The sequence below is a fragment of the Arachis hypogaea genome, chromosome 19 (assembly GCF_003086295.3).
Source record: "Arachis hypogaea cultivar Tifrunner chromosome 19, arahy.Tifrunner.gnm2.J5K5, whole genome shotgun sequence".
NCBI classification, from domain to species: Eukaryota; Viridiplantae; Streptophyta; class Magnoliopsida; order Fabales; family Fabaceae; genus Arachis; species Arachis hypogaea.
Window position 1 is genome coordinate 67,920,380 of NC_092054.1, and position 72,089 is coordinate 67,992,468.

Here is a 72,089-nt window from a genome sequence, read left to right on the forward strand (position 1 = left end):
TTTTATCAACTTATTTTGCATTTATTCACTGAAATAGCATAGTTTTGTGAATTTTTCCTAATTGTGCTTAATGATTAAAAATATTTTTAGGCCTTAAATCACTAAATTTAATTCACTTATCTTTTATTCGATGCCTTGATATATTTGTTGAGTGATTTTAGGCTTGTAAAGTAAGGATGGCTTAAAGAAGTGAAGAAAAAGCATATAAAAGTGGAGAATTCATGAAGAAATGAAGTTTTAAAAATATGCACAGTTGTGCGTACACATGCCTGATCCGTACGCATGACTTGCATTTTGCCCAACTTACTCGTACACATGACTATCAGCACATGATTTACTTAAGTAAACACGTGGGTTGCGATTTCAGGCCAATTTTAGGCCTAATCCAAGTATCCAACTCATTTCTAAAGCATTTGAAGGAAGTCCAAGGGAGGATCAGCCAAGTAGTCATAGTTTAGGTTTTTATTATGTTTTAGGACAATTATAGAGAGAGAAGCTCCAACTTTCCTCTAGAATTTAGAGTTTCTTAGTTTAATTTCTCCTTAGATTTAGGTTCTAATCTTGTTTTAGTTTAGTTTTCTTTATATTTTCTTATTCTATCCTCTTAATTCACTTAGATTTTATTGTTAGTTTCTTATTTTATGCTATTTTAATTTCATGAACTCTTGTAAATTTTGGTTTTTTATTAATGTAATTTTGATGTTTTTCATGTTATTGATGCTTATTTGAGTTATCTTCATTGTTTTCTTGAGTTTGGTAGTTATAGCTTTTATAATTTATACAATTTATGAAGTTTTGTTTATATGCCTTCTAAGTGTTTGATAAAATGCCTCTTTCAATTATAGAGTAGATTTTACACTCTTGGCTTGGGATTGAGGACTTAGGTGACCTTGAGTCATTGATGTCCAATATTGATTGGTAATTTAGGGTTGTTAGTTGATTTTGTTTCCACTAACGCTAGTCTTTCCTAAGGTAATTAGTGAGTTGGCTAGGATTTGTGGATTAAGATCAATTAAATTGTTTGACTAAGTGGGATTAACTCTTCATAATTTTCATGTTTGTGGTCAATAACTAGGATAGAAAATCTTGACTCTCAACCTTTGCCAAGACCCTTCTTAAAGGCATTTGAATCTTTTTTCATTTTCTTAGTTAATTACCTTTATTGCTTCTTTATTTTCTTGCAATTTAATTTATTGTCAATTGTTATCACAACCCCATTTTTCTGGCCAATGATACGTGCACCTCACTACATTTTCATGGGAAAATGACCCGGATTTAAAACTCCCAGTTTTTGTTGATTTGAATTGTGACAATCATCTTTTAAACTTTGATTAGGGTCATTTGTTGGTTTGGAACTATACTTGTAATGCAATTCCTCTTCAGAAATTTTGAACAGACGTTTGGCCCTCGTCAGTGACATTGAATCAATTAGCTTTAAATCTTAATATTTGTGTGGCTTATGAATCAGTATGTGTACTTTATCTCTTATCATAATTGATTGATCAAGGGATTGACGATCTGTTAAGTTATGGAAACCAGATTACCAAGGTAGATATATCATCACATAATCAAGGTAGATAGTGAAAAGTAATTTTCTTGATGTTTTAAACACCTCCAAAACCTTAGCATTCCATTCATTCTACTTTCTCAATGGTTTATAAATTGCCTTCATTTAATCTTTTATTTTTTCTATTTGATATTACGAAAACCCTAATTTGCAATGTCTAGTTAGAACAATCGATTAACTCTTGTGTACTCAGTCCGTTAATCCTCGTGGGAACGATAACTCACTCCTGTGGTATTACTTGATACGATTCGGTGCACTTCTTAAGTTGTGGTTTGTGAAATTTTGCATCAAGTTTTTGACGCCGTTGCCAGAGAATTAACCGAGATTGACATCAAACTAGTTAATTAATTGCCTATATTAGACCTTTATTTTATTATTTTTATAATCTTTCATCTTATCCAAAATTTCCTTTACTGTGACGTTGGAAATTCCACTTTTTCTCTTTGTTTTTTTCCTTACTTTTGCATGCAGGAAAACAAAGGCAAGGAACCCCTCTTGTTTGATCCAAAAATTGAGAGAACACTTCATCAATTAAGAAAAAAATCTAAAATTCAAGAGGAGGTTGAGCCAGAAAACAAGGCAAACAACAACAACAATGCCAATGCTAGGAGGACTCTTGGAGACTTTGTTATTCCCACAAGCAATAGTTGTAGGAATTGCATAGTGAGGCCCACTGTAGAGGCAAACAACTTTGAGTTGAAGCCTCAACTCATCACTTTAGTGCAACAAAATTGCCAATTCAGTGGGAATAACAATTAAAGTTGAAGCAAAGAAAGCAAATTCTTGAAATCGATTTTCGACATATAGAGAAAAACTCAAAACCCCCAAACATACAAAGAATCATTACCATCCCTCCAGTGATAACAGTAAAAAAATGATTTAAAACAAAAGTATATCACCCAAGAATACAGAAAAGGAAGTTCAAAGGTTAAAGGAAACAACCTTGAGGAAAAGCGGAGTAGAAAGAGTACACGAAAACAGCAAACACACGAACGTTTCACGTAAAGCAAAGATTCAGAATGGAGCCTTGAAAAGTTATAATGAAGAAAACGAAAAATCTGAAAAAGGCAAGAGGGATGAGCAAAACATTTCAGAAGGAGCGAAAAAAGAGAAGAAAGAGAAAGAGTTTGTGTATTTATGAGACACTAGGGGCAAAAGAGTAATTTCACACCCCCTCATTTATGGTGCTTGGTTACCAAGGTAACCATAGAACAACATCCGCAGAACTACAAAAAGACATAACGTCTCGAATTTTAAAAAACGTCGAGTACCCGATCTAACCCTAAGAAAGGTGGTTTGCCCGAGATGATGTTATAATCCACAAGAAACCAGTCTGATCTACAAATACTCGAGTTTGACCTCGTAAAGCTTAGACTCAAACAGAGGCATTGTTCATACCCTGACCCAAAAATATAGCCAGGCCCAAAATGAACAAAAATCCACCCAAGAGAGCTGGCCTCGTCTACACTTACCTGACCTCATAGAGGTCAGACACAATGACAAATAGCTCAACTCTACTTATCTGAACAAGTAACAAACTCCTAAAATATCTCCTATTTATTAAAAAATTAAATTAAAAAATTAAATTAAAAAAATTATTTGCATAATTAAAATAACTGAGATAACAAATAATATATTTTTCAAATTGATCAACATTTTTAATTTTTGAGCGCCTAGGTATTGTTTTGCTTTGATGATGATAAGGGAGCTACAGCTTTTTTTTTGTTCTGGATTTATACTAAAAGTGATTTGAGTGAATGTGGTGAGATTGGATGGTGAAAGAAGATATTTACAAGGGAGAAGAGAGAAGTAGTGGAGGGACCATACGCATGTGCGACGTGTGTCTAAAAGCTATGAAATTGGACCATGAAATTTGTGTATTTCATTTAGACCATCCAATTTGTCTCTTTCCAATTCTAACCGTTTGATTTATAACAGATGTATTTTACATTCCAGTTAAACACACCACACTCCAATAAAAATAATTCTATGACAAAAAGATTTCTGAGTAAAGAGAATGAAAATGAGTGTATAAATCTATTTTAAAAAATTAATAAAATAAAATAACATATGTTTCTAAATATGTTTTTAACTATCTATAAGCGTAAATTTTCATCTCTTTACTATTTTTTCTCTTCGCATTCACCTCCAATAAAGATGCATACCACTAACATTTTTCAAATATCAAAATTAAAAAGTGGACATACAAGCAAGTTTTATTATCACGAAGACAAGAATTCTCGGCTCCAAATCAAGAGACAGAAATTAGATATCAAAATATTATGTGCATAAAAAATTAATTATTAAATTAGTTATACATTATTTAATATATTTTTAATATATATTTTATATATATATTTGATTTTTTATGTGCACCTCACATGGTAGAGCTATATATTTTCCAGCAAAAGAATTAAATTTCGTCTACGAATATCAAAGTATGTTCTCACGAATCATTAACAAGAAATCTCATAAGAGCAGAAGAAAAAGCTTCTGGTTTACTATCTTTCTTCCATTCAAGTCAGCAAGTTAATCGAGAAACCACCGCCTAAGGGTGCTCATAGAGCCAGTCCCCGTTTGCCTAAGATCCTATTATGAGATAGGAAGGGTAGGCGTGTATTTTCATTGAGATGGGGTGGGTGGCCCCATGGTAGCCTTACCGTTAGGAAAGCCAGGTTTGGTAGCAAGAAGGTCATAGCTCAACAAAAATCCATCAAGAAATTATGTACGCTTACATAAGTGGATTGCTTATATGCTAAGTTAAACTACCTCGGTTCACTGAACTTGCTCCCATCCTTCTCAGCATCTATCCGTTCTCCATCAAAGAAGATTTGCCAATGAATAGCTTCATCTAAAAATAAAGCTAATAGTAAGGCACGGGATGGCCCGCAGGTGGTCTGCTATTGCCTGCCCCTTGTCTTACTCATTTAGAGCTTCTGGGTAACGTACGAACTCTGATAGTATCATCTGCCACCTTCCGCCTGTGCTGGGGGAGCATAGCATAGGTAGGAAAGGGAGCCGGACGGTGGAAGAGCCTGGGGACCGAGTCATTTGACAAAAATAGAAGGATTTTTCCTGTGCACCTCACATGGTGGAACTATATATATGTAAAATGGACAAAAGCTTTAAAATTTTTCATTCCCAAAATTTGAATTTAATATCGCTAATTAAGTAAGCACTAAGCAAGATTTTCTTTTCTAAAATTTATAATTTATAAGTGGCATACGATCATATAAAAGATTGACGAAGGGATAAAACATATTCAATGTTTAATTTTTCATAAACATATAAATTCAGCATTGTCATTTTTAAGGAACTTATTTAATGTGTTTTTCTTATAAATCTATAAATTAATCGCATAATTCTTTAAGAAATTTAATAGAAACTATCCAGGAGTTTGCTGATTCAGATAGTCGCGAGGTGTCAGGAGGGAGATCAAAATCTGAGTGTGGATTCTGAGGTCGAAAATTGCACCAGCGGGTCTTCGGTTGGTCGGCAAGTGGAGCCACATGTAACGGACACTCCGATACTTAAGTTAGTGTCCATACGATGAGGTTGCTAGGTTAGGGTAATCATGATGTACCTGAGAGAGGGGTAAGTCCCTCTCCTTTATACTTATTCATTCACATAGGGCCTCCCTCTGTTAGAGCCCAGACCTTTAGAAGCTTCCACCAGTTGTCGAGATCTTCCGAGAGAAGATCGGATCACGTGGAGGGCGTCTTGCCGTATGGATGGAGCATGTGTCCGCATGATGGACCTCCGACTCTTGTTGGGTTGGGCCAAAATAGTACCCCCAATGCATCAAGAGGCGTGAGACCCACGACTGACACATTCGCCTACTCGTATTCTCGTAAGAGGTGGTCTCTGGCCAACACAGCTTCGTCGGCGAAGGTTCAAGCTTCTAGTGCTTTCGTCGCGCGTGGGGGCTGTCTTCAACACCTGTTCGAGGACATCGCTTTGATTATCATGCTAGGGGCATTAAATACATTTGAATGTGATTTGAAAATGCATGGAAAAGTTGATTTTGCCCTCGATCTTTTGCGCTTTTTCTTCTGCAATTACGATTGCAGTTACCTTCCTTATTTCATATTATCATTTTCCTTCCTCTCCTTTTTCCTTTGTCACTGCCACCACCATTTACTTTCCTTGTACCCTTGTCTATGGATTTTGTTCTACCATTATGAGGGATTTGCCATTGCTTGCTTCCAGACCCTTCTGTGCTACGAACACTGGTAAGTAGACATTTATTTTGTGATATTTTGCTTATTCTCTACCATTGCTATTTTGGTTTTCTTGTTTTTATTGCTTTATAGATAAAACTGGTATTTGCTAGGTACCTTTTAGGGATGTGTCATAGGTGTCCTCTTCGTTGTTTAGGCTAGGGTGGTTTTAGGCTAGCATGGTTTAGTATAGAATGACTTAGTTTTGGCCTAGGATCTCCCTTCAGCCTTGTAATTAATTTAAGTGGTGCCCCCACTGTAGGTATGGCGATGCGACCTTATAGGATGGCTCCCCTTGTGCCTAGGCTAGTGAATCCTTATGTCTGGTGTACTTCCGATGTGATGATCACGGCCTCCAAAATGACTACAAAGAACCTATAGGAGCTCCGCGATTTAGGAGAGATATGCGAAGGCGGTCCCAAGGAGGGGCACTATGAGCTCTTAGTCCCGGGCCCTAAGGAATGTATTATCCATCTTAACCTCAATGCCCCTCGCGTCCCCGGTTGAATGTGGGTGTATAAGCCTATGTCCACCGTTCTGGGTGTCTGGTTTCCTTTTTCACCATTTACTCTAACTCCCTTGAATAGATGTGATGCTGCCCCCTCTCAACTCCATCAGAACCAGCTAGGCTACCATCCAATGCTTCGAAATAGTTTGTGAGTACCTGGAGCTCCTGGTTACTATGGAAGTCTTTCTTTTCTATTTCCTCCTTACAAATCCTTTCCAGGAGGGCAAACACAAAAAGGGATATCTCTCCTTTCGAGCAGTACAAAATCGAAGGATCTTCAGCCTCTTTGAAGACTCTTTTCTTGGCTTTAAAGAAACTTTTTTCAAAATGAGACTAGAGGCCGTCACCCCTTTTGGCTCACCCCCGAGGGAGAGATGAACATCCCAATCTATTGGAGCTTTGGCGCTAGCTCTAACTACTTAATCAAAGTGACTTACGAGGGTATAGGTCGGTAGAATTAGCAGATTGTTGATGTTCTATTGGCCGTGTTTGACTCTAATCCCCTTAATCCTCATCTTTTGATGGGCGACCAGGATGCTGGTCGGGATTGTGTTAGTATGTGTAGGATATTTGATCCTGCTATCGTTCTTCTGTTTTCATGACTTCTTTGCTTCTATTTTTCTTGATGACTTAGTATGTTAATTTAATTTTTTCCTTGCAGTTGAGCTGGCAGCTGGGAACATTACCTTTAGTCCCACTTTTTCTTTGATGGAGACGACGACGCCCCTGGTTCCCCTGAACCTCGGGAGGAGGTTCCCCGGCCCGAGGAACCAGATCTTGAGCCCCAACTTGAGCCTCAACCTAGGCACAGTGCTACCGGCGAGGTTGACCAAGATAAAGGGGTTGTGGTTAAGCATTCGTCAAGAGTTCAGGAAGGGGAGGATGACGTGTTGGAAATTCTCAACCCTAAGAAAAAGAAAGATGGGTCCAGCTCTGGGCAACTTCACTCTGTGATGGAAAAACACTTGGACACAGGCACCTTCATCGACTTCCAACTGCTGTCGGGTATCAAAAGTTTTTTCCGTGATGAAAACTTGGTGGCATAGGACAAGTTGACATATCAAAGCCTTCTCCAAGCTACTACCATCATGAGGAAAGTGGAACCAGTCTTGGCCCAGTGCCAAACTTTGAAGGGGAAGTATAAGATGGCTTAGCACAAAATTTCCAAGTTAAAGGCTGAGGGGGAAACTGCGACAACAAAGCTGGCGGATGCTGAGAAGTAGCTGAGGGAGGCCTGCGAGGAAATTTAGCGCCTTACTGACCGAGATGCCACCTTTCTAAAGCAAGTCAACAAAGCTCAAGGTCGGGCCTCGCGGCCAATGATAGGATAAAGAAGCTCGAGAAAGAACTTGCTGAGGCCGTAAAGTCGGCGGATTTTGCTGGCCATGAGGCCACCAACATGCGAAAAAAAACAAGAAGATCGTCAAGGATTCCTTGGATGTCATATCTACTATTGAGGAGGCGATGAAGGTCAAGTACTTATGCCATAAGAGCTTTTAAGATGATCTAGGATGGCAAGATTATTGAGATGCCAAGGCCATAGCCACTTTGTTTTTGCTGTGAACTATATTTGTCGTTTGTGGTAGTTGAACTCTTTATTTTTTCCTTTAGTTGTTTTTAGGTCGGCGAGCCGATTGATTGCCCTGTTTGTATGTTTCTGGATATGCTTTCAAATTTGTACACTTGTGAATTTGCAAACTCGTATCTGCATGCTTAAGCTAATTTGGTTTTTTAATCGTGTGATATATACACTAACTTGGTCGTTTAGTCGTATCACGATGGATATCCATTTTTCCCGTATAGGGGATCTCGGGCTGATCAATTCCTGAGAAGCCATAGTTATATCATTATTATTGAAAGCAAAAAAATTTTATTGGAAATGGGCCTTGTGAAAACCCCTTGCCACCGTTTTGGGATGGCGGTAAGGGGAAAGAGTACCCCTTCTTTTTACAAACTATACACGACAATACAAAAAGGTGCGCAAAAATAAAAGTAAACCAAGGCAGAGACAAATCGAAAGCAATAAAGATAACAAGGAATAACCAAATCATGATCGAGAGAATGTTAGGGCATAAGAAGCATTGCCCCTTACGAGTAGAATCTCCTTAGGTTTCCTACATTCCAGGTTCTCGGGAGCTCTTTCCCATTTAGTCACTGTAGTTTGTACACGCCTTTCTGTTGTGCCTCCTTCACGCTATAGTGTCCATCCCAATTCGGGGATAACTTCCCTTCCCCTGGAGTCAGTTTCCTGATGACATTGCGCCGTAGGACTAGGTCTCCTTCTTTGAATCTTCTGCTATATACCTTGTGATTGTAATGCAGCCCCAATTTCTGCTTCAGCGCTACTTCTGACAAGTGGGTCATCACCCTTGTCTCGTCTATAAGTTCTTTTCGCTGCCTCCTAGTAGGAGCATTGGAATGGGTTCCCCTATTTCGACAACAACTTGCCGGATCTATTATCAGAAAATACTATCCAGTATCAATGAGCTTCAATTTTTGCTCATCAAGTTTTTGGCGCCATTACCAGGGACTAAATGAGATTGACAACATACGTCCGGTTAAATGCTAACTTAGATCTTGTTTACTTGTTTTCTTTTTAGTTTCTTTCTTTTCCTATACGTTCTTTTTACTTTTTTTTTAGTTTTGTTATCTTGTTTAAATTCCTTTTCCTCTTTATTCTTCTTTATACCGTAAGGTACATTTGATCTTGTTTGTTTTTACACATGCAAGGAGAAGAGGAAAAAGAATTATGGCTGATAATAAAAGTGTAATCCAATTAAGGAAGGACTTCGCTTCTATTTTTCAAAGAGAAAGTGAATCATTCTATGAAGCATAGAAGAGGTATAAAAAATTGTTCAAAGGATGACCACATCATGCCCTATCCGATGGGCTGATAATCTACTTCTTTTATGATGGACTCTCTCAACCCTCAAGAATGATAGTTGACTCATAAGTAAAAGGTGCATTACTAAAGAGGATATCTGAAGAGGTATTAGCAGTAGTAGCGATTACAGCTAACAATATGAGGAAAGAAAGCCACAAAGAACTAAATAAGGTACACAGCATTGAAGAGTGCTTTGAGAAATCCAAAACCTAATCTAGAAGATTCAACGTCAAGCTAATGACGTTAAGGAGGTGCTTGTTAGGAGGAAACCCAACCATGATTAGTAATTCCCTTTTCTTCTTTATTTCTTTTGTTTAAGAGCCCATAGTCAACATCATCTTCTTCCCCTTCTTCCTCCCCTTTTCCATGCATATTTACGTTCCTTTGTTTTAATTTTATTCAAAAATAAATAAATTTTGGGGTTGTACGCCAGGTGGCCATGACCCATGCCTGGCGTATGAATAATAAAGCTCCTAGGGGAGCATGCATGTAGGGATGACCTGCGTCCTTAATAAAATAACCCTAATTTAAAATCGCGTTGATTAGAGTTTTATCTTATTCTTTTTCTTTTCATATATGCTCCTGTCCATGATTTATGTAACACCCTACTACACAAAGCCTTACACTATAGTCGTAAATCAGAGGTGGTAAGGTATTACGACCTCTAAGACTTAAAATTACGTATATAGTATTGAAGAATAATGATATATCTAGGAGCCTATGAAGAAATGCTGACATAACAATAATCACATCACACTCGAAACGTCGAAGATAACAAGCATCGATATACAGAAAAGAAAGCGACATATATATATATACATAGCAAATACTAGTCTTGACCTGCAAAGACAAGGCCGGCTAGAAGGTATAGTACAAATCAGAAATTAAACGAAACATAATCTTGTTTCTCCAAAGATCAACCTCTAAGAGGAATATTCATATACATATACAAAAGTGGAGAAATAACCATCACTAAGCACAAAATACAAAATGTAAAGGAGTCTTCGCTTTCCATAGAGAGTCTGGCATGCTCAATGAGGTGCATCACGTCCTGCATCTAAAAATAATAAAATTCAACAATGGGTGAGAATTGGAAGGTTTTTAGTAGGGTAATAATTTCAAATAGAGACTATGTAAAAAAATATGAACCCGCTAGATAATCCTGAACTCTAAAATGCATCATATTCAAGCCTAGGGTCCTTTTTAAATTCAAACAGGGAAAATCATACTAAATCTCAGCTAAATTAGTGATTTTAGATTCTCAACTCTACTCAATTCAAGTCATTAGTCATACTAGTGATCTCAAAATCTCAACCCGGATCAAGTGGGACAAACCACAATCCTTGCATCTACCCAGGTGGTTCCAATTCTCAACCCGGAGCAAGTGGGATAAAGTCACAACCCTTGCATCTACCTAGGGAGCTCAAATATCAACCAAATTCATTTCCATCATCTAATCATATCAATATATCGCATCAAATACAACCCTCAACATCACCATCACCAGCATGAGAGATCTCTTAGTTGTTCAAACACATACAAAACAACACAAAGAATACACAAATAGAGAGAACAGATAAAGATAGATACAATTATTCAACAAGGCAAGCCAAATACAAGATGCACACCCAAACAATACACACAAATGTAGATGATGCATGTCTATTCCTAAATAGGCTATGAACTCACGTGTCGGTTGGTTGCCGCACCCAATAACATCCCTGAGATAGGCGTTACGTATCGTCGTCCTCATGGGAATCATTCATTCGGTCTCCAGTGAGCGTTATATATCTCTATCCTCACGGAGCCGTACTCACAGTCTCGCGTGGCGTTACATATCGCCATCTCCACCAAGATGTACTGTTAGTTTCAAGTCCAATGGGCATTACATATCGCCATCCCCACTGATCAAATTCATTTCCTCGATGAGTGATATGTATCGCCGTCCTCATGGGACCTTCCTTTAGGTCTTAAGTAGGTATTACATATCGCCGTCCTCACTGAGCCTCACGCACATTATCTCAAGTGAGCATTACGTATCGTCGTCCTCACAAGATTGTGCTCAACATTAAATCTCAGTCATAACCATAACACAAGAAAGGGAATTCTTCTTTTTCAATTTTCCAATCCATGAGCAAGACAATGCCATTGTCTTCACCAATCCAGCCATTCGGGGCCATAAAAAGTCTACATCCATATCTTTCAGCAATATCATTAGTTATTAAACTCATTAATCTCAATTTAGTGTCAACTCATCAAATCTTAAGTCCATTCACCCCGATTTTCTATTAAGTCATCAATTCCATTATATCGTAAGCGGGATAATACCACCATCCTCACCGCAGGTGGAACGAATCACCATCCTCGTAACTATGTCATTCAGTTTAACCAAGCGTTTATCCGAGAATAATTCAATTTGATGCCTTCAATATATTCTCTCATTCCAGAGCCTAAAAACTAGTTTTTAGACCTTAAATAGGGGTTTCAGAAGTTTAAAAGTTTGCCAGGAAAGCTAAACAGTCAAAGACATAGTTTAATTTAGAAAACAGGACTTGTGTGTATGCACAAATCAAAAGGACTTCCCAACTTGTGTGTACGCATGACCCCTCTGCATACGCACAACTTGAAAAATTCCTGGGCGTGCATATGCACACCCTTCGTGCATACGCACGAGTATTCAAGCACGTTCTGTGCTGTGTGGATGCACCATACTGTGCATGGGTACATGACCAGAATTTCTGGTTTTCTACAAGATCTCAATTTTCAGATTTGAATACCGATTTTCAATCGTTCATAACTTTCTCTATAAAATTTTATTTCCTTCTATTCTTATACCGTTTTAGAGATCCTTTCACTAGCTTCCATTTAAGATAAATTTCATACAAATCCAAGCTTCAACTGCCAAGTTATGCCCCGTTGAAGTTGATCAAAATTCTATTTTTACCAAAATCACCCAATCGCCAAATTTTTACCAAAACTCAATCCCATTCATTTTCAATAGTTCTAAAACCATTCCTAAGCATCTTAACATTCCCTTATCAACTTACATCCATTCAACACCTAATCAAACAAGTCCCAACACAATCTTTCCAATTTCATAAGTTTTCTATCGATAATCAAATAACAATTTCTTCATATAACCATATCCTCATTATTCCAACAACAATTCACTCATGACAAATTCACCACTTACCATGACTTACCATATAGGGGATATCTCACCTTATTTCGGCCTCCAGCCCAATTCTCATCACTTAGCCTTTCATAGGCGAACATACCACAACATTTTTTATTTCAACCATACATATGCATTCTTAATCAAATTTATGCTAACACACATCATCATTTCAATCATCAACAACACAAAATCCACACTAAGCATTAATCATTCACAATAAAAATTTCTTTATTCAACGTTATCCTAGAGAAAACTAACCTAGGTTTTCACATATGTTACATAGTGTCTATCTAAAATTAAGACCCGTACTTTAATGACGGAGGTTTTCCAACACTTGAATTTTTGCTCCGGATTGACCCAAACCTCAATTGACACCAAGCCTCCAAAAGCAACCCAACTCCAAATTTCGCAACAACTAAAATCAAGCAATCGAACTTGCACCGAAATCACCAATCAACTCTACCCAAATCTAATTTAACCAACGTTTCATGTTTTTCAAGCTAAGGTTTTATACATAATTAGGAAAAATAAAGGGATTAGGCTTCTTTACCTTAACCTACTGAATTTAGTGATGGAAATCACCAAGAACACAAGCTAGAGGACTCTTATAACATCAAAATCACAAAAAATCCTCAATGCCCAAGTTTAAAACGTAAAATCAGCTTTGAATGAGAAACTGGAGCTAGAATTTCGAGTTATTCACAGACTAGTTAGATAGAATTGAAGAGGAGCAGATAAGTTTTGCGTGGCCATAAATGGCGCGGCGATCGAAGCTCCATAGAAAAAGTTACGGTGGTTTGAAGGTGATGAGGTTAGGGTTTGCTCTCACCTCTCTTTTCTCTTCTCCCTCCATCGTTGCTTTCTCAAAATAATAAGGGGGTGGCTGAAATTTCATTAAGTGTGGATATTATATACTTGGTCTTGGGCACAAGGTCTGTCCAGTACTACGTATGAGAAAAATAAAAATATAAAAATGACTAGAAAAATATTTAGAATGCAAACCGGAACATATACCTTTAAGATTTTGACCCTAGGTAGGGCCAATAGGCAAAAGGACAAAACGACCCCTCATTTAAGGAGTCAAGAAATGTGATTCCACCTTTATTTCACACACATTTGGCAAAATGAGAGAGAGAACTCGAGAGTGAGTAGAAGAAGAGAGAAAAACCCTTTAACACTATTTAGTTTCACCTTCAAGTATACTTTTTTTTCACAAATTGGAGCTCTGATCGATGACCCATTTGCGGCTATGCATCGCTCTCACCTTTCTCTACGTTTTTATACCACTTTTGCAGTGAGTAATTGTGAGAACTTCTCTCTATTTCTCACATATTTCGCATTTTGGGTAGTGTGGGTATTGAAAATTGTGGTTTTGATGCTTTATGGGAAGCTTAAATTCTAGCAGAGTTTAACTTATGTTCATGTGGAATAAGGTAAGGGAACTCTTTCCCTTTACTTTCCTTTAATTTGTGTGAAACCCTAGTATGAACCTTGTATAATTTGAATAAAATTATATTGAATAGCGTTGATTGAGGCTTAGATTCTGAGGACTTGATTGAGGCTTGGATTAGCTGGAGAGAAAGACTCAAGAGGTTGGGACCGCTGTCAACTAAGTTACGAGTATTGGTTTTGGATAATCATTATGTAATGTTATGTGAAACCCTAGGCTAGTTGACATTAAGATATTATTGAATTGATATTGTTGATGATGGTGGTTTAATATGAATATATGATTTTGGATGATATTGAATGTTGGATGAAAATGGCCGGAGGCCTTAATTTTGATGGAGTTCCTATTGCTTGGGATGTATTGATGTGTTGTGGTCTAATTGTTGAAATTGGAATTTATATGATGAATATATGAAATTGAATTTGGAGTGAATATTGTTAATTGTTTAGGGAAGTTTTGTGAGGAGAAAAAATTAAGGATAAGATGAGGCATATAGCGAGGAGCCAGGTGGACATAAGGGTGAAATTGATGAGTAGTAGCCTAGACTTGGATTTGCCTAGGTTGGTATATAATGGATGACAATTTGGTGTAAAATTGGGGATTTTCCAAGTGGTGCAGAAAATTCTGCACTATGGCATATTTTTAGCCTAACTTTGGAGGGCCATAACTTAGTGCTCGAAACTTGAAAATTAATGAAACTTGTGTTGAAATAAACTTAGGAATGTCTATTTTATTGTCTTTAAAGAATAGAAGAAAATGAATTTTGTACTAAAAGTTATGATCTTTAGAATTTTAGTGGTTGTAATTGAATTCTACAGATTATGTAGCAGTGCCTAGTTTCATGCGTACACACGATGCCTGCGTACGATCTTTCAAGAATCTTTAACTAGCAATATTGGGTTCCGTGCATATGCATGATGTCTGCGTGTGCACCTTTCCCCTGATTTTTATGAAATGCTAATTTTGAACTGTTAACCCTTTTTGGCAAGTCTATACCCCTCTGTAACCTCCATATGGAGTCTAATAACCATTTAAAGACTTTGAATATGTTGGGGATGGGTATAATGAATTTTATTGAATCGTTTCCTGATAAAAACTTGTTAATTGATATATAAATATTGTGGGAATGGTGGTTCGTCCCGCCCACAGTGAGGACGGTGGCTTTGTCCTACTCACGGATTGATGATGTTAATTGTTTTAATAACAGATGGAGTTATGAGGAATTATACCTCATGTGATTGGTTAAGATTATGATTATGATTATGATTGACTATGATTATAAAAGTGGCATGATAATTGATTGGCAAGGACATGGATTTTGTCCCGCTTGTGTCACTAATGAGACACCTGCAGTTGGCAAGGATGGTGGAGAAGTGATAAACCCCATTTTTAGGGTTTATCCTATGCTTAATCTAGTGAATTTTACCCAATATTCTCACACTTATTCATACAATTCGCATGTTTTACGTTTTCCTTCCTGATTTTGTGCTATGATTGAAAACATGCTTCTTGGGCCTTATATTTGCTAATATTAATCCTCTCTTATTACCATTCGATGCCGTGATATGTGTGTTAAGTGATTTCAGAGTTTACAGGATAGGAATGGCTTAGAGGATGGAAAGGAAGCATGCAAAAGTGGAAGGAATACAAGAAACTGAAGGAACTGCTAAAGCTGTCCAGCCTGACCTCTTGGTACTAAATCGACCATAACTTGAGCTACAGAGGTCTAAATGATGCGGTTCTCATTGCGTTGGAAAGTTAACATTCGGGACTTTGCAAAAATATATAATTCGTCATAGCTGCCCCGAAGATAGGCAATGCGCACACGTGGATCACGCGTATGCATGGACGACACGTATGCGTGACAGTGCCGCGACCTGTACGTATCAGAAATTGCTGGGAGCGATTTCTGGGCTGTTTTTGACCCAGTTTTTTGCCCAGAAAACACATATTAGAGGCTATAAAGTGGGAGAATCAATCCATTCATTCGGAGAGAGATACAACATTCATAATTCATAATTTTAGGTTTTAAATGTAGTTTTCTAAAGAGAGAGGCTCTCTCCTCTCTCTCTCAGGTTTTAGGATTTAGGATTTCTCTTAGGTTAGGTTTATTTCTTCTCAAATTCTAGGTTTAATGTTCCTTTAATTTATGTTTCTCTTCTACTTTTATTTATTCTAATGCTTTTACTTGTTAATTACTTATGTTGCCAAATTGGCTTATGAACCTTTCCATATTAGAATTGATTTTCTTATTTAATACAAATTGAAGTATTTCAGATTTATGATTGCTTTCTTCTATTTATGATATAAATAATTTATATTTTTCCCCTTTTGGCTTTGGTTAAGTAATTGGTGACACTTGAGTTGTCAAACTTAGCGGTTGATTGAAAATTGGAACTTGCTTATTGATTTGGATCCCTCTAAAGCTAGTCTTTCCATAGGAGTTGACTAGGACTTAAGGAATCAAGTTAATTAGTCCATTTGACTTTCCTTTATTTAGTAAGGGTTAACTAAGTGGGAGCAATAAACAATTCTCATCACACCTGATAAGGATAACTAGGATGGGATTTTCAGTTCTCATACCTTGCCAAGAGTTTTCTTAACTATTAATTTATTTTTCCTGTCATTTAAATTACTTGTTCCTTATTTCAAAAACCCAAAATTATACCTTTTTCATAACCAATAATAAATCATACTTTCCTACAATTCCTTGAGAAGATAACCCGAGGTTTAAATACTTCGGTTATAAATTTTATTGGGTTTTGTTACTTGTGACAACCAAACTTTTGTACGAAAGGATTTTTTTTCGGTCTAGAAGCTATACTTACAACGTGATTATTTTAATAAAAATTCTTTACCGACAGAAAACCCGTTCGTCAAGAAGCGATGAACAAGTAAGGCTGAGAATTCCCTCTCTTGTTGCAGTGGACAAGTGGGGTTGAGGATTCCCTTTCTTGTTGCATCGGAGGGGATTGGATAGAAGGTTGAGGATTTCCTTCTGTTCAATTCCAAATTATGGTGTGGACAAGTTAGGTTGAGGATTCCCTTTCTTATTGCATCACAGTCTCTTTGATTGTTAAGTGTGGTCGGGCATTATATTCCAAATAGCGCTACCTCTAGTGAGAAGGTGATAGGGCACTCTCCCTCCCAAAACGTGACAGAGAACTCTCCCTCCCAAGACCAGCTTATGATAAGTCTGGGATGTTCCTCTAGGGATGCACGACAGGTATATCCAGGTTAGCTACCAGATGTGTCAAGTCTGGCAGTATAACTGACACGTGAGCTCATGGCCAGTAGGACAAGCATGCATCATGTGCATTTGTTTGTAATTATTTGGGCGTGCATAATTACTTGGTTTGCCTAATTGATAATCTGTTTAATTGCTAATTATGCTAGTCATAAGTGTTTTATATTTGTGATTGCTTTGTATTAATTATTGTTTATGTTTGACCCATGAAAAGACTTGAGACTGAGAATAATGATGATGACTATTAGTCATGGATGAGACTAGTGGTAATTTAAATCACCCATACCATAGCAAATTAACTTGTACGGATTACCTAAGACTCTAGGCTTGAATTCCAACCTTATGTAGTCATTATTTGGAACTGTTACCCTACTGGGAACCTTTGGGTTCCTACCCATTGTTCTTATCTTATCTTTTTCAGATATGGGACTCAACGCATCTCGGTGAGAGTGCAAATTTCAGGTGACAAAGCGAAGAGGATTATTTGTTGGGATTTTGTTTTGATGCTAGATTTCTCCCCCTTCTGAAATTATTTTGTATATGACTTTAATTCCTCTTAGAGGCTTTTTAATTGGGAGATAGGTTTATATTTTTGTATTTTCTCTAGTGACGTAAAATTTTAGCCTACCATTCTTCTCGGGTCAAGACTGGTAAATATTATGTATATACTTTATTATGTACATTCTTATTAAACTTCTGATATTTTCACTTCTGTATATGATGCTCTATTGTTTTAGCATATCTCGTGAGTGTTTGATGGCTGACGATATTCAAGTTTTCTTTACAGGCTCCTAGTTTTAATATTATCCTTCTATATATATATAAGTCTAAGTGTAGTAATGCCTCGCTACCATTAATTTATGACTTAAGCGTAAAGCTCTGTGTGCTAGGGTGTTACAGAGGTGAGGTGGGAGAAGAAGCAAGACCACTCGGGTTGTGGGTAGGAGACTGAGCAAGGAAAGGTGTCGAAAGAAGAAGGAGAAAAAGCTGCTACGGTTTAAAAGTGTTGCTGCTGGTGTTGTTATTATGGTTATAGATGGTGATGGTGCTTGGAGGATTTGAGCTTAGGAGGAGAGGGTTCGAAAGATGAAGTGGGAGTGGAGAGGTGGCAGAAGTTTGCGGAGAAGAAAATGAGGTGGCGGTAGTAGCAGAAGAGAGGGAAAGGAGCAGTTGTGAGGAGAGAGAAGAACCTTGGCAGCATCAAAAACAGATGCACAATGTAAGAACCGGAGTTTTCATGAATAAAATAATTTAAATGCCCAAATTAAGTTCCGGAACGTTAGAATGAGAATTTGGGGATTTAAATATAATTTTTGGACTCAGTAGGTCTTTCCGAGTCAGAAAATGTGTTTTTTGCAAAAAATCGTGAAAAACCGCAAACCGGTAATTGAACCGGTCGAACCGGTTTAAATCTGCCCAGTTCTGTGCGAGAAAAAGTAAAAACAATCAAAAATCCTAGAAACATACTAGAAATAGAAAACAGGGCATTAGTGTTAAAGGTTTGGCCCAAAGTTAGGCCAAACGGGCTAAAAACGCTAACGAGTTGGATCGGACCCAAACTGAGCCCAAGGTCCAACATATATAAGCTCATTAAATGAGCTTTGAGTTCATTTCCAGCTCAAAAGAGAGAGAGCCACGCGGTTTTGAGAGAAGAGAAGAGAACGGGTGGTGTTACTATTCACCTCCACCTTTCGGGAGCCATATCTTGAGCTACGGAGCTCTGATTGACAAGCCGTTTGTGGCCACGCGAAGCTCTCGATGAGCTCTTCCTTTCCATCTAAAGAAATCTGATAAGATCTCTCTCTTTATGCTCCAGTTTCTATCCCTAATATCCTGCGTGTTTTTGGGTTTGGTTTCTTAGCAAGTTTTGTGATTTTGCTTGTTTAGGTGATCTCTAGTAGCGGGTAATTGTTGGATTTTACCTGTAATCTCATTGGGTGAGGTAAGGCTCCACTAAAACATTGTGTTTAGTTGTATTGTGTATCTTAGGTTTTGATTTTGGTGATATATGTGTTGTTAGTTTGAGCTTTGGTGTTTGTTGGAGTCGGTTGAGGCTTTGGATCAAGTTTGGTAATTTCGTTTTGGTGTTTGGAGTGTTTGGAAATCGGCCAAGGTATGGTTTCGGTTTCCTTTATGTAATATGTAATGTTTTTGGAAACTTAGGCTAGTTGACCCTAAGATAGGATTGAATGTTATTGATGCATGAATATTTAAATGTGAATTGATGTTAATTATTGGTTGTGTTGGATTAGTGTGGTTGCTGATGATTATTGGGAATTGTTGGTGTTAATGAGTATTGATGATTGGTGTTGTGGATGAGGGTTGTTGATATGGTTGTTGAGTTGTTAAATGTTGAGGTATGATGAACTATGATGAATGGATGAACTTGGTTATGTTGATGAAAGTTTTCCATGGTAATTGATGATTTGAAATGGGTGATAAATGGCTATATTGATGTTAGTAGTTGGATATGGGAGATTGATATTGAAATTGATGATAGAATAATGATTGTGAATGTTTTGGTTGGAAAATTGTTTGTAATGCTATATGTTTGAGAATTGAGTTTGAGAATGTTGAAGTGTGATAGAAAAATTGGTGTGAATGATGAATGGTAATCCAAAGGGTTAGATTGTGTTGTAATTGGAAGTTTAATCTTGTTTTGGTTGGATGTGGTTTGTGAAAGTTGGTAAATTGAGATATGTGGATTGGGTTGGGTTTAGAGTTGTTGAATGGCTTAGAGGTTTTTGAGACTGAGAAATAGTAAAATTAGTATTTGGTATGAATTTTGGGTTGTTATGGTATGGTTGATATGTGATTGATTTGGATTTGGATTGAGATTGGTTAAAAATTTGAGGTTTTGGGTAAAAATAGATTTTTGGTGAACTTTGTCTGATCATAACGTTTGCCTCGGTTTTCAAAACATGTTGAATTTGGTTTAGAATTAAAGATTGTTGAAAACCCTTCGATTTAATATAAAGTTTGCAAAATATGGAATTTTGTCGAGGAAGTTATGATCATTCAAAGATTAGTGTAAAAATCTGAAATTTTGTAGAGTTGCAAAATTTTGTGATTTCTGGTATGTGTGCACGCACACACCAATGGAGTTTTACAACCTGTGTGTATGTACAGCCCTATGCGCACGCACACTTTGGGAAGGTCAGTCTGTTGGAGGCGCTAGCACAGCTTGTGCGAGTGAACAGACTTGTGAATTTTCGTACCTGTGCATACGCACACTTTAAAAATCTGCCAAGGCGTGCGCACGCATACCCATGTGCGTACGCACACGCCCTATTTCAAAAATTTAAAACTTGTTTTCAACTATTTCACCTTCCTAACAAGCTTGTAAGCCTCTGTAACACCATTTTAAGACTCTTGGGCTCAATTTTGGATATTGGAACATGGAAAAGGTCCTAGGAGGTTTAGTATGGGTTTTACTTTGATAAGTTAGCAAACGGAGGTTTAGGTTTCTGGTGTAGTGGGGACGAGTTGGTTGAGAGAGAAGAAAGAGTGGTGAATATGGTGATTGCTGACAACGAATTTGAGAAACTGATGAACTAAGGAGTTCGGAATGGAACTTATGAAGTAATGATGGTTGTGACGAGTATGAGTGGAAGGGTGTTATGAGCAGCGACCTCTGAGATTGAATATGTGATTATGATATGCATTATTCTCTGATTTGGTTTTGGATTGAGATTGGTTAAAAATTTGAGATTTTGGGTAAAAATAGATTTTTAGTGAACTTTATCTGATCATAATTTTTGCCTCAGTTTTCAAAATCTGTTGAATTTGGTTTAGAATTAAAGATTGTTGAAAACCCTTCGATTTAATATAGAGTTTGTAAAATTTGGAATTTTGTCAAGGAAGTTATGATCATTCAAAGATTAGTGTCAAAATCTGAAATTTTGTAGAGTTGTAGAATTTTGTGATTTCTGGTATGTGCGCACGCACAGCCTTGTGCGCACGCACACACCAATGGAGTTTTACAACCTGTGCGTACGCATAGCCCTATGGGCACTCACACGTTGAGAAGGTCAGTCTGTTGGGGTGCAAGCACAGCTTGTGTGAGTGAATAGACTTGTAAATTTTTGTACCTGTGCGTACGCACAGTTTAAAAATCTGCCTGGGCGTGTGCACGCACACCCCTGTGCGTACGCACACGCCCTGTCTCAAAAATTTAAAACTTGTTTTCAACTATTTCACCGTCCCAGTAAGCTTGTAAGCCTCTGTAACACCATTTTAAGACTCTTGGGCTTAATTTTGGATATTGGAACATGGGAAAGGTCCTAGGAGGTTTAGTTTGGGTTTTACTTTGATAAGTTAGCAAACGGAAGTTTAGATTTATGGTGTCGTGGGGACGAGTTGGTTGAGAGAGAAGGAAGAGTAGTGAATATGGTGATTGCTGACAACGAATTTGAGAAACTGATAAACTAAGGAGTTCGGAATGGAACTTATGAAGTAATGATGGTTGTGACGAGTATGAGTCGAAGGGTGTTATGAGCAGCGGCCTCTGAGATTGAATATGTGATTATGATATGCATTGTTCTCTGCCGTAGGGGCTATGGCAGTCTTCCGCCTACGTTCGGATTTGAGAGTTGAAGCTGGGCTTCTCACTCATATTTCTCGCAACCAGAGGAAGGTGGTAGGGCACGCTCCCTCGAAATATTTTCCTCTGAAAGGAGAAGGTGGTAGAGCACTCATCACTCGGAATTATTCCTCCTTATGCGCAATAGAGAGACTAATCCGGGAGTTGTCGACCAGATTTTCTGTCGGGTTTGGCAATAACCGACATGTGATATCACAGCCAATAGGACAGACATTCATCATATGCATCTTCTATATGCTTGCTTGCTTTGTTTACTTGAGTTTTCATAATTGTATAACATGTCTACCTGCTTCTTGAACTACTTGTTGTATATGAATATTATCTGTGTTTTACTTGTTTGCATTAATTGTGATTGTCTAGTGCTGAGGAGGTTAGGTAGGCGGTGGCGATGGGATCACACGGAGGTTAGGTTGGCAAGGGCTGTGGGATACAGCGGTGTGATTAGTATTAGTTAGAATTCCCCTAAGTTTAGATAACCCGGTTTATGGTTTAAGTTCTTTAAATATTTATTCATTTTGTTCTAAGCTTGAATATCCGTATGTGATGTGAAGTTCTAGGATTGCCTTCGGCGTCCCGGAGCCTTACATCTTACATCATTGGACAATGTTACCATACTGAGAACCTCTGGTTCTCATTCCATACGTTGTTGTTGTTTTTCAGATGCAGGTTGTAAACCACCGCAGTGAGTTGGGTGATGGTAGCAGAGCGGAGGATCTTATTCTATTTTGTTGTTATCCTGGTTATTTTTAACTTGTACTCTCACTTTTGTATTTTGTTTTGCCTAGAGGCTTTTATTTGAGAGAACAAAACTTGTATAAGCCCTTTCAAACTACAGTCTTCTAGTTGTATGTATATATGGCTAGCCTGCTTAAACTCCGCGAGCTGTGGCTAGATTCTTATAATATTATGCTATGATATTTTGCTATACTGTATTTATTTCTTGTGCTTTAAGTTAGTAGCTTTAATAGTACGTTCTGCGCTTTTCAAATCCTGTTAAATGAGCTGTATCCTTCATCAGGCTTCTAGAATATATTATTTCCTTCTATATATAAATATGTATAAGCCTTAGGACTGTCGTAACCTTTGATTAACCTTGGCTTTACGGCTAGAGGTAAGGCTTAGGGTAATTGGGGTGTTACATTTAGTGGTATCGGAGCGGTTCGTCCTCGTGAACCTGAGGGATGGACCGATTGTGCTTTGTTGTATACTCTGTGTGTCTTTTTCTTTAATGCTATTAGGTTATCTACTTGATATTGTATAGCATGCTTGTTTATGAGTGTCTGTTTGGGATAATGGAAGCACTAGGATTTTGATATTGAGACTGATCACCTTGATATCGATTGTTTGGTGTAGACAGGAACCCTAATGGCTACTTGCGAACGAGGTCGTACACGTTCATGAAGAGAGAGTAGAAACGAGCAACCGGCTGATAACCATACCGAGTTCATGGCGACAATGGCGAATCTTGCAAACACCATGGAGGCAAATGCTATTGCGACTTTGCAAGCTGCGTAGAGGTTAGGCCAACCGGTGGGGAATAGAGACGGAAAGGGTGATGACTTGGGAGGTGCTCTGATGACCCTAGCTACGTTTCTGAAAGTTCACCCACCAACTTTCAGAGGATCGACCAATCCCATGGAAGCTGATAATTGGTTCCAAGCTATGGAGCGCGCACTGCAAGCACAGCATGTCCCGAACAACCAATACGTGGAGTTTGCTACTTATCAGCTTCTGGAAGAGGCCCAGCATTGGTGGCAGGTAGAATGCCGCTTGCTCCAACTTCAGAACTCTTATGTTCCTTGGGATATATTCCAGACGGCCTTCTACAAGAAGTACTTTCCTGAGTCTGCAAGGGAAGCGAAAGAGATGGAACTTATTCAACTGAAGGACAGTTCCCTATCTGTGGCGGACTAAACAAGCAAGTTTGAGGAACTCCGTAGGTTTTCTAGTGTATGTCAGAGTACCCCGGAGACCTATGAAAGTTGGAAGTGTCTCAAGTATCAAAGAGGCTTGAAGGACGACATCATGACTGCCGTGGCTCCTATAGAGATTCAGATTTTCTCCGATCTGGTGAACAAGGCAAGAGTGGTTGAGGAATACACAAAGATGGTAGCCTCATCAAGGGACACTCATGGAGGGAACACTAGTAGGGAACGCGATGATTACCTTGGACCAAGGGGACAGAACTTCAAGAGATATGGTGAGGGGAAGCGGTCAAGAGCTTACTCCCCTGATATAAAATGTCATGAGTGCGGGAACTACCATCCGAATAGGCCATGCCAGTTGGGTAAGAAACTATGTTACAAGTGTGGCACATTGGGACATTTGGTTAGAGATTGTCCACTCCGAGGAACACGTGGGGCGGATAGATCACAACAATAGGGTTGAAGTAATTATGAAGACGATGACCAAATCTCAACTTATCTTCATAGTATAGACTATCGTCATTCGTGTTGAAAAGTTTTAAAGCTTAGGTTGATTTTTAAACTTGGTTTGGAAACTCTAGTTTGAATGATTTGGTTTTGAAACTAGGACTGGAACCTTTGGTCAAATGATATGATTTAAAAAGGGAAAGTGAGTCCTAAGATTTTGTTAACTTGTGATTTTGGTTTGCAAATTTGATTTATCAAAAGGGATTCAATGCGAGAAAAAGTAAAAACAGTCGAAAATTCTAGAAACATACTAGAAATAGAAAACCAGGCGTTAGTGTTAAAGGTTTGGCCCAAAGTTGGGCCAAATGGGCTAAAAACGCTAATGAGTTGGACCGGACCCAAACTGAACCCAAACCGGGCCCAAGGTCCAACATATATAAGCTCATTAAATGAGCTTTGAGTTCATTTCCAGCCCAAAAGAGAGAGAGCCACGCGGTTTTGAGAGAAGAGAAGAGAAGGGGTGGTGTTACTATTCACCTCCACCTTCCGGGAGCCATATCTTGAGCTACGAAGCTCCGATTCATGAGCCGTTTGCGGCCACGCGAAACCCTCTACAAGATCTTCCTTTCTATCTAAAGAAATCTGGTAATATATCTATCTTCATGCTCCAGTTTCTAGCCCTAAGTTCCTGCACATTTTTGGGTTTGGTTTCTTAACAAGTTTTGTGATTTTGCTTATTTAGGTGATCTCTAGTAGCGGATAATTATTGGATTTTATCCCTAATCATGTTGGATAAGGTAAGGCTCCACTAAACCCTTGTGTTTAGTTGTTTTGTGTATCTTAGGTTTTGATTTTGGTGATATATGTGTTGTTAGTTTGAGCTTTAGTGTTTGTTGGAGTTGGTTGAGGCGTTGGATCAAGTTTGGTGGTTTCGTTTTGGTATTTGGAGCGTTTAGAAATCGGCCAAGGTATGGTTTCGGTTTCCTTTATGTAATATGTAATATTTTTGGAAACTTAGGCTAGTTGACCCTAAGATAGGATTGAATGTTATTGATGCATGAATATTTAAATGTGAATTGATGTTAATTATTGGTTGTGTTGGATTAGTGTGGTTGCTGATGATTATTGGGAATTGTTGGTGTTAATGAGTATTGATGATTGGTGTTGTGGATGAGGGTTGTTGATATGGTTGTTGAGTTGTTAAATGTTGAGGTATGATGAACTATGATGAATGGATGAACTTGGTTATGTTGATGAAAGTTTTCCATGGTAATTGATGATTTGAAATGGATGATAAATGGCTATATTGATGTTAGTAGTTGGATATGGGAGATTGATATTGAAATTGATGATAGAATAATGATTGTGAATGTTTTGGTTGGAAAATTGTTTGTAATGCTATATGTTTGAGAATTGAGTTTGAGAATGTTGAAGTGTGATAGAAAAATTGGTGTGAATGATGAATGGTAATCCAAAGGGTTAGATTGTGTTGTAATTGGAAGTTTAATCTTGTTTTGGTTGGATGTGGTTTGTGAAAGTTGGTAAATTGAGATATGTGGATTGGGTTGGGTTTAGAGTTGTTGAATGGCTTAGAGGTTTTTGAGACTGAGAAATAGTAAAATTAGTATTTGGTATGAATTTTGGGTTGTTATGGTATGGTTGATATGTGATTGATTTGGTTTTGGATTGAGATTGGTTAAAAATTTGAGGTTTTGGGTAAAAATAGATTTTTGGTGAACTTTGTCTGATCATAACGTTTGCCTTAGTTTTCAAAACATGTTGAATTTGGTTTAGAATTAAAGATTGTTGAAAACCCTTCGATTTAATATAAAGTTTGCAAAATATGGAATTTTGTCGAGGAAGTTATGATCATTCAAAGATTAGTGTAAAAATCTGAAATTTTGTAGAGTTGCAAAATTTTGTGATTTCTGGTATGTGTGCACGCACACACCAATGGAGTTTTACAACCTGTGTGTATGTACAGCCCTATGCGCACGCACACTTTGGGAAGGTCAGTCTGTTGGAGGCGCTAGCACAGCTTGTGCGAGTGAACAGACTTGTGAATTTTCGTACCTGTGCATACGCACACTTTAAAAATCTGCCAAGGCGTGCGCACGCATACCCATGTGCGTACGCACACGCCCTATTTCAAAAATTTAAAACTTGTTTTCAACTATTTCACCTTCCTAACAAGCTTGTAAGCCTCTGTAACACCATTTTAAGACTCTTGGGCTCAATTTTGGATATTGGAACATGGAAAAGGTCCTAGGAGGTTTAGTATGGGTTTTACTTTGATAAGTTAGCAAACGGAGGTTTAGGTTTCTGGTGTAGTGGGGACGAGTTGGTTGAGAGAGAAGAAAGAATGGTGAATATGGTGATTGCTGACAACGAATTTGAGAAACTGATGAACTAAGGAGTTCGGAATGGAACTTATGAAGTAATGATGGTTGTGACGAGTATGAGTGGAAGGGTGTTATGAGCAGCGACCTCTGAGATTGAATATGTGATTATGATATGCATTATTCTCCGTCGTAGGGGCTGTGGCAGTCTCCCGCCTACGTTCGGATGTTAGAGTTGAAACTGGGCTTCTCGCTCATATTTCTCGCAACCAGAGGAAGGTGGTAAGGCACGCTCCCTCGGAATATTTCCCTCTGAAAGGAGAAGGTGGTAGGACACTCATCCCTCAGAATTATTCCTCCTGAAAATGCGATTTCTCTCTGATTGCAAGGTGGTAAGGCACTAACCCATGGAATCATGCGGCAACTAGAGGAAGGTGGTAGGGCACGCTCCCCCGAAATGTTTCCCTCTGAAATGAGAAGGTGGTAGGGAACTCATCCCTCGGAATTATTCCTCCTTATGCGCAATAGAGAGACTAATCTGGGAGTTGTCGACCGGATTTTCTGTCGGGTTTGGAGATAACCGACATGTGATATCACAGCCAATAGGACAGACATTCATCATATGCATCTTCTATATGCTTGCTTGCTTTGTTTACTTGAGTTTGCCTAATTGTATAACATGCCTACCTGCTTCTTGAACCACTTGTTGTATATGAATATTATCTGTGTTTTACTTGTTTGCATTAATTGTGATTGTCTGGTGCTGAGGAGGTTAGGTAGGCGGTGGCAATGGGATCGCACGGAGGTTAGGTTGGCAAGGGCTGTGGGATACAGCGGTGTGATTGGTATTAGTTAGGATTCCCCTAAGTTTAGATAACCCGGTTTATGGTTTAAGTTCTTTAAATATTTATTTATTTTGTTCTAAGCTTGAATATCTGTATGTGATGTGAAGTTCTAGGATTGCCTTCGGCGTTCCGAAGCCTTACATCTTACATCATTGGGCACTGTTACCATACTGAGAACCTCCGGTTCTCATTCCATACGTTGTTGTTTTTCAGATGCAGGTCGCAAACCACCGCAGTGAGTTGGGTGATGGTAGCAGAGCGGAGGATCTTATTCTATTTTGTTGTTATCCTGGTTATTTTTAACTTGTACTCTCACTTTTGAATTTTGTTTTGCCTAGAGGCTTTTATTTGAGAGAACAAAACTTGTATAAGCCCTTTCGAACTACAGTCTTCTAGTTGTCTGTATATATGGCTAGCCGGTTTAAACTCCACGAGCTGTGGCTAGATTCTTATAATATTATGCTATGATATTTTGCTATACTGTATTTATTTCTTGTGCTTTAAGTTAGTAGCTTCGATAGTACGTTCTGCGCTTTTCAAATCATGTTAAATGAGCTGTATCCTTCATCAGGCTTCTAGAATATATTATTTCCTTCTATATATAAATATGTATAAGCCTTAGAACTGTTGTAACCTCTAATTAACCTTGATTTTATGGCTAGAGGTAAGGCTTAGGATAATTGGGGTATTACACACATACATGAAGAAGAAAATGATGACAGTTACTAGTTTAGATTATAAAAGGGAAAAAGGATCAAATTGGTGTCATTCCACTTATTTGCCGACTTACCTAGCCTTTGGCAAGGAGCAAGCCACGTCACTCACGACGTTACTATTTCGGTAATGGAAAATGAGCTTGAGACTAATGTAATGTATTTTTTTGAATTTAATAGACTAAATTAGATTAAGGATCTCAAGAACTAAATCATCAACAAAACTCACTAATCTCATAGACTAAAATAGGTTGAGATTCCTCCATCTAGCTCTGCATTCCCTCAAGAGGGGAAGAGGGTAAGATAGGCAGAAGATTCATCTTTCTATTGACTTACATGTTCGTACTGTGATTGAGAATGCCTGGAAAGTCAGGAAGAAAGTAGTCAGATTTGTTTGCAAGGGGTAATAGAAAATGACTCATTTTGCTGAGATTAGTCTTTTTTTTTTAGTGTTGTCATTCCTTCCTTTACAGATCGGGGAGTCAAGTAAGTAAGAACCTGAATAATCAGTCTATTTAGTTACAAGGCCTTAAGCTTAAGAGAACAGCTAGTCAGTCAGAACTCGTAAATCTGGACTCATTTTATTTTAAAACAAAACAAACAATAATCAACCGAGCCAAGAACCAAACCATATCACTATGACACTATTCATACAAGTTCACAAGTATCTCATAATGTATTATTATAAAGTATCCTGCATATATGCTTCCACATAATTGTCTTCAAGAGATAAACTTGTGCACTATTGTTCAATTATAGAGTGCTTTAAGCAGAGGTACTTGAATCTTTTGGTGGAGTGTTAGAAAACTTCCATGTAACTTTTCTATAAGCTTCATTAAAGTGATGAGTACCTGCTACATCTCCAATTGGAATTGCATCAAAAATTTCTCTTAAGACCATTTCTTCAAGTCTCACTGCTAAGGCACTAACGTTTTGATCCAGATTCTTAGTCTTGGTTGTTCCTGTAAAGGTGAACACAAATTTCAGCAAGTAACTAATAATATTATATATATTATTTTTCATACATTATATATTAGGTAATGTCTAGTTTGTACTCTAAAAATTTTAACGTCTATAAATAATTTTTGACTTTTAGAAAGGACCAAATTGGTTTCTAAATTTATAAATTATGAATCTCGTTTGTCTTTAATTTAAGTGTTGTTAACACTGATATGAAGCGTTAAAATATCAGTGTAGCATCTCTCACGGTAATAAAGAGACATAGTTAAGATTCTAATATAATTAAATAGGTGTCCTAAATTAGTTAATTAAACTCATTTTGATTAATTAATTTTATATTGGTGTAGACACTAAAATAAACATAATTAACGAATTTAAGATATATATTTGATCATATTAAAATCTTAATCATGTTATTTTCTGTTGGGGATGCTACACTAACATTGTAACGTTCCAAGTCAATTATTAACAGTAGTTAAATTAAAGATGAATACAATTTATAAAATTCAAAAATCAATTTCTTCATTTTAAAAAATCAAAGACTATTTGAATGAGTGTTTAGAATTTTCAAAACCAAATTTGATATTACATCTTATATATATATATACTTGTAAATGAAGAAAATTAAAAAGAGATGTATAATAATATTTTGTTATGTTACTGACCAGGGATAGGCGCAACATCATTGCCTTGTTGGAGAATCCATGCTAATGCTAATTGGACAGGGCTGCATTGGTGCTTCTTAGCAAGGCTTTCTATTCGCTCATATATCTTCTTGTTCTTCTTCAAGTTCTGTGCTTAGTAGCGAGAATGAGCATTCTAATAAATAAAAAAGTAATCATCTATTAGACAACTAAATAATTATTCTTTTTTGTCTATAATAGCAAAATTATTAGAATAAGTGTTGAATTTGATCTATGAATTTTTACAAATAATCTTTGGTTTTGAGTATAAAAATATTCAATTTGATCTCTGAATATATAAGGATAAATTAAATTAAAATTTTTGTTACTAATTTATTTAGCAAAATACTTAAGTGTTTAGATAATTACTACTATAGCAGTTTAACAGATAGTTTACATAAGAGGTCAAACTCAATTTAGTCTTAATTTGATCTTTTAATAAAATAAATTTTATAGATGTAAATATCTTAATTTCATCTCTTGAAAAACTAAATTGAGTATCATATTAAGTTACCATAACTACTAGTCACATTGACGATGCAAAAGATAGATTAAATTCATAATTATAAACAAAGCACAAAATTAAATAAGTTTAAAATTTTTCAAAAAGCCAAACTAGTTATGGAGTAAAAAGATAAGGATTAGATGAAACTTTAATTTGTTTCATAAATATACAGACCAAAACACTATCAGTTGGAAGGTTTTTCACAATTTCTTTGCCACCAAAAAAGCCACGACCAAGAGGACTATATGGTACAATTCTAATACCAAGCTTTCTAAAAAAATAAAAATATTAGAAAAACTCAATCTCACATCATCACAAATAAATGAAATACACATTTAGAAACAACAGGTCTATGTTTTTTTCTTTTATCTTAAATTACAACAAGTCATAAAAGTCTCATACCTGCCTACTTCTATGAAATTAAGTAACTAAAATTAACCTGCAAATAGGAATTATCTCTTCTTCAATATCACGAGTCCAAAGTGACCATTCCATTTGTACAACAGTAATTGGATGAACTACATGTGCCCTTTTTATTGTATTCGAGCTAGCTTCAGATAATCCAATGTATTTAACTTTTCCTTCTTTCACCAATTTCTTAAGTTCACACATCTATTGTAATACAACAAACTAGTTATTAATAATGCACCTAATAAGACAAAATAAGTCAAAAAGTTTTAGAATGTCATCCTTTTCTATTTCATAATATATAATTTTAACAAATTTTAAAAGTAAAAGATATTATAAAACACAAAAAAAGGTATTAAAAAGATTTGACAAGTATAGAATAATGTGTCCTATGTTCCAATTCATTTAATTTGTAAAACTATTAAAAGAAGTTCTTAACTGTGTCTTCTATAGGTACTGTTGTGTCCACTCTATGCTGATAATAGAGATCAATGTATTCAACTCCAAGACGTTTCAAACTAGCTTCGCAACATGAGCGTACATAACTTGGTGTACCATTGATCTTCATATCAAAAGTATTCATATCTAACTTTTCAACACTAAACTTTGCAGCTATCTGAATCATTTTTTTAGGGAGTTGCTTTAAAGCCTCGAAAACAAATTTCAATATTTTACATAAGAAAAGTTACAGAAATAATCAATTTTTAATTAATAAAAACTTTTCTAACAAGAGCCATAAAAAAATGTAAAAATTCTTTGGGTAAGTTGCAGCCATAGCTTCTTGAATTTTACGCTATAGCATAGTTGTTAAAATTGGATAGAACCGATTGGTTCGATTAAAAAATCGATAAACTGAATTTCATTTGATTTAGTATACTAACAGCTAGAACCGAATCGGTCTAGTCAATAACACAGTCAACGGTCAATGGTTAACGGTCAACTTGTATGCTGATGACTTCATGCGTGCTGACATCAACGTGCAGGGTTGGAAAATTTTAAAAATTGTATTGTAAGAGGTGGGAATCAATTTTGGCTCTTCTCATATGAAGACCAAATTGACAACCATTGCACTAATATATTTTCTTGGTATCATTAATGCTTTTATAGTATAAATTTCATTTTATATAATATCTTAACTAATACACATATATATACACGGAAACACTTAACTCAATATTTTTTATATTCAATATTTTTTAAATTAATTATTTTTTAATTGAAGTACAAATTAATTAATTTTAAAATAAAAATATAATAATTAATATAAAACTAAAATAAAAATTACTTATTCTGAGAAGAAAAACAAATTTATATAATTATTTAATTATATAAAGATATTCATACTTTGAAATTCCTCTTTGGATATAATTCATAAATTGTTATTCTTATTGTGTCTAACTAAGATACTATTATAGTAGTACGGATTAATTTTATATCTATCTTTGTATTAGTTATTTATAGAATTCAAGACTTAATTGTTCTTAAAATGTTAGTAAAAATATGTATTTCAAATTTTAATTTTAGATTTTTGACTATTTTTTATTTTTTATTTATGCGAGACTGGTTTTACCGGTTGGACCAGTAATCCATCGGTTAAACCAATAAACTAATAAACTAGTAACCTGACCGGTTCGATCACCAGTTCAGTTTTGACAACTATGCCCTATAATTTAAAAAACCAGACCGACCTGAATGGTCGAGACGAAAGAAAGGCGATCCCACTTCACGACTAGTCCAAATTGGATATTGGATCAAACAAAAAACAAAACCGATGAAAATCAGTTTGACTCAACCTATCTTTACAAAAGCTTATGAATCGGCGAATTTGAAAAACCCATACTGGATCGGATTTTTTTTTTTTTTAGTTCTCCACCCCGAAAGGCCGAAACGATGTTGCTTTCATTTAAAAAGAAAAAAATACTATGTTGATCAAACCAACCCCAAACTTTCTCTCACCCTCACTCTCAAATGGTACACCATAGAGCTAAGAGCTCATCTCACCTCACCTCCATTCTGTAAAACAGTAGCAGTTACTGGCTCACCGCCAGTCTGCCACTACACGATCGCATACCATACTTTCAGTTTGTAGTTACTTTGAATAAACATTACACTATATATTTTTATACTAAAATATTTAAATTTTTTTATACCAGTACATAATTAATAAATCTTTATACATGTACCTCTCATATCACATGTGTTCTAATGTTTCTTTTATTCTTTTACATTTTGTTTTGTTCAATTAAAATGACAAAATTATTCTCCATAACAAAGTCAAAATACAAAGTGTTGTCGTCACAATCAGACCAGACCAACTGATTTGACCCAAAAACTAATAATCAAGTCAATTTGGTACACTCTGCAAATTGGACATACTATTAATCCGGTCAACAGCAGTCAAATTTGCTAAAAATCGAGCGATTCGGACAAATTTGGTGGGGTTCAGGCGCAAGAACCGGACATTATACTCCACTGTACACTAATAGTGTTGGTGGATCATGCAAAGTATCTATTCTCACAACTAAACTAAACCATCCAATTCGACCGAAAAACCGATAATCAAGTCAGTTTAGTTCATTTTACAAACTGGACTTGCTATTAATCCGGTCAACAGCGGTCAATCTCACTAAAAATCGGACAGTTCCCACAAACCCAGTGCGGTTCAAGTACAAGAACCATACATGTCCATTGTACTCCAGCGGTACTGATAGATGACATAAAATAGCTATTGTTTGGAAATTAATTCCAAAAATAGTACTATGGGAATCGAACTTGGGATCCTTTCTATGTTTGGTTTGAAGAAAAAAAATAGAGATGAAGGAAATAGAAAAGAAAGAAAGAAAAAGAAAGAAATTGAGTAAATTTTTATTTTTCTTAGATGTATTTAGATGGAAAGAAAATAAAAAAGAGAGAAATATTATAAAAAGATAATTTTATCCTTATATTATAAAATATATTAAAAAAAGTGAAGAAATAATATTAAAAATAAAAAAATTATTTTTTTATTTTTTTAATATTAAAAAAAAAAATTAATGAACTCTATCAATTTTTTTCTATTCCTTTTTTTTTAGTTTTTTTTTTCAACTAAATAATAAAAAATAATCTTTTTTTTCTTTCTTTTTATTTTCCCTCCAAACAAATATAGCCATGGTACCTAGTGTTTAAGCAGTCGCACAAAGCCTCAAACCCCGTGCGATTCAGACGCAAGGACTGCGCATATGCACTGTGTGGATCACGCACATTAATTGTTGTTCTGGAAATTACTTAAGCACTCAACCTTTTCCACCAAGCCACTGTCTCTTCTCATTATATAGTGCAATAATAATTTTATATATTTCAAAAGCTCTATCCAAATTGTAGTTGTGTAGTTCATATAGAGCGTGGCTCTTTTTATATATATTGGAATAACTTTTCTTTTCTAAAAATTTTTTATTGCATATAATATGTTTTATTAATTTTAAAAATTGAATTTATAATCTTCTAATTTAAGTGCAAGATACTTACTATATTAAAAAATATCTATATATAATTTATTATAAAACTGAATTTATTTAGATATTATTAGATTTGAGAGATGTGAAATATTATTTTTATCACTCAAATATTTAATAATAAATATTATATTTATTTTATTATTTAATTTTAATATATTATAATTTTATATATTTATTTAATTATTACTAGATTAATAGTTCAAATTTGTAATTTATCAGTTAAACTAATAATCTAATAATTTAGTTAAGTCAATTATCAATTTGATTTTAATAACTATAATCCAAGGAGAATTTCGTTATTATTGTTCTATTTTAATGAGTGAAGAGCTTGAGGGGTTAAAAATAACTTTGGATAACTTATTTTAAGTTAATGAGGCAATAGAAACTCCATGTGCAATTGATGCAATACAATATAGAAAAGGTAAGAATGTATTTGGTATATATTTTTAGTTTTTTTTTATTTTTATTGTTTTCTGTTTTTAAAATTTTGTGGAAAAAAAAGATAAAAACAAAAAATAGAATTTTATTATTTTTATTTTTTTATAAAATTTTAAATTAAAAAATATTAAAAAACAAAAATAGAAAATAGAAATACATACCAAATATAGTTAAATATCCAAGTTTTTTTTATTAAAAATGTAAGAGACTATATATATAATAATCTTAATGATGCCGAATGCGTAATTTTTTTTAGAAAGAAACAAATTTATGTCCTTAAAAATTGTAATTGCAAGCGAAACCCAAATAAATTTATGAAGAAGTACAGTAATAATTTACCTTTCCGACCAAAATTTTATTAGCATTGAGTTCATAAATATCAGAAGTATCAAAGAAGGTGATTCCCTTATTAAAAGCATGCTTAATAATAAAAATGTCTTCCTCTTCAGAAACACCAGCAGCGTAGACTCCAGTAAGGTTCGCACATCCAAATCCCAACTTTTGAAACCTTAATATATATGAGAGTAAATAATTGAATCATAAGTTAATATATAAATGTTTCATAATATCCAAGTTAAAATATTTAAAAAGACAGAACTACATTGGATCAACAGTTATCTTTGACTGCAAATCCTTATATTAATTTGTACAAGATACATAATGCTTGATCCACAATACCAATAAAATTATTAATTTATTATTATTAGAAGTTCCACTTTCAAGATATACTTTGATTTGAATATAAGCCCCAGTAGATTAGAAAAATTGTTAGGTATTTTCGGTGTAAATTAATCACTTTTGTACTGATGTATTAATTAAGTGACAAATGATTAACGAATATTTATAACAAAATCACTTTAGTTTATATGACATAAATTGATTGAAAAGAATAAATTTTTTTATTTTACTTTGAGAGCATCTAATAAATAATAATAACTCAACAGATTGATAGGTTATTTTTATCTTTTAAACTAAACTTTTAGAGTTTGAATTAGAATATAGAGTTTAATACCTCAAAGCCTTGGTTACCAAGTTTCACACGAGGAATATGGATGCTCTGAACTTCGGCCATTGTCTCTGTATTTACGTTACACAAAACAGAATCCAAATGGAGCCTTGACGATTATGTATGAAATATGACTATATGAGCTTGTATATGTATATATTTATGTAATACTTGTTAATTCGGGATGCATGCACTATATGCTTTAATTTTGTTACTTCAATTTCTTATCTGCCCTACGTGACTTTGGTAACGACATTGTGTGTCTCAGCATTGGCGTTGATTTCATCACTGAGTATGTCACCATAAATCAGAAAAGTAAAACATTGCTCTTGGTTGATCAATGACTTGATCTTCTTTTATTTATTTATTTATTTCTCTCTCTCTCTCTCTATTTTTTTTTTTCCTTTTCTTTTTTAAGAATAATCAATCCATATATAATACTTAGTGGAGAAAATCATGAAAGGTTAAATAGAATAAATACTAACCAACACAAGACGTTAGCACCAGGGACCGAACTAGAAAAATAACTAAGTGGGGCCATAAATTTTCAAGTACGAGATTATTGAAGTTGTGTTTAATGTTTTAAAAATAAAATTATAAACTTGTTACTGGTACCATAAATTTGCAAGTAATTTTTTGGTTGTCATAATTTTTTATTTATTACACATTCAAAAGTTATTTTGCTTAAAAAATTTAGTATTACAAGTGCTTTTTTTTAAGAATTAATTTAAGCGAAAGCTTCAATTCAGATTTTAAAAGTTATAACTTTTATATTTAAATTAGTTGTCATAATGAATTTTATTGGGTAAAAGCAAAATTTTAAGATTGATTTTTTTTCCCTCTTCTTTCAAACGTTCATTATGATCACAGCAGTTTTTCTAATATTTTGTTAGTAAAATAGAAACTGCAAATGTCGTGACATATGGATAGAGAGAGAACTATCTATATATGTATCATTAGTTTTAATCTAATACATCTATCAAATATTAATATTCACGGATGGGATTAAGTCATTAAAGTGAAGTTGAACCATATTAATTTTTAAAGTCATTGGATTTAACTTGGATTTTATATTGAATTTTGAATATCACATGCTGTTGCTATTTTCTGGTTTTACGCACTGCAGAGCAGTCATGGTTTTTTCTCTATTCCCAAGGAAAACCTTATTGTAAATTTTACCAAGCAACTAGTCATTCGACTAACAATTGTGTTCGTTTCAGGGATTTAATTCAGGAAGCTATTATGGATGGACGTTTGAAATTCGACGATGGTAAGAAAGAGATGAAGGTTGATACCGATCCCCTTCGATGCTGATGCCAGCTTTGTTGAACCGTGCTTTGGAGTGAATATGGTTGGCATGTCTTACAACTTTGATGTGGCTCTTGATGATTTTGAGTCACAAGTTCGATCGGTATACTCTCGAGCAGGAGATGGTTTGCTCAATTTCTTGGTACAGCAGAAGATAAAAGACCGTGATGTATCTCTGTGTCCACGGTGTAATGCTGTTTTTGATGCTGAAGTCGCAGTAATCTTTGAAAAAGAGAGAATGAAGAAGAAAGCAGGCTCAACAAAGGCAGCCAGTTAGGCGTATGGAGGGTCAGAGTTCTAAGACCCCTCAACAGAACGTGGTTTCGCCTTTGAGCCGATCTCAGGCTATAGGTGTTCAATGGATTCGGAACTGTCAAGAGTTCTAGAAGTGGGATGCTCTTTACTGACGCAACCCACAGTGGGGACATCAGGGACCTCTTCGAAATCAATATCCCCACTATCGTGGTCGAACCAGAGGGTATCCCAGAGGTAGAGGAGGAAGAAGAAACTTCAATCAAAATAAGAAGCCTCAGGCAGAAGTAAGCAAGGGGGCAACACCTTTCGTACATTTCCGAATCGTCTTTCCTTCTGATGGAGAGATGTGTCCCAAGGGAATTCCATCTCCTGCAAAGATGGAAAAAGGTAAAGCAGTGGCCCAGTCTTCAGGGGTCGACAAGGGTAAAGAGGTTGATATTGACGAAGAATATTTTGAAGAAGGGGATGATGATATGATTGGAACGATTTCAATCATTCCAACTGAATATCTGGGGGAATATGAAGGTGACCCAGAGGAAGATTATGATATGGAGGATGAGGAAGTTTTTTCCTTCATCCGAATTAAAGATGAGCCGGGATATTTTCTCCAGCCTACTGAAAAACAAATGTCTCGTCTCCGCCCACTCCATATAACCACGACTTTGAGTGGGATCAAAGTAAATAAAGTCCTAATTGATGGTGGGGCGACAATCAGTCTACTGCCGGAGAGGATGTTGATGAAGGTTGGAAAACATCCTGATGACTTAGTCCCCACAAACATTGCTGTAGCCAATTTCAGTGGGACTTCGACTCCAACAAAAGGTCTGGTCACTCTGAGTGTTAAGGTTGGATCATCTGAACGAAATATTGTGTTCGTGGTGGTTTCATCGAAAGCAAGTTATAATGCTTTGTTAGGGCGAGATTGGATCCATAGTGTGGGGGCTGTACCTTGTACTGTGCATCAAAGTGTTCTTCTTTGGACGAAGGATGGCAAACCTAAATTCATTGAGGCAGATTCGAACCTTTATGTCGAACAACTGCATATTGATTTTAGAATGTATAATCCTAAGTTGAAGCCTTTGGATGTTGACAGGACACTGAACTCTTATAATTGTGAAGGTTGTTACTTATCCTCGGAAGGTTTGTCAGTGAAGTTGTGTTACCCAGAGTTGGCCTTTACTCCAACTGGTTGGGATTGTTTCTCTTGAAGAACTCTTGCACGATTGCCCTATGGACCAGGTTGAGGGAGTTTTCGATTACCTGGTAACTTTAAATAATTATTTAAGTAATTTTCTTTTTGTAGAAAATAAAAGTGATTTCTCTGATGAAGTGGAATCATTTAGGAATGTAAGTTCTTTAAGTAATTGTAGTAACTCAATTCCTTCAATCGAGTTTTGTCATGGCATTCGTTTTTCTTATTTTTGTAATCCAAATGATGTTTCAAACCGAACTGCTGATGTAATAGCAGAAGTACATGGTGTTGAAAATCAAATTGATGTTAATTTAATAAATGATCAAGTACAGTCAATTCCCAATGAATCTGTTAATTTTTCTTTTGATTGCATCTATGATTTAGAGCCTTTGGGTTTCGAAAAATATTCAGTAAAAAATGATGATCATTTCAAAGGGTTTCAATCTCAAGATCCCTTAGAAAAAATTAATTTGGAGACTCCTGATGATGTTCGAATTACATATATTTGTAAAGATCTTGCTGATCCTTTTCGAACAGAACTGCCATCTTTTACATGAATTTAAAGATTGGTTTGCTTGGGATTATCATGAGATGCCTAGTCTCGATCGTTTTCTTGTAGAGCATCGATTAGCATTGAAACCAAAATGCTCGACCTGTAAAGCAAACCCCTCGTCATTTTACTCCAAAAATCAATCAAAAGATTAAAGAGGAAATCAAACGCTTAATTAAAGCGAAATTTATTCGAACTATATGATATGTGGAATGGGTTTCGAATATTGTTCCTGTAATGAAGAAAAATGAGAAGTTAAGAGTATGCATCGATTTTCGAAACTTGAATAATGCTACTCCAAAAGATGAATACTTTATGCCAATTGCAGATATGTTGATCGATTCTGCAGCGTAAAACGAAATCTTAAGTTTTATGGACGATTATTCGGGATATAACCAAATCTTTATTGCAAAAGATGATGTGTCCAAAATTGCCTTTCGTTGTCTTGGGGCGTTAGGCACTTATGAATGGGTAGTTATGCCCTTTGGTTTGAAAAATGTTGGTGCTACTTATCAACGAGCAATGAATACTATATTTCATGAGTTTATTGGAAACTTTATGGAAGTGTATATCGATGACGTCATGGTCAAATCGATTTTGGTGAATCAACATATTGATCACTTACGAAGAGCATTTGTTACCATGAGGAAGAAGGGATTAAAAATGAACCCTTTAAAATGTGCTTTTGGGGTATCGGCTGGAAATTTTTTAGGTTTTGTTATTCATAAAAAAGGGATTGCAATCGATAAAAATAAGGCAGATACAATTTTGGCATTATCTGTACCCAAATCGAAAAAGGAAGTGCAATCCTTCCTAGGAAAGGTGAATTATCTCAGAAGATTTATTTGGAATCTTTCTGGTTGAACTCGAGTTTTTGCGCCTTTAGTAAAGCTAAAGAATGACTCATAGTTCGAATGGACGAATGAGCATCATTCAGCATTCGATTCAATTAAAGCTTATTTATCTAAGGCCCCGATTATGGCAAACGTTTGGCCACATGAGCCCTTAAAATTGTATATTGCGGCGTCTATAAATACAATTGGGTGTATATTAGCCCAAGATGATGAAAATGGGCATGAACGGGTTGCTTATTACCTCAGTCGAGTTTTAACTAACATCGAGACGAGGTATTCTCCAATAGAGAAATTATGTTTGATACTATGCCTGTATGAAATTAAAATATTATATGGTGGCTAAATCGGTGAAAGTTATAGCACAAACTGATATCATCAAATATATGTTAAGTTTCCCAATGTTACGGGGACGTTTAGGAAATGGATGCTAGCTTTGACCGAATTTGATTTACAATACGTCCCAACCAAAGCTGTGAAGGGTCAGGTCATTGCAGATTTCTTGTCGATAATTCGAATAATCTTAATGACCAGGGGGCAAATGTAGTCAACATTGAGGTCGATAATTCACAATGAAATTGCTAATGAATTAGTCCAAATTGCTTCGAGATATAGAATCGGTTCAGAGACTCTAAAAAAATTGGCTAGTGTCCATCAAATATTAGTGCCTGCGAATGAAAGAGAGGCTTTTTGCGTAGATGAATGGGAAGATGATGATTGGAGAAAGCCTATTGCTGAGTATTTGAAAAATCCCAACACTTTAGTTGAAAGAAAGATAAAATTGCAGGCGATAAATTTTGTCTTAATGGCTGATGAATTATATAAGAAAGGAATCGATGGAAGTTTGTTGAGATGTTTAAGCCAAGATGATCAAAATATTGCTCTGGGTGAAGTCCACAAAGGGATATGTGGGGCCCATCAGGCTGGAAAGAAGATGAGATGGGTGTTATATCGCAATCATGTGTATTGGCCATCTATGATAAAAGATTGTATCGATTATGCAAAGGCATGTCAAGAATGCCAAAAACATGGTTCTATTCAATAGATTCCAGCGTCTGAGTTACATTCGATAATAAAACCTTGGCCATTTAGAGGTTGGACTTTGGATTTGGATTTGATTGGGTTAATTCATCCTCCCTCATCGAAACAGCATAAATTTATTTTGGTAGCAATCGATTATTTTATAAAGTGGGTTGAAGCAGTTCCCTTGATAGAAGTTGGCCAAAGTGAAATAATAGATTTCATTGAGGAACATATTATCCATCGATTTGGAATTCCTCAAACATTGAGCACTGATCAAGGGACTATGTTTACCGTTTAGTGAATTAAAAATTTTGCAGCCTCGAGGAATATCAACATGGTTACCTCAACTCCTTATTATGCACAAGCTAATGGGCAAGTGGAGGCAGCAAATAAAATTTTGATAAGTTTGATCAAGAAGCATATCGGGAATAAACCCCCGAACATGGCATGAAACTTTAAGCCAAGTATTATGGGCTTATCGAAATTCACCAAGGGGGTCAACAAATACTTCACCCTATAAATTGGTTTATGGTCATGATGAAGTGCTACCACTAGAGATTAATTTGAATACTTTAAGAGTATCAAAACAGAATGATTTCCCAGTTGATGATTACTGGAATGCAATATTTGATGAGGTGAATGAATTGGATTCGGAGCGAATCCTGGCACTTGAGAGTATGATTCGACAAAGAGAGTGTTGCTCGAAGTTATAATCGTCGAATAAGAGAAAAGTATTTCAGTATAGGTGAATTGGTTTTAAAAGTTATTTTGCCCATGGAAAAGAAATCAAAATTTCTTGGCAAATGGTCCCATACTTGGGAAGGTCCCTTCCAAGTGATAGCATTGTATTCGGAAAATGCATACGGATTAAAGATATCGAATCGGGAAATATAATTGACTTAATTGATGGGAAATACTTAAAGCAATATTTTTGTTTGCCAAATTGAATTTAGGATGCATAAGTTCGAAAGAAGTAAAATTATTACAAATACTGAAATCAATACTGAAATCTAAGAGGAATGAGGTGTCAGGAGTCTTGCCAGGTCTGAGCGTAGCTTTGCCCTGTTGTTGTCTAAAGTTGAAAGTGCCTTAGCATGCTTGAACTTTTTATATTGGACCTTGTCAAGTTGTTTCTCATATTCTTCTTGCTTGGTCCCAATAGAAACAATTTCATGAATGATTTGTTGTTGTTCTTGCTGGGCAGTAGTCAGAGGTACGGGTATTTCATCCCGTCTTTTACGTACTTTGGCAAGCTTTTCATTGATTTGGGCCAATTCTGTTTCGAGTTTGATCTCTTTCTTGTCATAAAAAGCTTGAATAGAAATAGCATGAGATTCTCAGTCGAACTCTTCACGAGAAGCTTTTTTCGGTTGAAGAGCAGAGGCATAATTATCTACTTTAGTTTTGATTTTAGCCTCTTCATTTTTGATCTCTTGGAGTTTATTTTGAAAAGTTACACTGTTATTGGCAAGTTGTTTGAATTGTTGGATTATGGCAGAATACAGAGTAGAAGCCAGAAATTCAAAGGGAGAATTCAAAAGATCAGATAGAAGTTGGTTGAGAAGGGCATCCTTGATCCATGCAGCAGGTGGATGATCCAAGAGTTTAAGAAGTGACCGAAGCTGTTCTCGAGTGTCAACATCCAATTCGAATAGAGGACTGGATGAAGATGGTCTAGGAAGTGTTGGTACGGGAACAGGCACTTTGTCCTCTTGGATAACTCGATTTAAGACGGAGATCAGGTTAGCCCATGTAGCACTTGTAGGAGTGGTAGAAGTGCCCAAGTGTCTAGACTCTTGACCGAGAGGAGTTTGAAATTCAGCCTGTTGAGGGAGACTGGAGAATCCCTGGGGAGTTTCTAAGACTCTGGATCGAGGCAAATCTGAATTGGTAGTCTCAGCAACTCAAGAGACAAAGTCAGAGTCTGGGGCCAAGGAAAAGCAACCTGTAGTGGTTCAACAGATTATGTAGTTTGAATTGAATCATGAGATGTGGAATGTCCTAGATCCAGGTGTTGTTGCAGAAGTGGTTGATCAGGTGCCACAAGGGATGTGATTGAGTGAGCACCTGTGGTAGGCTGATATAAAAGGGTCTGAATCATCTGTATCTTCTGATTGAGAGGAAGCAACAAGAATGCTCCGGATGGTTTGCTCACTTCCATCAGAGCTTTCACTTGATGGTTGCAACCGTAACTGATTAAAAAATCAAAATTAAGAATTGTTAAGCAGATATGATTTTCGAAATATTTTAATTCGAAGTACATAAGTATGCGTAAAACTAGTTACCCTTCTGGAAGTCCTGGTGGGAGTCCTTAGGCTTTTGTGTTGGGTTGTCGAGAAGAGGCTGTGGTGTCAGCTTTTCTTTTTTGAGATTTTTTAGGAGAACCTTCGGCAGCAGGGGCTGTTTGAATGGCAAATTGTTGGATCTCCTCTAAAGTATGACTGTACCTAGAGTAGTAAGCAGTCCACCATTCGAGACAAGACTTGGTGATGTATGAGCTGCGATCATAAACAAGGAAATTGAAATGTTTCTTTTGTTGTTGATTTGTTGAGAGGAGGAAATCAAGTTCACTTTGAGAAGTCAGGGTGATATGGCAAAATAGTTTGTTGTTTCGAGGAAGAGGGGTTGGAATGGCCTGTGAGAATCCCAGTTGCCTAGTTGTGAAGTGAGGGGCGTATAGGATCACTTTGAATTTTTCTTTTTTGTGCTGGGTTAGCCCTGTAGGGATTACTTGAACAGCTAGCAAGTTTGTCCAATTCCGATCAGCCATTTCATTTTTCTCAGTATCATGTGAAAAAAGCAAGCGATCAAGCCACGCAGGACCACAATTTCGACGCAAAAAGGGGGCGAAATTGAGGTTTTCATTATAAAAATCTTTACAAGAATAGAAGAGAGAAAAAATAGTCCAAAATCGGTCTTCATCCGATTGTGTATCTAGGAAGTTTGGCTTGTAGTCAGCCAATCGGAAACCTTCGATATGTTACTTGTCAGTGGCACCACCTCCAAGATTTGTCATATACTTTTCGAAAATGGCATTAAGCCATAGTTGGAGAAGACAGAAGGGGCCACCAGTACTGATCAGACAGTTGTTTCGGAGATAATGTATAAATTTTCCAAGCTCTTCGAAAACATGCCCTAGAAGAAGCTTGGCTAAATTAAGGGTATTTCCTTCATGAAGTAGAGCAGCCAAAGGAAGGAAAAATTTTGACATCTGGATACTTTGAGCATAGAAAACAATGGCATTTAGCCAATAGAATAGAAAGGCTACATGCTCGTCATCTGTGATGGCAGTGCCCTCTTTGCCCATGTGGTGAGTAATGAAATACTTATAAGAACTGGTAGGAGCAATGTTGTAGTGGCGTTTGGGTTGCATGTCAGGAGTGTAGTCTGGAGGATTTATGGGAAGTCCTGTAATGGCGGCCACATCTAAAAGAGACATACCAATCATTCCACAGGGGAGATGGAAATTATTGGTTGTCCTGTTCCAAAAACAAGTCATAGCCCCAATCATCCAGGGGAGTGTCGAAGGTGAGAAGTGGGAAAGTCTTAAGAGTTCCTGGATCCCCAGAGCTCCCCAAGAAGCACTCTTTGAAGGAGCGAGGCGTTGAAGCCAGGCTGTGAAATCGGCCCCTCGAGGGTTAATTTTTGGATTGTTCCTGAAGGGCTTTTAATTGATAAAGAAGGAGATGTCCAGGGCTTGTTTGATCAATAAATCTTCCCCTTGAGCACTGGGGAAGAAATGTAGCTTTCTGTTTGCCCTTTCCAGGGTTTCGACAGGCCCAAGAAAACAATGAACATCTCCGCCCACTGTGAAAGGGATTAGGATTCTGTTATCATTAACTTGAAGTTGGGGATCGCCAATAACTTCATCATTGACTTGATTCAGCATATGAAGTGCTGGTGGAGCCAGTGGTTCAATTGCGGGACCTTTACCCTTGTCTTGGGCAGCAGCGTGAGAAGAGGAAGCGGCCATTGCAGAACAGAGAAAAAAGGAAGTTTGAAAGGTTAACGGTTAGCAAGAAAGACTGGTGCAAAAGGAATTCAGAGAGCAAGGGTTCGAGAAAAATTGAACAGGGGCGACAATGTCGAATTTAAAGGAAGTGTTGTTGTGCCTATTATTGCAAAAGAAATGCAAAAAGAGGTAACTTCCCGAAGAAGGGGAAGAGGTGAAGAGAGAAAGCGTATGTCTCGGGAAATGTGTCGAGTGGATCAGTATTAATGGAGAAGTTAAATGGTAATTATTACTGATTTAAGAGATTAAAGTTTGAATTTGGATTAAGTGTTTACTTCTAAATAATGCTATCGAAGACAAACACATTAATCCAAGGGGGCAATTTGTTAGTCGAAAAATATTTTCGACTAAGGTAAGTTAGTTCGAAAAAGTGAAGAGGTCGATTGAGGTGATTAGCAGTTGTTGAAAAGATGCATGCGTAGGCATTGGATGGAGGTATTGGACACGGATTCGATTTCAAGACGCTTTCTTAAATCGAACAGGCTTAGTTGGACAGATGTTCGAAAGAAGAAATCGAATAGTGGTTCGAAAAGCAGATCGAACAGTTACGTAAGTGGAGAAGTTGGAGCCTTTCTCCACGTGAGGAATTGATGGATAGCGTTTCATTAGCAAAAGAGTGGGAACGGTTACCAAGTAGTGCGCATTCAAGACAGCACCCTGTAATTAATAATCGGTTACAAAAAGTAGACTATAAATATTAGAAAGTTTTAGGGAATAAGGGTTGGAACTTTTCTTCAAAAATACACTCAAGCACACTCACATTCCCAGCAAATTCCTGAGTCTGCATTCGAGTTTAATTTCTATAGGGTTCCTTCCATTGTCTTTAAATTTCATTTACATTCTCTGTAAACTTTATTTTTCTTGTCAAATATATATTTCAAACAACAATTTAAGTTTCAAATGCAATTTATATTCCAGTACCTTTAATTTTCATGTCAAAAGTCCTTTGACCCAGACAAAGGCACCTTTACTGTTTTCTTTAAATTTCAATGCAAACTTTTCGATTTCAGTCAATTTACCTTTCGAGTTGTTTGTTTTTAACTTCTTTTATCATTTTACAAATTTTTATTCACTTGTTATTTTAATACCCATCTAATCTAAAAAGCTTTGATACACTTATAGAAAACTGGTACCTGCAAAAGAGGAGTAGGTTTCGCTCCCAAACTATTAGAATCGAACCACCATCGATTTGCTAAAAATCGACAAAACAGAAGATAACTAACCACCAGAATAGGAGGGAAGGTTACAAGAGTTGTCACTAGGTCACTCATCCAATTATTTAACTCTCATTTTCATCTTAGGGGTTTTTCAACTCTAATCTTTATGAAAACCTGCCTAAAATCCTTTCTTATGTAAACATCTGAGTCTCTTGTAGGTACCATTCCACACACACCTCCTCACGAGAAACTCGAACGACTTCATGAAAGATTACCATGTGTTCATAACACGCAACTAAAAGAAAAAGAAGATAATCCTAAAGATCTATTTTTGTCCGAATCGAATTTTTCTTTTTTGAAGTCTATAACTAATATTCATTCAATTTATTAACATCTGACCGACAAGAGCCTATCCAAATAATAGTCTTACTATTTTTTAAATTTAAATTCTTTATCTATTACTTCTTCTTTTTAAATTTTATCTTTGTATCTTAATGATATTAGTAGACGCTCAAATTGTGTTTCAAATTTCAAAATTATTAGTCTTTGAGCTTCAAAATTTATTACTCTTTGATCTTCAAAATTTATTTTTTTCGGTGTTTTCATTTTTTTTATTTTTTTATGGTCACATTTAATTGTGTTTCAAATTTCAAATAGTAATAATAATCAATAGAATTAAACAGTTAAAATATTAATTCATGACATTTTATTAAATAAATTAGTTTTAAATAATATAAAAAGACAATTTTTTCTTTTCTCAAATAGAGTTAAACAGTTAAAAGACATTTTATTATAGACTAATATATCTAATATTCTAAAAGAACAAAAGCTAATTTAATATTGTAGAGACTAATATATCTAATTTTATCCATTTGTAACTTTTTTTTTAAAAAGCTTATACTTCAATTCTGTTTTAACTATATGTTTTAACTATATGTAATTCGCTGCAGACTCTAATAAAATTGGAATATTCACACAAACTATGAAACTCTAGCACAATTTATGTTGTGTTTCACTTTATATGTAAATCATGTCAGAGTTCTATAGTTTATTTATATATTTTGAATTTGTGGGAGACTCTAAAAATTACATAAAACTAAACAGAAACCAAATGTAAGCTTTCTAGGAAAGTTGTAAATGAATAATATTAAAGAAAATTTGTTTTATTAAGTAATTTGTTATTGATTTTTTATATACATATAACATATTTAAAATAATATAATTTTATAAATATTTTATTACGACAATTTCTTAAATAAATAGATTAATAGAATTTATATTTACATTTCTATATTTATCAATTTCTTTACATTTTAAAAATAAATATACCCGTATTCTTATTTAAAAAATGTACCCGTATTCTTATTAAAAAAATATCACCCAAAACATGCTAGATCAACAATCTTATAACTATTTATTGAGTATTAATTATGGTCTGTTAAAAAAATTGACCTAATCTAAAGCCTGTTAAAAAGTATGATACTTAAAATAAATAAATAATAAGACGAGTCAAACATATTACAAATATTAAAAAAAAGAAATATTTAGTTAAAGAAACAAAAAGTCCTATGAATAAAGGTCCTTGTTAAAAAATAAATGATATAACTTTAAGCTTTCATCATTTAAGCTTTCATTATTATATTTTTTGTTAATATAATAAAAATATGTATTATATCTTAAAAATACAAATTTTTATATTTATGCTAAATCTATGTTGATAGAGCAATAGAATTATTATTACCCACATGGATACCAAAATAATTGTTATTTTCTTTTTAAATTTATAACTAAAATTTATAAGAATGTAACGTCTTACCAACTGATATTTATTTAAAAAATCATCTTTGAATCTTAGGTCATATAATTCAAATGTCACTCCATTTATATTTTTTAAGGTTTTAGAAAATTAAAAGCTTTTTCTATTTTTATAGTGGATTAATTAGACAAATAATGATAATAACATTGTTTACCTGTGCTAATTATTGGTTCAATTTATCTCATTTAAAACTTTTTTATTTCTTTTTATTCCAATGAATTTTTTTAGAAATGCAATTCCCAATATCTTAATGATTTTCTTTTTATAAAGAATAGAATTAGGTGAACAATAAATATTTTAACTAAATTAAAAAAATATATATGCATTGCATTTTTTTTTAAATTGGATTTCTTTTTACATAAAAACATAATCTTTATTTTTCAAAAAATCATCACTTTTCACTATAATTGTTTTTTTGTTTGGTTAAAAAACTCTGTATAGTATTACTCCTTAGAATTTTACCCTCCTAACATCTTTTGCCCTGAATGGGCCCACTTTTATTTTATTCCTTTCTCAACAAACAACTATTATCACAAACGAAAAAAAATGAGGCCGAACTTCTTCAAACTCAAATACAAAAGGCCCAAAACACGATAAAAATGTATCCAATAGCATTCCCGTAACACTGGCCAAAAATTAATAAAAAAAACCATTCCCGTCACGGATTTTCGGAGCTCAGGCGCTACACGGCTCAATAGCTATGACACTTCTACTATTCACCGACAGCAATCATGAATAGGGGTGTTCGCGGTGCGGTTTGATTCGATTTTTTAAGAAAAAATCATCCGATCCAATGTTATATTAATTATGCGGTTCGATTTGGTTCGATTTTTTCATTAAGACCATCCGAACCAAACCAAACCAATTAAATTCGGTTTGGTTCGATTTGATTTGTTCGGTTTTTACATTGTTTTGAAAACCTATCCTATTCTAATCATCAAATCATATCTAGGGTACTAAAATAATTAACAATTTCGCAAAATCAACAATGGAACAATGGAACAATGATCAACTTGACTCATAAATCACTAACAAATTAGCAGAAGCACAACAAATTAAAATCATTAGCAAGTTGCAAAAACATGGGAAACAGATGGAACAATAATCAGCCTGAACTGAATCAAGAAAGTAAAGAAATACAAGCAAACTCATTCCAAAATTTTTGCAAAAATGGTGCATCAATTCCAAACTAAATCAAGAAATAGAACCAAACTGAATAAAAAATACACCCAAACTAATTCCATAAATGTTCATGTGGTGCACCAATTTCACAAGTTCTTCCTCTTTCACTTTCTTCTTTCCTGCATTAACATTAAATAAACAAAACGTTTAGAATCAACCCAAACCAGAATTTTCCTAAATCAAAACAGAACAAAAATTTCAAAATTAAAAAAAACAAAATCAGAATCAACCCTATACCAGAATTTTGCAAGTAAAGAAATACAACCAAACTAATTCCAAAAATTTTGCAAAAATGGTGCACCAATTCCAAACTAAATCAAGAAATAAAACCAAAAAAGCAAAATAAGAATCAACCCTAAACCAGAATTTTCCTAAATCAAAACAGAACAAAAATTTCAAAATTAAAAAAGCAAAATCAGAATCAACCCTAAACCAGAATTTTCCTAAATCAAAACAGAACAAAAATTTCAAAATTAAAAAAGCAAAATCAGAATCAACCCTAAACAAGAATTTCCCTAAATCAAAACAGAACAAAAATTTCAAAATTAAAAAAGCAAAATCAGAATCAATAAATTAAAATCAATAAAAAGACTAAACCAGAATTAATAAAAATAGAATCGGAACAAAAAAAACTACCTGAGACTTAGGCTCCATTGCAGAGGACGATGGAGGTGTAGGATGGTAAGACGGCGGCGACGACGAACCAAAGACCAGAGAGACTGGACAGATCAACGACGAACGAGAGACGGACGATGAACGGTGGTTGCTTTGACTGCGTCTGGTGCGTGCTGCTGCGGTTCGTCGAAGAAGACAGCAGCTGTTGGTTCATGGAGGTGACGGCTGCTGGAGAGGTGGTGTGGGAGCTGTCGAGGCTGAGGCAGAAAGAGAAGCGCTACAAGCTACAAGGAAGAGAGAGGAAGAGAAAAGAGCCGCGCCGCTGCGAAGGTGCTGTCCGGCGGCGTCGATGGCAGAGAAGAAGAAGGAAGAGCTTCCGCTGAGATTCGGCGCTACAGAGGTTGAGAGAGAGGGCTCGAGGGGGTTAGGGTTTCTGCTACGGATGGCTATTGGCTGCGGCTGGTTTAGGAGGGAGGCTGCTTTTATAGCAGGGTTTTTAATAACACCGGTTCGGTTCGGTTTTTTCTACCAAAACCGAAAACCGAACCGAACTGCAAAAAACTGCACAAATTATTTTTTTTCGGTTTTTCAGTTTTCAATTTGTTTAGTTATTGGTTTTTTTGGTTCAGTTGATCGGTTTTGTTCGAATTGAATCGGTTTTGAACACCCCTAATCATGAATATGAGCAATCATAAATATAAATGACACATACACGACGTGTCAATCTACCGTTCAACCGTTGTATTTAAAAGAATCTCTTTATCTCTATTCCAATTAACATCTTTACCTTATAATTAGCCATATATATAATAATACATATGAACAAAATTTCAAAATCTCTTTTTTCATTCCGTTAAAGGCTTCGGTAAGTTTCTACTTCTTTTTTTTTTTAGCTTCAATAATAATAATAATAATAATAATAATAATAATAACAATAAAAATTAATTTAATTTTTATCTAATCAAAATATTTTTTGATAAATAATTTAAATTTAATAAAATAAGTAATAATTAAATTAAACTTCAATAATCATAAATATTTATTTAATTATTTTTGTTAAAAATAATTTTCTTAAAAAAACTACATCTCAATATAATATATAGTTAATTATTTAATTTTCAAAAATCTAGGGTCTTACATCCTATTCTATTTATAAAAAATTTCGTTCTCAAAAATTAATATAAGATGGAAAAGATTCATATCAACTCCATTTTCAAAATATCGAAGGAATAGAATAAAAAGGTGTGACATGTTCAATTTTGCAAATGGAAAAGAAACCATATCTTATGAATATGACACAGAATGTGTAGTATGCTACAGAGATTTGGAAAGATTTTTAAGATTAGACTCTAACAAGGATGCACATAATAATGATAGGTAAACAGCAATAAGGATGAATATTCTGAAAGGATCGAGCAATAACTAGGAGCATACTCAAGTAAGGATATGTATGAATGACAAAGTATGGTTAGAAGATATTCAAAACACATCCCAAGATGAAGATTTGAAACAAAGGATTCCACTGCAAGCAATCAAGGAAGAGATGACTTCAAACCTCATTAGCACGAATAAGGATTATACGTTAAAACGGAGCTAACCCCTAAAACTTAACTTCTAACGTTCCCAAATCCCGTAATTCGCATTACCTATTACTTCTATTTCGTCCATGATAATAGGGGTGTTCGCGGTGCGGTTTGGTTCGGTTTTTGAGGAAAAAGTCATCCGATCCGATCGTCTAATTAAACTGCAGTTCGGTTTGGTTCGATTTTTTTATCAAGGCCATCCGAACCACACCAAACCAATTAAAATCGGTTTGGTTTGGTTCGGTTTGTTCAGTTTTTTCAATCAATTCAGAAAAATACTACCATACTATTTCATAAAGTCATAACATTGAAATCGACAAACACAAATACACAATTGCTAACAAAGTCTAGATCTAATAAAATTTAACGACAAAAGGAATTCAAATACGATAATTAAAGAAGTTTAATAGTTCAACAGTCAATACAACTGAAAATAAAAATAAATTGTCATTAAAAGATAGCAAAGTTATGGTGTCTTATCCAACAAAACAACTAAACTTCTTAATGCAAACCAACCTGAAATAAAAAAAATAGTTAAATAATAATAATAATAATAATAATAATAATAATAATAATAATAATAATAATAATAAACAGTTATGCATCTATTCTCTACTCTAAAGTTGAATTGGCATTGGTGCTCTATATGAGAGTGAGGGTGGGTACAAGTCCAATATCTATAACTCCAGTGACATCATAATATACATATACCAGAATGACCAAAATTCAAAAGTATCAGTGCCAATAAAATTAATCTTAGGAAATAGCTACATGAAATGAAACCATGGTGATGGTAGTATATATGCATCATGCAATGAAATAATGAGAAATACGTTTGATAAAAGTATGATAATTAATTAAGCACCGCAAGACATCACTATGTGACTGGAACTTTATATCCCTAGAGTATATTTCTGCAATTTTATCTATGTTCATACCATAAAGAAAATAAGCAATAATGTATACATTTGTTCACATTATGGAAGAAGAAAAATGAAACAAATATGGAAGTGGAGGATATGGATAAGCAAAGAGCAAGAAGAAAGTGGTCAAGGCAGCCCAAAAAGCTATTCCTGTAACAAAAGTAGGAAGGTGAGAATTGTGTTGGAGCAATTCAAGTACAGAATATGTAGTTGGGGGCATAAATTTTTATTTTCTTTCAATAGACATACCTTTTAATCCTAAACTCTTCATTTTCAACTGCAAAGAATATAAATCAAACTCTTCTTCACTATTTTGTTGTGCAATAGTTTCATGATGAGAAGATGCTTATATAAAAAGAGCCAATTGAATTATGAGTTATGATACACTAAGAAGCCTTCATTTCTGTTATAATTCTACTCAAAAGGCATGCCTCAAAGTTCCCTTTTTGTTATCATGAGTCAATAACCAACAATACCAAATTAACAAGAATAAACTGAACATAAACTGAACAATAAACTGATCTTAATAAAATGAACAATAAATCAATAACTAGCAAACAATAATTTAACCAGCAACAATAAGCAATAACCAAGTCAGCAAACAATTCAACAAACGGAACAAAATCAGCAAATCAGCATCAATAACCAGCAACAATAATTTAACCAGCAACAATAATCAATAACCAAGTCAGCAACAAAATTCTACAATAAGTCAAGGACAGAAACCAGCAATAAACTGAACAATAAACTGAGCAATAAACTGAACAATAAATCAATAACCAGCAATACCAAATTATCAAGAATAAACTGAACAAAACCTGATAATCTGAACAAAACCTGAACAATAAACTGATAACCCTAAACTGAACAATAAATTAGCAAGACCAAATTACCAACAATAAACTGAATAGATGGTAAACAGCAATACCAACAATAACCCTAAACTGAATAAACTGAACAATAACCAGCAATACCAACAATGCATCAGTAAAGATTACCTGAATAGATGGCTCGGGCTCCATATTCACTTGAATCGGTGACTGGGTAGGAGACTGGGAGGTGCTGTCTTAATCGTGGGTGACCCTAAACCCAGAACCCAGAAACACTGCTGGGTGGAGGTGGCGAGGTCGGAGGTCCTGTGTTGATCGTCGCCCGTCAGTGCTGTCTGCTGTGCTGCCCTGTGGCTGTTGGGTCAGTGGGTGACTAGGTGGTGGCGAGCCAGGCGAGGTGCTGTGTTGAGCTGGGTCTTCGTCTTCGTGGTGCACCGGCGGTGGGGGATCTGCTCTCTTCGGCGGTGGGATTTGGAGGAAAGCTTCGAGACTCAAGGACGTGGGTGGCTCAGGCTGGCTCCGATCTGGGATTTGGGGGTTAGGTTTCCATGGGGGATTTGGGGAGGGACGGAGTCACGCAGCAGTAGCACACCACTAGGACTCGTTTGGGGGATGGGGGTCTAGGGGGTGGGTAGGTAGTTTTTAATTTTTAGGGTTTTTTGTAGAACCGGTTTGGTTCGGTTCGGTTAGGATTTTGGTGGTAATAACAAAAAACCGAACCGAATCGCAAGAAAACAGCAAAACAACATTTTTTTGGTTTTTTCAGTTTTTGGTTAGTTCGGTTTTCAGTTTTTTCGGTTCGGTTCTTCGGTTTAGTTCGGTCCGGATCGGTTTTGAACACCCCTACATACCCATTAGTATTCCCATATACATAAGTCATTAGTATTAAGTTGGCCAGACTTAATACCATGAGGAATGCAACGGTTGACTAACAGCATTAATCAATAGACAATCATGCATCTAAAACTTAAACTCGCGATTAGGACAAGTCCTATCGCATGACAGACACTCAGAGTATGTAGTGAAGCATAGTCAGTCCATTTTCAAGGCTCTAACAGGGACGAACTGCTCTGATACTATAATGTAACACCCTAACTTTCAGCACGTCATGATCGTACCAAAAGTGAGGCATTACTGACATGTTTTCTATATTTACTATTTAATATTGAGCCTTTAGTTCAATTTCGCATTTCAATTTTTAAGAAAAAGCCAAAAAGTTTTGTTTCTATTAATTAAAATTATATCAAAGATCTCCAAGTAATACTTGTAAGAACCGCAACTAATCAACCGGTTAATTAAGTGATTAATTGCCCAAATTAGATTCCGAACAAGTTAGAGTGAGAATTTGAGGATTTAATGACGATTTTTGGACTCAGTAGGTCTTTCTGAGTCAGAAAATGTGTTTTCTGCGAAAAATTGTGAAAAATTGCTAACCGGCAGTTGAACTGATTGAACCGGTTCAAGTCTGTCCGGTACCGCACGAGAAAAAGTAAAAACTGTCAAAAACATTAGAAAAACATTCGAAATGGAAAACCGGGCGTTAATTTTAAAGGTTTGGCTTGAAGTTGGGCCAAACGGGCTAAAAACGCTAATGGGTTGGACCGGGCCCAAGTTGGACCCAAGCCCAAGATATAAAAGGCTCATTTAATGAACCCATCTCATCACAACACACTAACAAACACACACACCTAGCTAAAGGGGAAAGGGAAGAAGTGAAACCCTTGAACACTATTTATTTCAATCTTCCAAAGCTCATATCTTGAGATAGAGAGCTCCGATCGCCGCACCGTTTGTGGCTACGCGTTCCTCGTGAAGAGCTCTACAAAACCCATATAAGAAACTGGAGAAGTAATCACGAAATCCTTTCTATTCTTCTCTCCAAAATTTCGGTTCATAGGGTTTGTGATTAAGTGAGTTTTTGTGATTTTGGATATTTAGGTTTGCTCTAATCCTTGCTTGGCCTTGAATTTTTGCTATTAAATCTATCAGAAAAGGTAAGAGCCACTAAACCCTTGTGAATTTATATTTAATTGGAATCCTAGGTTGATTTGAGGTGATTTATATGCATATAGTTTGATTGTTGTGGCTTTGGAAGCTATTGGAACTTAATTGTGCTTATTGGAGTGGAATTAAAAGCTTGGATTGTGGTTGGGAGCTTGTTTGTGCTAAATTGGAGTTTTGGTGCATATAGGGAATCAGTCAAGGTATGATTTCGGTTTCCTCTATGTAGTATATAATATTCATGGACACTTAGGCTAGTGACCTATAGGATAGGTTGGATTTATATGGTTGTTGATGATAGTTGGTTGAAGTTGTATGCTAAATTAATTTTGTTTTGTTGGAAAATGACGATATTGAGTTGAGATGTTTGATGATTTGAATGATTGTATGTGGTGGGATATTGATATAAGTATGAATAAAATTGATGATGAGAATTGATAGGAATAAATTGATGGTTGGTAAATGTGTTGGTGAAACAATTGAGCTTAGTGTCACATATTTTGTGTTTGATGATTGAGAATGGTGCAATGTGATTTAAAAGAGTAGATTGTGCTAGAAATGGAAGTTTGGTATTGATCTAGTTGGATGTGGCTTGTGAATTTGGTAAATTTGGGTACATGTGAAATTGGGTAAAAAAAGGAATTTTGGTGAAACTTTGTTCGATCATAACTTATGTCTCGGTTTTCAAAATTGATTGAATTTTGATTAGAATTAAAGATCTTTAAAAACCCTTTAAATCGATATAAACTTTGTAAAAATTGGGATTCTGTAGAGGAAGTTATGATCATTCAAAGTTTGTGTTAAAAATCTGAAATTCTGCTAAGTTGCAGAATTTCAGGATTTCTGATATGTGCGGGCGCACACCCTTGTGCGGACGCACACCCTGCAAAAATTTTGATTTGTGCGGATGCACACACCTGTGCGCACGCACAGGCAGGGAAATGCGTTCTGTTTGCAGTGCTAGCACAGCTTGTGCGCGCACATATCTAAGGAAGAATTTCAACCTGTGCGGACGCACACGTTGGGAAGGCCAGTCTGTTGGGGGCGCTGGCACAGGTTGTGCGAGTGAACAGATTTTGAAAGTTTTGGTACCTGTACGTACGCACACCCTTGTGCGTACGCACACTTTTAAAATTTTCCTGGGCGTGCACACGCACACCCCTGTGCGGATGCACACGCCCTGTTTCTCAAATTTTGCTTTGTTTTCAACTATTCTACCTCCCCAACAAGGTTGTAAGCTTCTATAACACCTTTTTAAGACTTTTGGGCATATTTTTAGAAACTTGAAAATAGGAAAGGATTTTAAGGGTCTCAGACGATATTATTTGGAAAAATTTAGAAAACGGAGGCCTAGGTTTCTGGAGTACTGAAGGTGGTTTAATATTAGGTGGTGAATGGTTAATGTATGAGATGAGGATTAAGGAACTGTTGAGTTCAGAACTGAAATGTGAATGAACAGTGGTTGAAAAGAGTCGAGGGCTCTGAATGAAGTGATGGATCCATCTTGTATTGAAAATGTTTTGAAAACCACTGCACTACTTTTCATTGAGATTATGAGACGCTATGCGCCCGGCAGGGGCCAAGGTTGGATCCCGCCTGTCGAGGTAGCGATGCCGGCGTAAGGGATGTGGTTTGTCCCACTTGCGCTTAGATGTGAAGCCAGTGGCAATAGATCTCGCTCGCATCCCTTCGGATCATCAGAGCGTACAGGCGCAAAACCCTGCATAGTGATCCGAGCACTATATCTCAGGGGTTCCCACACCATGAATCCGAAGGGCAACATCTCCATGGTGATATATCAGGTTGGCAGTTGAACCGACAATGTGATATCACAGCCAGTAGGGCAGGCATTCATCATATGCATTTCCTATCTGTTTGCATGCTTTGACTATTTGAAATGGTTCTCCTATTTGTATAACATGCATATTTGCTATTTGAATTATTGCCTTATATGGTTCTACTTGTGTCTTACTTGCATTGTATATTACCTGTGTTTTCTACTGGGATTGAGGAGGTTCGGAAGGCGGTGGCGATGGGATCGCATGGAGGATCGGTTGGTGAAGGCTGTGGGACAGCGGTGCTTGATTAGAGTAGAAATCCCTAAGATAGATTACCCAGTTTATTTAAGTTAATGTTGTTCTAATTATGCTTATTTGTTTTAGTATGCTTAAGTTTGAATCTTGTGATGGATATGGAGCTTAGGATTGTCTTTGGCGTCCCAGGGTCTTATATCCTACATCACTGGGCACTGTGACCATACTGAGAACCTCCGGTTCTCATACCATATTTCTGTTGTGTTTTTCAAATGCAGGTCGCAACCCACCTCGGTGAGTTGCTTTGGATGGTGACAGAAGCGGAGAATCTTGGATTCTTTTGGAGTCTTTTTGGTTTATCTTGTTTATACATCTCTCTTTTGTATTTTGTCTTTTCCTAGAGGCTTGTATTATGAGAAAAAAAACTTGCATAAGCTGTTTTTAAACTGTCAGGTTTCTATAGGGATCTGTATACTTGTATATGGCTAGCCGGCTTAAACTCTACGAGCCGTGGCTAGTTTCCTATGATATTATATACTTATCTTTTGTTGTATCTTATCGGTTTCTTGTGCCTTAAGCTAGTAGCTTCGTTAGTATGTTTTGCGCTTTTGAAATCCAAAACTTTGAGCTATATCTTTTATCGGGCTTCTAGATTATACTATTCCTTCTATATATATTATGTATGAGCTTAGAACTGTCGTAATCTCTGATTAACCTTGGCTTTACGATGCGAGGTAAAGTTTAGGCTAATTAGGGTGTTACAATACTAGTCACATAGTTATTAAGAATAATAAATATCATACAAAAGAATTCAAATGAAACTCAGATACAACTCCTATCCCTCTGTATAAAATAAAATCTTAACTAACAAAGGCGAGAGAATTCTAGGAAAGCGACTCAACACATAAACTTAACCCAAATAAGACTAATAATCGCCCGCAGCTTCAAATTGAGTCTTCGAATCTGTGTCACTGAAAGGGTGGAAGATTTTGGGGTGAGAACAAACCACGCGTTCTCAATAGGGAATAGGAATGTCGTAAGAGTAATGAAATAAAATACAAATAATTAACTTTACTCAATAAAACTATATTTTTATCAAACCTTTTGAAAATACTTTTTACTATTACTTTATATAATTAATTACCCTCTTTAAATTTTTGAACTTAAGACAGATCTCAATCACAACCTCAGTTCTCAGTCACCTAAATACACAAACTAATAGCACAGGAAACAGATCAATACACAAACAACTAGCAATAAGATAAACAGCACAATCACAGAGAGACAAGATAAGTAAACACAATCAAATGCAAATGTGCAAACAATGATGATGCATGTCTAGTCCTATCGCAGGTAATAAGCTCATTTGTCGATTTCGACCCGCACCCGACGCAATCCGACTCGCAAGTCAGATAAGGCATTCCAGCGGCATATCCTCTGCAAGTTTCTACTTCTTGCAGGCGTTGAATCTCCAGCTGAAGTATGCCGAAACATGACCTCTGCAAGTACTTGCAGGCGCTGATTCTCCAGCTGAAGCATGTGCCACTTTCTCCTGGAAGCCATTCCATACACACGGGCATCCCCGCACAATCATTCACACATAAAGTCCATGGCCTCCAGTGAGCGTTACGTATCGCCGTCCTCACTGAGCCGTCTCTATTGTGTCAAGTGAGCGTTACGTATCGCCGTCCTCACTAGACACTTGGCACTAAGGCCCAACAACACTCAATATCTTTTCAGTCACTACTCTCTGCTCTTCTATGGTAGAGGTCCCTTTACTTAATAAACTGGATTCAAGTCATTTTTATTTAAAACCAACACCTCTCTTTATAACCTTTCCAAACCTTCGAAACTACTTTACTTACAACAAGTTCTTCTTTCAAACAAAAATCAGTTCTTTCTTAACCATAATTTTTCCAACCCAACTTCAAAACCATTTCAGATTTAAACCTCTTTAAAAGCATCATTTATTAAATAAATCTCACGGTAGGGTCTCGAGACTTTATGGAGGACGACAATCAAACTCAAAATATAAAGTCTTTCTTAATAAATCAAACCCAAACGTAAATATTTTTTTAATAAATTAAAAGCCAAATAATGCAATTTTTCAAGTCCAACATTTTACTAAATATTTCAAACAAAGTCTTAAGTTTCATAATAAAATTTCGACAGCATCTCTCCTAAAACTCGGATGTTGCCACCCTTTTCGGGTCCTAACCGAACTATTCTCAACCTCTTTTCAAACATTTCCAAAATCAGAAATCATTTTCAAATTTCAATTCAATACCAACAAATCAAACCGACTTTCCAACTCAACAATCAGAATTCTTAGCATTCCTAAACAATCAAGAAATCAAATATATATTCATCACATTCAGTCACAAATGCAATTTAAACTTATCATTCAGTCATTCCAAACAATCATAAATTATTTGCAAATATCCACTAGATTTTCATGGCATTCATAAATTAAAACAGTTAATTTCAACATGAAATCCCCTACCTTCGTACGAAATCATAATCAATGAAAATTTTGGAGAAGCTTTCTGACCGAGCTGTTGAAGAAGAAAACGTCAGAAGTCGTCTGTGCCTCCTAGAACTCCAATTGGGTGAACTCAAAGGGAGGAGGAGTTATGTCATCACCAATTTTTATTGGACAAAAATAACGCCAACATGTAGAGAAAAAGAATACGAACACTTTTATCAGATTAGATTTTTAATTGGAGTTACGAATCTCAAGAAATCGAATGCCAAAAGTTTGTGGCTTTTATGAAAACTCTCTTCTCTCACTCACGGTCTCTCCCTCTCTTTTTCCTCTTTGGTCCGGCTGAATGAAATACAAAAAATAAAGTGGTGATAATGTGGTGGCAAGGGAGAGGGTATGTGTTCTTTTATATATATATATAAAACCACATTTCAATTTCTTTCTTTTGCTTTTATATTGGCTTCCAGCTAAGAATGAATACACGTTTTGTATATATATATATATAATACATATGAACAAAGTTTAAAAATCTCTTTCTTCATTCCGTTAAAGGCTTCGGCCAGTTTCTACTTTTTTTTTTCCACTTCAATAATAATAATAATAATAACAATAATAATAATAATAACAATAAAAATTAATTTAATTTTTATCTAATCAAAATATTTTTTGATAAATAATTTAAATTTAATAAAATAAATAATAATTAAATTAAACTTCAATAATCATAAAATTCTATTTAATTATTTTTGTTGAAAATAATTTTCTTAAAAAAAATGACATCTCAATATAATATATAGTTAATCATTTAATGTCTAAAAATTTGGAGTCTTATACAAATCATATGAAATAATTAATTATAAAAATTACACAAAAATATTAATTAACTTAACTCCAAATATTAATAAAACTAATTTGATTACTCTTAATAAATTAGTTTACAAAATAAAGAGTTCAAATTAATAATAAATCATAGCTTATTCATAATAGAAATCACTTAAATTAAACTATACAATTCTTTTTTATTTTTAAATTACTAAAATTATACAAAATATTCCTTTATAATAAAATTACTTAAGAATATTAATTGATTTAAAATGAATTTATCTCTAAATCTCATTAATTATTTCTAATAAAATAATTTCTAAAATTATGAAGTTTAAACTTAATAAGATAAAATCACAATTTATTCATATTTAGATTTTTAAAAATACGAGATGTTACAAAATATATTAACTTAATAGCTATAATTAATGACTATAATAAATATATAATTATATTTGTAAACGCCACTAAAATCGGTAAATAATTAGTTAATAAATTAAATTTTGATTAGGAGAGCTAAAAATGCAAAACTAATATCAAAATAGAATAGAGCTCGTCGAAACGAGAATTTTGATACCAATTTCAAAAATTTGGTCCAAAATCGGACCGAAAAGGCCAAACCAGTTGGATCGGAGCCCAAACTGAGCCCGTGGGTCCAACTAGACCCATAATTAAAAAGAAGCAGCAGCTTCTTCTCTTTCATTTGCAACCAACGAAGCAAACAGAAAGGGGGAGAGGAGAAGAACCCTAACCCTCATCCAACCTTCAAACCACCGTATCTCTCTCGTTTGAGCTCCGATTGCCACACCGTTTGCGGCCACGCGTCCAGCGCGTCGAGCTCTACCTTTCTATTTGAAAAATTTCACTGGTAAGTCTCATATTTGGTTCAGAATCTCTATCCCTCTTTCTTTGGTAAAATTGAAAACCTATAGTGAAATCTTGTCCAATTTTTGTGTTCTAGGTTCAAGTTAGCTTTCGGGACTTATGGGCTCAAGCTATTGAGCATATGGGTATGGTAAGGACACCCTAAAACTAGCTTAATCTTGTATTTATAATGAAAAAACTGAAATTAGAACATGTATATGTATTAGGTGTAGATTAAGTGGGTATATATGCATTGGAATTGAATTAAGAGTACTTGGAGGCTTGTTGGTGGTCAAGGCTTGTTTTGGGGCTATTTTGATTGAGCTTGGAGGGGCTGTGATTTGTGTTGAGAGGCTGCCTTGGGTGAAACTAAGTGATCGGCCAAGGTATGATTTAAGTTTCGCACGTTTAATATTTACGGTGTTGTGAAAACTTAGGTTAGAGAAACCATAGGATAAGTTGAATTTGTTAATGGCCTTTAATGAGTAGCTTTGTAATGTTGTTAGTATAAATTATTGATGAACATATATTGAAATTATGAGGTATTGAGGTTATTAATTTTATGCTCTTGGACTTGGTTATGATGGCTTGTGTGGGTGTTGATATAGATTGATGGTTATGGTTGGCGTTTGCTATTAAAAAGTTGTTATATGAGTTGATGGATTGATGTGTGTGTGAGGGCTGATGATTGCATTAATGAATTGGTAATGTGTTGATGGAATATTGTGTATGAAGGGTTGATATTTCATATATGTACATGTGATATATGCTAAATGCAAGTTGAGATTATGGCTCATTGGATTGGTTAAAAGTAGCTTGAAATGGTTGTTGATGAGGTAGAAATGGATATGTTAGCAAATGCATGTTTGATAGGTAAGGAATTTTGAATGTGGTGAAAATGAGATTTGGAAGTGTTTTGGTAAAAAGTGATTTTGGGTGAACTTTGAAGGTCCATAATTTTCTCCTCAAATTTCGGATTGAGTTGTGATTTGTTGCAAATAAAAGATGGTTTTAAGAGCTTTTGATTGATATTCATTTTGTGAAAAATGGAATTTCGTAGAGAAAGTTATGGACGTTGCAAGTTTGGTGTATAAAGCTGTGTTGCAGGGTGGCAAACTGGTTGCAGAATGCTTTCTGGGCATTCTGCCCATTTTTCAAAAAATGCCCATCCATGCATACGCGTGGCTCACGCGTGTGTGCACATTCACGCGTACGCATGACTCACGCGTACGCGTGACTTGATGTACGCTCCACGCATGCGCGTGGCCTATGCATACGCGTGGATGCTGCCTGCTGCAAAAACCGATTTTGACTGTTTTTAAACCAATTTACCACTTCTAAACCTCTATTTTCTTCCCTTAAAGCTTAAAGTATGGTTTTAGGTATAGTGAATAAAAGAAGTTAGGAAAACAAGATATCTTGAGGATGAAGAAAGTTGTAAATGGTGGCTTTTATGAAGAAAATAAGTATGTTAACGAAGTTTAATGCTAAGGCTTGATAAATGATGATGTATTAATAATGAAATTGCCATGGCTTATGAATAATGATATCTGAGATACGAGTTTTTCTGGGTAAAAATCGTGGCTCGCCACCACGTGTTCCAAGTTGAATCTCGATACTCTGTTAACCCTACGTCGTAAGGGTGACCGGGCATGTATAAATTCTCGGGTATGAATAGCCCCCATTGAGTGATTATATGATGAATGAATGTAAACTCTATGCATAAACTCTTGGGGATGCGCAACGGGGAATAGTCTAAGGTTTTCGGACTTGTCGGGTTGGCTGGATAACCGAAAGATGGGCTCCATCAGCCATAGGATAGGCATATATCATATGCATTTGTTTATTTTGATTGCTATGCATTTTCTGGGTTTGCCTATTTGATATATATCACCTGCTACCTGTTATACTTGCTATTTGTACTATCTGCTCATTACTTGTGCGTGAACCTGTTTGGTTGCTTGTTTTTGTTGCATTATGGATGATGGAGGAATGGAGGAAATGGAGAAACGATTTGGTGTCAGGTTAGGACTGAAATTGAGTAAGTTAGGTAGATTTAGAACACCTACCCCTATTTATGGCTTCTGTTTAGTAATTAAGTTGGATAACTGAATAACGGAGTTCTAGGATTGCCTATGGCATTCTCAGGACCTTATTTATTATACGCGTGGCACTTTTACTATGCTGAGAACCTCTGGTTCTCATTCCATATTGTATTGTTGTTTTTCAGATGCAGGTTGAGAGGCTCCTCGCTAGGCGTCTGGATCTTGGGAAGCGAAGTAGTCCTTAGGTGTATTTTGGTTTTCTGTTTGTATATATGTATATATGTATCTAGCTTACTCTCCAAGTAACTTATGTATGCTGCTCCTCTTAGAGGTTGAGGGAGAGATAGGAGTTTACTTTGGTATTTTGGTGTATTTTGGGGATACTTATGTATGTTTATATGTATATATATATCCTCCGGCCAGCCTTAGCTTCGCAGGCTGAGTTAGGGGCTAGTTATACTGTTTCCTTAGCTTTCCTTTATTCTTTTGCTTATCTTTCATGTTCCTATTAGGTTTCTTAGCACACAAGTAATCCTTTCCATTGAGCGTTGCGCTTTTCATTTTGCGATTTTTGTTTACCATTTTGTCTCAAGGCTCCTAGTATATTACTCTCTTCTCTATTATGTATTTATTTTGCTACTTAGAGGTTCGTAACACTACACTACCTCTGTTCTACGACTTAAGAGTAAAATTTTGTGTAGTAGGGTGTTACAATATTACTTGTTAATCATTTTAATTATTAATTTAGTATTAATTAAAATTTTATTTTTTATTTTAAAGTAGATCAAACATATCATTATTACTATTAAATAAATTTATAATTATAATTAATAATATTTTACGTAACCATAACACTCTCCATAATTATTATTATTCTTATTGTATTATTATTTGTATGAATGTATTATTATTTAAAAGAAAATTATTATATATTAATTAAATTATTCACAAATCATGCATGATCAAAATTATTTATTTTATTATATATTTTAAAAATGATAATTAATTAGTCTAATTTTTTTATTAGACACAATCAATTAACGTACAAGTCTATATATTTAATTATAATTTATAAAAATTACCGTGATTCAATCATAACTTTTCTTATAAAGTTAAAGATTTTTTCAATATTAATAAAAAAGAATGTATAATAATACAAATATATATTATGTTTAATCAATTGATATTTTTTTATTGTTAATCGCATTTTTTTTGTATTTTTTTTTGAGTTGGATAAAAAAGTTAATATAAATAATGTTTAAATTTTATTTAATACAAGATCAAAGACATTAATTTGTTACATATTATGTTTTTTTTTAAATTAATCCGATTATTTTGTGAATTTTTTTGTTTTATTCTTTTATTTAGTGTTTACATAAAATAAAAAAAAATATATGAGATTAAACATATCGAATAATATTTTTAATTAAATAAATCTTAGATATAAATAAAAAAATTAATATTTTTTGTGCATCTCACGAGTACATACATTAATATTATTTTACAACAGGTTGTATTCTAGCACCAAGTATGCTGATATGTTGTATTTTGATGTTAGTATGCTTGCCTCTCTCTTCTGCTTCTTATTTCTAAAAGGTGTCAATTTTAAATAATTATATTTGTTAGCATTTAATAATTAATTATGGTAAAATTTGTCAATAATCATAATATTTTATATCATATCTTTTTAATAATTATAATACTTATTTTTTATATCTACATGAATATTATATATAAAGTGTTTTATTTACCATTAATGAGTGTAAGTTCTAAAGTCAAATTTTTTTTTTGAATTTTCTTTGCTTTATTAACTATTTTATAAATGAGATCTGCTACATATACAAGTCTTTTTGGTATATAAGTTTATATAAGTTGGCCCAAACCCAACAAAAACGAGCTTCGGTTTAAATTGCGTGTAAACACGCGCTTCCCTAACTCTTGAATAACACAAAGGGTTCTTTTCCCTCAATCAAAACTGCAACATCCAAAATTCAAATAAGGATAAAAATCTCTCAAAAATATCTGAAAATTATCGCGAAAAATGAAGGAAGTTGCAAAGTTGAATTCGAAAAGAATTATGAGAAAATGAAATAAGAAGATGAAGAAGAAGAAGTAGTAGAAGATGAGGAGGAGGAAGAGGAAGAGTTTTGAATTATGCAGAACTTATCAATTCACATACACCGAAAATTCTTAAATAATGCACTCAAATATCTTCGTGTTACACCCAAATTTGCTGCAAATACAAAAAAATATTTTCGCTAATGCTGCATTTTTTCTTCTTTTCTTTCTAATTTCTTTCTTTCTTTTAGTTGAATGAATATAAGTTCATTCTCTTCCAAGTAATTTTGCAGCATTATGTGCTTCTTCTTCTTCATTGTTTGATTTTTTTATTTTTATTCTTGTTAAGAGAGTAAAACAAGAAGAAACTTGAGAAGGTAAAATAAAAAAGAAAAGATGAATAAGAAAAAAAGAAGAAGATGGTGATGATGATGAAAAAAAATAAGAAGAAGCAGTAGAAGATGAGGAGGAGAAAGAGGAAGAGTTTTGAATTATGCAGAACTTATCAACTCACATACACCGAAAATTTTTAAATAATACACTCAAATATGTTCGTGTTATACCCAAATTTACTGCAAATACAGAAAAATGTTTCCTCTAATGCTGCATTTTTTTTCTTTTTTCCTTATTTCTTTCTTTCTTTTAGTTGAATGAATGTAAGTTCATTCTCTTTCAAGTAATTTTGTATTATTATGTGTTTCTTCTTCTTCTTTGTTTGATTTTTTTTGTTTTTATTCTTGTTAAGAGAAGAAAACAAGAAGAAACTTGAGAAGATAAAACAAGAAAAAAAAGATGAATAAGAAAAAAAAAGATGATGATGATGATGATGAAAAAGAAGAAGAAGAAGTAGAAGATGAGGAGGAGGGAGAAGAAGAGTTTTGAATCATGCAGAACTTGTCAGTACACATACACCGAAAATTCTTAAACAATATATTCAAATATCTTCGTATTACATCAAAATTTGCTACAAATATAGAAAAATATTTTCTTTAATGCAGAACTTTTACATTACATTCAATTTAAACCATCAACGATGAACAACAATTTTCACAAATAAAAATATTATTCACCTACAAAATCATAAACAACTAACGAAAATATTAACTAGCATCGAACCACAACTTAACCACTTGATTGAATTCAAAATAATAATCAACTTTGTTTTGGTTCAATTGACAATATAAACTTGAATTATTCATTATCTTCAACAATGAGATAATCGTTCAAAACTGATTTTAGAGTTTGATTTCAAAAACGTAGAGAACAAACAAAGAGAAACACATAGAACGTAGAGATGGAAGAGAACGTAGATCGAAAACGTTGAGAAAATTTGAAAATAAAAACGAAATTCTTTTGAAAAAGACAGTTATATATTCGCATGTTGATTGAAAAGTTAGTTAAATTAAAAGGCGTGTGAGGTGAATTAGGGTAAAATGACTTATATAAACTTGTATGAAAAAATGACTTATATGTGGAGAATAATTATAATAGTATATATTTTATTTTTAAATAAAATTGATCCTTTTTTAGGTAAGAACTAGAATTTTGTCATTCTTTTATAAGTCTAACCTTACTTTTATTCTTTAATTATATAATGAGTGTTCTTAATTAATTTTTTTCTTTGTAATGAAATTGGTCTTTTACTGAAATCATTTATAATGCATCACATCCATCATGTGTTCATCCTGAGTTATTTTCATTGATCCGGATGTTAATTATATGGATTATAAAAGTTCAATATAGTAGAGGTAGTGAACTTCATTTTGTTAAAGGATGGTTGGATCTTTTTATATACTATGACTAACCTAATAGAATGTGAGTGAAGTTATTTTTAAGAAAGCTAAATTGTCATTGAACTAAATGTAGTTATTCTTGCCTTACCTTATTACATGGATAACAAATAATAGAGTTTATTTAATAAGAGAATGGTCTAAATTTGTATGGATTCTATATATTCAACTTTATTAAACTATTTTCATTAGTTGTCATCGTTATAAAAATAGTTCTAACGTATATACATCTAAGGTTTAGAATTGAATACTATAGATATTATTTAAATAATTTAATTTTATTATTATAATTTAATTAGTTTAATTTCAAAAGAATTTAAAATTTGATTTCACTTTATTAGTTAAGTTTATTTAATTTAGATCTGTAATATTTAATATTTAATTTTATCTTTTAACTATTTATGAGTTTATTTTATTAGTCATATATCCAAGTAATTTAATGAAAAATAATGCTAATATAATAGTATGTCATATAATTTTGATATACTTTTGATTTTTCAATAATTAAAAATTAAATCATTTAAAATAATAATAGTATTTCTTTCTCAATAACAATAAATGTGTATAAGAAAAATAATGCTTTTTAATATTTGTTCTACATAATATTTTACGTATATTAATATATTATAATATTAATAACCAATATTAATGAATTTACGTATATTAATATATTATAATATTAATAACCAATATTTATGAATGTGGATATTAGTATGTTATTATGAAAAAAATAATATTTATGTATTATTAAAATTAAAATTTGTGTATTAATATTTTATTAAAAATTTTATTATTAAAAAAATTTTATTACTAATTATACTAAATATCAATTATACAAAAATATACTATAATTATACAAAAATATCGGTTCTTAAATTAGAGAACTAAAGTATTATATTATTAATTAATAATTTATTTTTTAATTTAAGAATATTATAATTAAATACATGGACTTAATTTAAAAATATTATAATTAAATCCATGACTCGAATTAAGGCTTTTTTTTGAAATAAAATAAAAAAAATTATTATTTTTTTAAACTCGATTTTCAACTTTAACTTTTTAAATATGCTTTTTTTTTTGCATTTATGACAAATTCATCATATTTTCGGTGAACTTTTATATTTTTTATAGAGTTTGCCTTATTCTCCGACGAACTTCAATATGTTTCTTCATAAATATCAAATTGGGTGAGAAAAAAATTAGAAAATTAACAATGACAACCATTGTCACTAAATACCTGTGTATTTTTAGAGACGATGATAATGGTTGTCATTAGTGCCGGCAGGGACAGATTCAGAAATGTTATTATCGAGCTAATAACACATATAATATTAAAAATTATGTAAAAAATTATATAATATAAGATGTATTACAAAAATATACCGATATAGAATATATTTTAAAGTACAAAAAAGTGTACTTTTTACTAACGAAGTGGTCGATTCTTCGTATAATAAAATTCATGGATAATAGAATTTGTCAAAATTTCAGCAATTTTTTTAATATAATTAAAAGGTAATTAGCAAGAAATTCATCTTTTATTTTGTTTCTGAGTTATTTTTCACAATATTCATAGTTGAAAAAGATCTCTTAGTTGTAACGGTTGAAACAGAGAGAATTAATACCAAATGAATAAAAAAAGATGATCATACGAAGAAAAAGAATTCACTTTATGAGATTTAAAAATTTTTATTTAATTAAAAAATATTAGTAATAATATCTTTTTCAAAATTTTTTAATATTGTTACTTACATTTTAGATATTAGGAATCATTAATATTTAAATTAGATTGGACTTTTATTTATACTAGACTCAATACTAAATAATTTTAAAAAAAAATTAAATTATACATAATAACTTATTACTATTAATTTTTTTTTAAAAAGTTGGGGGCTGAGGCCTCCACTCGCCCCTTATGTCCATTCCTGAGTGCCGGCGATATTGAAGAAGCTATACTTGTTTTTTTTCAAAGATATATCTTTTATTGCATTAAAGAACTTTATACTTGGAGTACATTATGTTAAGACAAAGGAATTTTTCAATCGAGATGTTAAATAAAATTTATCTAATGGGTAAAGGAGAGAAAGAAAACAATTAAGAGAGGAAGAAGTTCCAAAGCGCTAGTAACTGCTGTTCATAGAGAAGGTGATTTGAGAAAATGATGTCGCCAATATTGCTCCTCCAACAATATCGCCTGAGACAGAATTTCCCTAGGTTCCTGGCGTTGGTCCTCAAAGACTAAAGCATTCTGCGCCAACCAAATCTGCCATAGAAGGTAAGCCACCTGAACACTTCTGATTCTGAAATTGGGTTTGGATTTCTCAGATTCCATGAATTGACTCCACCAATCCCAAGCTTTTAGGTTAGGGTCGCGGGAAATAGTACTAGCTACTGGAGAGCTGTTCCAAATTTGAAGAACTTATGGGCAGAAGACAATGGCATGCATCGGTGTCTCCGGCGTTGATTGACAGCAGGGACAAAGGCTGTTAACTTATGGTAATTTCTCGTTCAATTTTGCTTTAACTGCAATGCCTTCATGGGCTAATCTCCAAGCAAATAATTTGACGTTTGGTGTTACTCTCATTTTCCATAAGGTTTTCCACATTTCTGAGTCTGTATATCGGGGATGGAGTGAATTCACTAGAGGGTGAAAGAATTGGTATGCTATATTATACCCAGATTTTACTGAGTACTCCCCTGAATTGTTATTGCACCATACAATCGAGTCTTTCTCTTCTGTGATAGGAATTTGTTGAATTTGCTGAGCTGTGTCTAGTGGGAAGGCTTCCATAAGGAGTTGGTAATTCCATTCTCCCTCGGCTGTGATTAGCTGTCTAACCCAGGTAAGCGATTCATCTCTGCATTCATTAACTGCAATGCGAAATGGTGGTTGGTCCCCAAACCATGGGTCTTCTCTGATTCTGACAGATTCCTGAATTGAAACTTTGCACAACTCCTTTCTCCAATATTTTCCTTCCTTCCAAAAGACTCTGCCAAGCCCAGTATGGTCGATTTCCTGGTTTGGCTTCTAGATAGGAACTGTATCTGAAGTACTTATTCTTGAAGATTTTGTAGAAAAGAGAATATGGTTTAGTCATCAGCCTCCATCCTTATTTAGCTAACATGGCTAGGTTGAATGCCATTAGGTCCTTAAACTCCATACTCCCAAAATTCTTTTCTCTAGTCATAGTGTCCCAACTGATCCATTACATCTTCATTTTATTCTGTTTCTGTCCCCACTAAAATTGCTTCATCATTCGGTGCAGTTCATCCAAGAGGGTATCTGGGAGTTTGAAATAGCTCAGAGTATAAATTGGTATAGCTGAACCACTGCTTTGATCAACACCTCCCTTCCACTAGCAGATAGAAATGATTTCTTCCAATGCGAGAGCTTCTTCACCACATTCTCTTTTATAAAAGCAAATGTTTCTTTTTTGGATCTATGTACTATGGAGGGTAGCCCCAAATATTTATCCTGCGTCCCAATATTTGGGACTTCCAAAGATGACGCTAATTCAGTTCTGATGAGTAAAGGGGTGTTTTTGCTGAAAAACACAGCAGACTTGGAGAAATTAATTTGATGTTCACTTAGTCTGCCATATAGTTGGAGAATTTGGGATAGATTAGAGCAGTTGTATTGGGTAGCTTTACAAAATAAGAGTGAATCGTCGGCAAATAGAAGATGATGAATAGTCAGACATCTACTGTTCAATCACAGTCCTTGAAAGAGGTTATTCTGTTCTCCTTTGTGGAGCAGATAGGATAGACCCCTGCGCAGAAAAGAAATAGATATGGTAGGAGGAGATCTCCTTGTCTGAGACCCCTACTTAGTTTGAAAAAATTAGTTGGTGTACCATCCACAATAACAGAATAGGATATAGTAGAGACACAAGCCTTCATCCATTTAATCCACTTTGAGCAAAAACCTAACTTCTTCATAATAAACCACACAAAACTCCATTCCACCCTATCATATGCCTTACTCATATCAACCTTTATCGCCATGTCATTTCTCCCATGGGTTTTATTCTTTAGAAAATGCATGCATTCATGAGCCATAAGAATGTTGTCACTAATGAGTCTTTCCCAAATAAAAGCACTCTGATTGTCGCTTATTAACATACTCATAAAAGGTTGAAGTCGATGAACTAGAACTTTCGAGATAATTTTGTAGAAGACTGTGCTGAGACTGATTGGTCGAATTTGATTCATAGAAGTAGCTTGAGTCACTTTAGGTATCAAACAAATTTGGGTAGGGTTAAATCCCTTTAGAATGCTGCTGCCACTAAAAAAACTTCTCATAGCCTTGCATACATCCCCTCTAATCCTACCCCAATAGAACTGATAAAATTTTGCGGTGAATCCATCGTCTCCTGGGGCGGCTTCTGCATTAATGGAAAATGTAGCCCTTTTAATTTCATCATCTGAGACTGGTTTAGTTAGACTCCTATTCAATTCAGAAGAAACTTTGACTCCAAGTTCGGTGAAAAATTGAGAGGGATCTTTTGGATTATTGCTTTCAAATAGATCAACAAAAAACCTCTGTGCCCTGTCGCCAATTGCCTCGGGTGTGGTGCACCAATTCCCCTCTTCATCCTCTAATTTCCATATCTTGTTTCTTTTGTTTCTGGACTGGTTTTTTGCATGAAAAAACTTGGTATTTTGATCTCCCCATTTTAGCCAGCTCACTCTTAATTTTTCTTTCCAGTAGCGTTCTTCACTAATGTGGGCGGCAGCTAGTTCATCTTCTAATAATAGAATCTGTTCTTTGTCTGCTGTTGTTGGGTCTGCCTTGACCACTGATAATAGTGCTTTCAGCTCGTCTATCTTCTTTTTAGACTTACTTGTTCCAGCTGATTGTCATTTAACCAGTTCATGTCTGCAGTTCTTTAATTTCTGAAATAGTTGGTACATTGATGAACCTGGAAAAGAAGTCAGTCATGCCTCAGATACAATTTTATCAACCTTTGCCATTCCACACTATCTCTCTTGAAATCTGAAGCGCCTCTTGCCCTTATGTGTTGTCTGGTTAGTGCACATCAGGAGCGGTCTGTGGTATGATCCTGTGTCTTCTAAGTTAGTAGCATTGGCCCAAGGATACTCCTCTCTTAGTTTAGGAGATAGGAGTCATCGGTCTAGTCTTTCTCGAATAGCACTATCTTGGCAACTTCGGTTTCACCAGGTAAACTTATCACCATTAAAACCTATATCTATCAATTGTCCTCTGTTGATAAAGTCTTGGAAAGATTGGATTGATTGAGCTGATTTCTC

The 72,089-nt window shown here is 34.8% G+C and overlaps 1 protein-coding gene and 3 long non-coding RNA genes across 4 annotated transcripts; 1 reads left to right on the forward strand and 3 right to left on the reverse strand.

The window, feature by feature from the left end:
- Positions 1–28,754: 28,754 nt before the first annotated feature.
- Positions 28,755–31,672, reverse strand: LOC112776741 (probable aldo-keto reductase 1). Its single transcript, XM_072227201.1, has 4 exons — positions 30,922–31,672; positions 30,514–30,686; positions 29,552–29,705; positions 28,755–28,888 (listed from the first exon to the last, which is right to left on the reverse strand). The coding sequence occupies exons 1-3, from the start codon at positions 31,105–31,107 to the stop codon at positions 29,672–29,674; spliced, it is 393 nt and encodes a 130-aa protein (XP_072083302.1). The 5' UTR covers positions 31,108–31,672; the 3' UTR covers positions 28,755–28,888; positions 29,552–29,671.
- A 3,025-nt stretch (positions 31,673–34,697) lies between these two features.
- LOC140173074 (uncharacterized) lies at positions 34,698–35,640 on the reverse strand. Its single transcript, XR_011877297.1, has 2 exons — positions 35,427–35,640; positions 34,698–34,922 (listed from the first exon to the last, which is right to left on the reverse strand). It is a non-coding gene; the product is annotated as an uncharacterized lncRNA (long non-coding RNA).
- A 12,941-nt stretch (positions 35,641–48,581) lies between these two features.
- On the reverse strand, positions 48,582–49,849 carry LOC112776292 (uncharacterized). Its single transcript, XR_003189908.2, has 2 exons — positions 49,403–49,849; positions 48,582–48,885 (listed from the first exon to the last, which is right to left on the reverse strand). It is a non-coding gene; the product is annotated as an uncharacterized lncRNA (long non-coding RNA).
- Positions 49,850–60,763: 10,914 nt separating this feature from the next.
- Positions 60,764–63,448, forward strand: LOC112777058 (uncharacterized). The gene is made up of 4 exons (XR_003190286.2): positions 60,764–60,926; positions 61,020–61,073; positions 61,150–61,308; positions 63,153–63,448. It is a non-coding gene; the product is annotated as an uncharacterized lncRNA (long non-coding RNA).
- Positions 63,449–72,089: the final 8,641 nt, after the last annotated feature.

What these genes read in the sequence shown, in the direction of transcription:
- LOC112776741 (XM_072227201.1), bottom strand. Translation starts at nt 31,107, where the DNA reads ATGATTCAGATAGCTGCAAAGTTTAGTGTTGAAAAGTTAGATATGAAT. An exon ending in CAGTACCTATAGAAGACACA is followed by an intron (nt 30,687 to 30,921) that starts GTTAAGAACTTC and finishes GTATTACAATAG; the next exon opens with ATGTGTGAACTTAAGAAATT. An exon ending in GAGATAATTCCTATTTGCAG is followed by an intron (nt 29,706 to 30,513) that starts GTTAATTTTAGT and finishes TTTATTTATTAG; the next exon opens with AATGCTCATTCTCGCTACTA.